Below are 51,944 nucleotides of genomic sequence, written 5' to 3' on the forward strand. Positions count from 1 at the left end.
GGTATGTATGCCAAGTAAGAAAGATATATATAAGTCCACCTCCATCTACTTAACACACAAATTAAACCAGCTTGTCAGTGAACATTTAGAAATCATCGCTTGGGTCTCAGCGGGCCTCGCTGTTTGAACTGCAGTGTAGGTAGGCACTGTTTATTCTGGACCGGGCGCTTGATTAAAATGAGGGATGGAGGAAAAAAGAAATGGCTCAGTCTCTCGGTGGTCAGCCACAGCCTCCTCATCGCAGCCTCCACCAATGATCTGACTTCCCCCCCCCCCCCCCCCCCCCCTTTTTTTTTTTTTTTGCAATTTTATGTAATCACAACTGCGAGAGCTATTTTTAATGTGTGTTTAAGTTGTGCGCACGCCATTCGATATTAAACATTTCCCCTTATTACTTAAAGGCCAACTTTATTTTCCCTCAAAGCTGTGACTCCAAAAACAGCTGTCCAGACACCACAAGAAAGGGCCTTAAGTCACTGGAAGATGTAGATACCACTGCTGGACTCCAAAAGAAAAATATCTACTTTTCATTAAGATTATACCATAACGTACCATACCAAACAATTCACATAGAACATCAACATCCTCTTGGCAAGGCGACATCGTAGATTAAGTTTCTGCACTTCCATGAGTTTTGGACCATGTGGAGGTGAACTTCTCCATGACTCTTGCTTGATTCTATGGCCGCAGGTCGCCGTCCCGCCTCAGCAACACTGTAAGGAGATATTTAGGTTCACACCAGCAGCGCAGCAGCCAACAGAAGCTGATTGCAAGTGGTGTTTGTTTCCAATGAAAGCACGTTAATTCGGGCTCGGCCGCAGTGTAAACTACCTTGGCGTTTTACAGATGTCGCCTGTTAAAGTGAATCACTGTACCTGCCTGTTTGCCCGGCCGGGCCGTTCTGATGCCTCGCCAGAAAGAGTACACAACACGAGCCAAAAGGGCTATTAATAATCCCTTCCCTTTCTAATACTGTAATACCTCCGCGTGTGTAATGTCTGCTCTGGTCTAATTATGTCACGTCATTTTTAGCTTTCGCAGAGAGACGAATACAGACAGCCTCACAGCCTCAGTCTGAGTTAATTTTAACTCATCTTAGGTATCATTATCCCCCAATATTTTTCCAGAAATACTCTGTTGCAAGAAATAATTTTCTGTGAAAACAGACCACTGCGAAGTTCATCGGCTGTGACAAAGCGAGGAAACGGCCTGCCGTATCCAGCAGAACTGCATTTACACACACACCGTGTTAATAGCATGTGTAATTATAAGCGTGTTCCAACACATGATACCTCTATTATGTTTCTATGAGAGCTTGTGATAACAAAGTGAGTCCATTTGAAGGTGTGTGGTCCTGAGTGGTAGGAGAGAGAAAGTGTCTGGCAGGGTGGGCCATCGACCACAGTCCTCAGGGCAGACCTTGGCCAGAGCTCAGAGTATGGCCAAGCGTTTCAGCTCCGCGCGCACACACACACATACGCACACACACAAGTATAGCAAGTGTAGTATATGGCCACCGGTGGAGAACCAGTAATGAATGAAATATTATATTCCACATCATATTCCAGTTTTTAACATTATTACCTTCACATAAAAGCATTTTTTTTGACAGTACATATATTACAGAATTGTCTCTACAGCAAAATGAGGACCCTACCAAGCTGGCAGCACCTCCCTCAAGTAAAATGTTTTTTCATGAGATGTTGTATGGAACTCCCTCCACTGCTTATATACTGTATAAGCAGTGGATGTATGTATGGTATATACACTGTATTATCAGATATGTTACATCCATGAAAACACATTGCTTTCATATGAATTCTAGATAACATCACATCTGGCTCCTCTCACAACACAATTGCGAAAATCCCTCCAATCAGGCCAGAATAAATTCAATAAATACCTATTTAACTTATCTGTTTTCTTTGCCAAATGTCCAAAAAACATTATACTCTTGAAAACAAAATCAAAACCTCTAATTTGCATGTTTTCAGGATTAGATCTGGAGTCTTCAGACGTGCTTATAGACAAGAGTGGAGGCTGTGGTCAAGGTCTCAGTGACGGAAAAGGTTTGTTGTGGTTTTCTTAAGGTGGGTGAACTGCTGACCTTACAGACATTTGGGCAAATGAAACAATATTTGGCCAACTTTAACTAAACTTTGTTACTGTATCAGGGGAAAACATCATCCATTCCTTGCAGTTACAATCTTTGCAGCTCTTAAAGAATTCATGCTGAGATATCTGAGACTGCAACATCATCATAGTTGAGATTTTCACCATCAAGGTTGTTTATCACATGCCATGCCACCCAAGAAGTTATGTTTCCTGCCATATGAGTTGGGTTTGACATTTATGCTTTATTTTTCATTCCATGTTTCAGATTCAATCATGACGTGCAAATTATATTCCCATCAAACTGTGTGTAATTTACTGTGCTCGGCGGAACTCACAGCAGTGCTGCACTCTGTCCTAAAGTTTAATGCTTCTGACAGCAAAGCATCCACTTGCAGTAACCTTAAAAATGTTTATACATAACCTTTAAATATTATTTTTGAAAGACTTAAGTATCAGGTCCCAAAGTTATCCTTATGTACACCATGTCTGTGCTGTTGCACTGGTGATCCAAAACATACAGTATACAGTCAAACAGTTATTAAGGAAGACTATTGTTGAACAGTTTGGGGCATATTTAGTATAAAGATAAACTGCATGGGTGACATGATCAATTAAATCTCTGAGAGGAAATAGTTGCAGTGTATGTTCTGCGATACTCAGTGTGTTTACAGCCTTTCCCTAAGGATTCTGTAACATGTGCTGCAACTCAAGAGGCTTGTTCTTGTTTTAGACAGCAAATATTTACAAAGCACCTGGCCAAGGAAAATGTTTCACTGCACAAAAATAAGGTAGGTGGCAAAGACTTGTGGAAATGCTGTTGTGCTGTGTTGAATATGGGAGGATTGTTAGTATTTCATATTTGACATTTTTATTAACTTTTTTCCCTGAGCCTATATAAAGTTTATTGAGATTTGAAACAAACAAGGGCTGAGAATCTATCACTAAAATATATAGATAAGCAGACTTGGTTTGTGGTCATTTCATTGTATTACATACATATTACTAATTACTAATATTTCTTTTTATTGCCTGAGTGTGCAAGCATGAGTTACAGTTATTAATTTGCTGATTGACCTCACTTGGATTTAATGCAATAAATTGTACAGTAGAGTAGATCTAAACTTACTCAAGTTGTTAAAAAAAAACAAAATACTTGCTTCTTAAACATTTTTACCATTATTTTAAGATCCAAATTATCAAATATTTCTTTTAGAAATGCTGAATTTATGTCCAAAAATACACTCAAACAATGTCTGCCTGTTTTTATTATGTAACAGCAGACACTTTAACAGCTGAAACAAATTACAAAAAAAAAAAAAAAAAATCTCACTCATCTCTTGTGGTATCTAGCCACGAAAAGTTTTTGCTTTTGTTTGACCAGGTTTCAAGATATGTGTCTCTGAGATTTCTGTTGCCACTCCAGTACAATACAGGTAAAAGTAAGTTTGTTTGTGCTGCTCAGAAATTACATTTTAAAAAAATTCAACAGCAACGGGAATCATCCACAAAACTCAGTGTGAACAGTTTTCATTGGGACTGTTTCTTTGGTAGAAAGTAGTTCCAATGAAAACTGCTCACAAGGAGGTCTGTGGATTATCCACTGTGATGGGGGAATAGTTCCTAGAGAGATTTGTTGTTGATTTTTTTTATAAGTGTAATTTTCAGTGCAACATAAGCAAAATTCTTTTTACTTCCATTGTATTTAGGTGGAGATACGGTTATCAGAGAGGAATATCTCAAAACCCATGGCACCTGAGACCTGCATGGCTAAATACCATCAGATATAAGTGAGAATTTTTTTTTCCTGTAATGTGGATGGACTGTCCCTTTAAATTCACAAGCTCCAGCTGAATAACAGCAATGCATTAATGCAAACTGAGGAAAAGTTTGCTTTCACTGGCAGCAGGAGCCCACGGCAGTATTCCTCTCTTTACTGCTTTGTCATGATTGCCCACTGGCCAGTGATAAGATGACTGAGATACTTTAACACTTTCGAACCTGACTAAACTCCCAGCTTCATTCCACACATTCCATTTCCTCTGTACTAACACCTCGTCTGCGTTTTTTATCTGTTGTAACAAACACCTGTGATCGCTTGATCAAAAGGCGAGCCGGGATGCTGTGCCGGGACCTGTGAGGGTGTGTGCCGAATCTTCGTGCATGGGAACCTGTGTGTGTGTGTGTGTGTGTGTGTGTGTGTGTGTGTGTGTGAGTGTGTGTGAAGTGTGGTGATTCATCGTTGATTGTCATGAGTTGCCTGCCCTACAGTACATGTTGGCAGGCCATTCTTAGAGGGTGCCTGTGTGTCCAAGTGTTAGAGACTGTGAGAAGGCATCTCTTTCACAGAGAAGACAGGTGGCCATGATTTACGGCCTCTTACAGGAATCGCCTCCGTCTATGAGAGCCATTTAAAGCCCAGCTCAGGCTTGCATGCATACATGCACATGCACACACACAGTCATTACGGTAATAACACAATAACAGGACCACTGTCTGTGACACAGCCACGTAAAAGCGTGTGAAACGGAGAAAGAGAACAAATTCAGGCTGCAAAAAGTGACACTGGAGCAACTCCTCAGACACACTCTTCTGTAAATAAGCTGTTTTCACACCACCTCCGCTTTCTCTTCACACACACACTGAGCCAGCCTTTCTGTCTCTCTCTTCCCCCCCATTCTCTCTGCTGCACATGCATACACAGACAGACAAACACACACACACACGCTCAGACACACACCCAGTCTCACACCGCCAGCCAGCCAGCCATTCGCTCCTCACTCACACCCTCAAATCTTACCAAGCTCAGCTCTCCCTGCTCAGAGGCAGACAGGAGCAGCACGGCAGCCTGTTAAAGGAGTTGAGGGAAGGAGCAGCAGAGTCAGAGAGACAGACGTAGAAAGAGAGACGGGAGGGAGGGGGGGGATGAAAGAGTGAAGGGAGAGCAGAGCAGAGCAGAGCGCTGTTCCCCATATGCTGAGGAGGCATGGGCGGTTGAACAAGCTGCCCCCACTGAAGCCTCCTGACTCATGGGAGCGTCAGACCTCGATCCCCCAGAGAGCCTGGAAACGCTGCTGAACCACGCGTAAGAGAGCAGGAGGGGAGCCAGAGAGGAGAGAAAAAAGTCCAAGGAGAGGAGAAGAGAGAGGAGAGGAGAAGGAAGAAAGCCACAACGGTAGGCTGTCCCACTCAACTGCTGTGCCGTGATGACGTCAGAGGGCATGTGACCCAGGCTCTCCAGTGACGGCACATGGAGGGCAGGAAAGAGACGAGTTTTAAAGCTGGTGCCTTTTGGGTTGTGTGAGGGCTCTGCTCGCCTCCCAAACAACCACAGAACCACAGACGTGCGGCTCGGGGTTGGTGTTTGAGGGCGACCTGGAGTGTAAATGGTTAATCGTCGCGGGCCAGCACCAGTCACAAGGACGGCGCTAAGCGAGTAAGTACGTTCCAACCACACTCGCCAAGCAAGCAAGTCCGACACCATCTGATCTATCCGCAAAGGCGATATTTGCCTCTGCAATTTTTTTTTCTCTATAAAACCAGACCTGGTTGTTACTTGTGGTCATCCAAATAGTTGATACGTAAAAGCATGTCTTGTGGATGGCTTTTCCATTTTTTTTCTTCATGACATGCTGCGTACTCTTGGTTTAGGACGTGTCAAGGGTCACGGAAACCACAGAGGAACAAAAGTGGGGCTTGCTGCAACCAGAGGCAGCTATGGCATCTAACAGCCTTTTCAGCACAGTGACACCATGTCAACAAAACTTCTTCTGGGGTGAGTACTTCTTCGCCTGTCTCTGTTGTGTGTGGAGTTGGGTTAGGGGGCTCGGGTCATCGGGAGGACTCAGGGTCAGGTGTTGAGGTTTGGATGGAGGAAAGAAGGGGTTTTGGTTAAAGAGGGTAAGGACGTTGGATCTGATTGAAGGATTTGGGTCCAGATGAGCGAAGGGGATCAGCTGAGGTCACTGAGGACCACTGCTATCAAGGTCCAAGCTTTTGTGGTGGAAGAAAGACCCAGCTACCATCATGGCTTTCTGTGGTCCACAAATACAGAAAAAAAGAAGAAGAAAAAAACTTCTCTGCATTTAGAGATTCCAGTATTTACTCTATGTGATGTTTATAAATATTTCTGAAAGAGGGAGATGACATGTTTGTGCAACATACCCTTAGATTTACAAAGCAATGCCATTGCGGAACCAAAAACAAAAGCATGGGTGATATTTTTGACAAACGTAAACAGACACTGCACAAGAGAGTTTACAGTTGAGCATTGAAACAAGATGTGGGGATTACTGGATTGAGTGTGTGTTGGGTGTCTCCGCTTCGCATAGGGAAGAAGTATTGATTAGTTTGCCAAGAAAGGTCTGTAATCACTTCCTGAAATTGTTCAGTCGCACTGCTGTCATTAATTAATCAGTGTCGATTTCTGCAGCCTCCAGGGATGCATTTAATCGACAGACATAAATCCACATTGAATGAGAAGTGGCTCCATGTCAACTTCCATATTATGAATTCATAATTCAAGCACTGTAATGATTCATTTGAACTCATAGCAGTCACTTTATCCTGACTCACTGCTTTTCTGCAAATGACTAAAATAAGAAAATCTGATTTTTTGAGGTGTGATTTGTAAACAAAACCTCTCCTGAAACATATTTTCATTCAATATAAATATCCACATTTTCATAGAAGTGCACAATTAGACTTTTCAGTTGAATTTATTTTTCGTATTTATTTATTCCTTATTTCTACAATCTTTTATTCAGTGTCCTCCTTGGCTTTCAGAGTGGATCTATAGGAAATAAGACCACAATAGTAGTAGACAGTAGCAGTGTCAACTTTATGATTTTCAATTACCTGTGACGGCCAACTTGCATGCTCCAGTTTGCAGCCTCTGGTTTGGTTTTGTTGTATTCTATTGTGACAACTTCTTTACACAATCTAATTAAATCAGCAAAATAAATGATGTTTTAGGTTTACCAGAAGAATTTTCAGATTTAAACAAACATTTTCATTCCCGCGCGACACAAGAAATAGACAGGCTGAGTTTAATAGACCCCCCCGCTCCCCCCTTGCTCTTTCTCTCTCTCTCTCTCTCTCTCTCTCTGTCTTCGCTCCGGTCCATAGCCTCCGCTCCTCCTGTCCAAATCAAATGTTTAAAAGATGTTTTTAAGAAGTCACTCCGTGGTCAGACACAGCTGTTCTGGGCTCCTCGCTCCACACAGAAGCACGGTGGCTCCTAATACGCTCTGAAAGCCGGGAGAGAGTGAGCGCCTTCTACCAATCACCACCACCTATTACCATGTTAACCCCCTGACCTCTCGGTGTGTCTCTGGAGTTCGGAGCGCAGGAGAGGAGAGGAGCAGCGCAGCAGGAAATTGAAAGCATGCTGTAGCAGGGGTGGAGAGGGAGAGAGACAGAGGAGCAGATGTGTGCAGATGTTCAGGTGGAAGAGACCCAGAGGGAAGATAATCACTGGTCGATTCTCATATTAAATATTGTTGATTGATATTGTGCTGCGGCCCATTGATGTTGCCCCTGTTTGTGAACATCTGGGTTGTAAATCTGTCAGTGCAACCACAAAAAGTCCCCCTTGACACCGCAATGTGATTTTGCAAGACCACCAGCATTTTCTGTTGTATTTCTAATTTAAAATAAATAAATGTAATGTGCTGTACTGTATCAGGACTGGTAAAAATTAGGAATGGCATCTTAAATATTTTTGTTTTTATCAGACAAAAAGAGAGTGTGATTTTCAGTGAAGTTGAGTTAGATTTTGAGTATTGAATAAATGATTTAACACAGAGTTTAGATTTAAATACATGTATTTGTATCTGGTAATATTGATTCTTGAACTTAAATCTAATTGCTGCACAAAAACATGACATAACTAAGCTCAAGTCTTGCCTTTTTTTTTGTTGATTTTCCATATTTCCCTTAAGTTCTCCTGGTGCTATGTTTCTCCTGGATCATTTTGTCCGGCGTCAGCCAGTTTGCTGAGGACGCAAGTTACAAAATATTGTTTTGTTAGTTAGAAAGCCACATTACTCCATCCCGTCTGTAGGTTTGTATTTAAGGACATTTTTAATTTAGGGTTTGAGCGCACATTCCCATGCAGCGATAAATTGAGCCGACTTGAGGGAGCGGGCAAATATTCTAAATTGAGAAAAGGGGTCTCATTAAAATTTGTCTTGGCATTTACATCAAGCAATTTTCATTTAATTGCCTCAAATACATTTTTTATAACTCCTCAGACTGGCAGATCAGATGGGGAGGGCAGAATAATCTTCAACATGTGTGGCACCCACTCAACCACCATGCCTCTCTGGGGAACATTTAAGTGCCTATTTTCTCTATTACAAACTTAATTACATATAGACAATTAAGTCATGGGAGCAATTATCGTTCAGTAAAGTTGTGCAGTCACAGTAGCTTTAAAAAAAAGTGCTTACACAGACAGACCCGAATCAACACGATCAAAAGAAAAGCAGGGTCGATGTGGGTAAATATCTGAGCGGAAAACTTTCCCCAAAGAAAATCTCAGATAATTTGCAGGGAAACCGTATATGTATTTGAGAAAGGCAGCTTCTGTTGCATAAGTGTTGCCTTAGATCTAACCACAGGCCTGCTTCTTGGAGACATCTTAAAAGTGAACCAGATCCTTCCCTCCTCCTCCTCCCCCAGCCAGGGGAGAGACGTGAAGCCCACTCATCAATAGGTAATTTGAAAAAGCTAGGGGGGGAAAAATCTGAGCGCTTCACTGGCTGCTACTGTGCAGGGAAGACTCTTCCCTTAACTCCGGGCTCAAAGGAACTCTATTTAGCAATGCTTAATTGTACCTCTGAGGCAAACATGTTATTTAATCCCAGCAGGGTCATATTGATGGAGCAAAATGGTGCTGTGTGTGTGTTTGTGAGCTGCGCCAGCTATTAGGACTTATTAGTGCTGGAGGTTCACATTAGTCTACATAATTCCTGAGGGTAATCAGGGAGGTGCAGAGTGTTAATGTGATCAGTGTTTAATCAAAGATAGATTAATTGGTCTGTATTTTCACTCAAATGTAGTGAGACTGAATGGTGGGTTGATTATGGCCCTAAATAGGCTGTAGGCAGTTATTAAGGTCTAAATGAGAGTGTCATGGGAACTCTATAACCTGTGATTTTAATGGCCTAAAATAGTCTTTTTCCCACTGGAGAAGATGTGAAAGTTATGGAGAAAGTTGTGTGTGTTTTTCTTTTAATTTGTAAAGGTACTTACACAGCCACAGTGTACGTTTTGAACCATTATATCTAAAATTGTGATTTAAAAAAATAAAATACAAATTCAGTCAGTTAATCAAAGAAAATGAGAGTAACATTTTATAAGACAACTGAAGAACCCTGACTGTGGGGCTTTTTAAGTCTAGTTATCTCTGAGCTACTGATTCATGTACAATATTTGCGTCTTCTCCTTCCAAATTAAGCAGCAAGAAGTTATTGAAACATGCACGGAAAGGAGTGAGATTACATTCACTCCTGTAATATGGAGACTGCAACAACAAACGGAGAGTTGAGTGTAAATACTCACACGACACTGTGTATTATCTCTTGTTTTATCCCCGTATTCAGTAGCTGTGGAGCTAATTACACTGTTATGATAAGGCAACCTGCCAATTGACTGTGCTTACTGTAGGTTTCTGCCTGTTTAAAGTGTTGATAAAAGACTCAAAAGCAATCTTCTCGAGGGAGCGATAAAATCTATTTGTTAAACGCTGTGAGTGCTAACCTCTCTGCTTTTTAACCAGGCTCAGTTTTCTCATAAATCAATGCAAATGTTTGACATCTTTGCAATGTTTACTCAGGATACAAGTCAAATTAGTGTGTATTTTTTGGATAGCCCTGCAAACTCATGCTATGCGTAGCTATGATTTTTTAGCGCACCATAATTACCAGGTAGCTTAATGCCATTGCGTTACCCAGTGAAGCTTTTAATGCAGCGCTGTGCTATTTTCACACTTAACAAGATCCTGCAGCCCTTCATCCATTTCAATTGCATCATGCTGGGCGAATTACCGTTATCCGATATAAGCCCTCAGAGAGGAAGTAACTACCTAACACTTTGAAAATTGGTCTATCTTGGAACCAGTTCACCCTAATGAAACAGAACACCAGTATTATAACCCAGATTCATATACCTCTTTCACTCAGCTCTCACTGTTTTATGTCCTGTCTTTTCTCTCTTCTCTCCAAGTGTTCAGCTTTTATTTTAGTTACTTAAGTCAGGAGATGGCGGCTTTAAGCAGAGCTGATACAGCAAACTCAAACCGCAGGGAACCTGAACAGCATTGTTTAGCGCTCCCATGCTGACCTGTGAAATGGCCGAGGCAGCTTCGCTTCCATGCTTCCATGTTTCTATAAGGGGGAAATATGGAGTGTTGAGCCTCCTGGATGTTTGGGTTCAGCCTGTAACGATGTGAGCAAGAGCACGGCCACAGCACCTACACAAGGCCTTACCTGTTCTGCCCCATGCTGGAGAAAAGGGAAGGTTTTTCCCCTTGTTAGTTTAATCTTAAAGGAATGCAGTGTCCCCTCTGACTCAAGCCGGACTCCCAAATATATAAAGCTACTTACCAGCAGGTCAAGAAGAGAGCAGCACGTGTTGGACATGGCCATATTTTTTAAAGCAATACTGATTATTTATGTCAGGTGACACACAATGTGCCAGAGTGTTGAACATAGAAAGTTTAGAAAATTGCTTAATTTTCAAGGAGGAAGGTGAAGCAAGATGAGTAAAAGAGCATCAAAGAGTTCCACTGAGCTCTGACTGCGATCAATAGCTTGGCAGCAGATCAGTGGCGCTGTCTGAGGGGATAAGTACACCTTGTTAGGACGTGTCTTCAGACGTTGGTATCAGCACTCACTTTCTCTCAAGCTGTAATCATTTATCACTCAGCACATATTTAAAGAACACTCTCTGAGAAATGTTGTATCTTTGAATGGGAGTTTGGTATCTAGACATGTCACAGAATAATGACAGTGGGGTTTGCAGTTACGACTATGCAAGTACTCCTAAAAATGTAATGAGTGTATAGATGTACAGTACTGTGTGTTTGTGTGTGTGTGAGTGTGCACTAAAGGTGTCTGTGACAGAGAGATCTGTCTGCTTGATTAATGCTCTCACTCAAACTGGCACCTGGAACCAATCCCCCCCTCCTGCCGCCCCCGTCCGATGTGCACTGTGTGTGCGCGCGCGTGTGTGTGTATGCATTCCATACACTGTTCCTTTAGAGGGGCTGAGGGTGGGTGTCGAGCAGGAGGCACAGATGGGATCGGGGGACTCTGAGCGGAAGAAAAGAAAGGTGTGTGCAGAGGAGGGAACAATAGGTGGACGTGCAGTGAAGGGTATGGGGTGTCATTAATAACACACAGGCCCCATCTCCTAATTTGCTCAAATTACCTGCCCACACAGTGGGCCCCCTGCCAGCACTGAGGTGTGAACACAACAAGATCAAATACACCTGAAAATCAGAGTGCCCACCCACTCGGCAACGCCCACACAAACCTTTTATGGTGGTCTGACAACTCTGAAAGTCTGTGTGTGTGTGTGTGTGTGTGTGTGTAAGCATGTGTGGAGGAGAAAGGTTGCATGTGTATTCTTTCATGTGAGAGTGAGAGATAAAATGTGAGAAAATTAGAGAGGGAGAAAGAAACATTAAAAGGAAGAAAAAGAGTGAGGAGTAAGTGAGAAAGAGGAGGAGATATGATACAGAAGGGAGGATCTGTTTGCGCTCATGAGGCATCCAGTAAGAGCAACACAAGACTGACTCTTTCAAACCACCTCCCATATGGCGCTGCGGGGGTGGCCATTTACCATCATCTACCCTCCTCTTCTCCCTTCTTCCCTTTCCTTCCGCCTTCTCCTTCCCTTTATGTCCTCCCTTCATCCTTCCCATCCCACCCACGCTTGCAGGAAAAGGGTGATGACAAATGTGACAGGGCGGCAATGCTTTGGTCACCGCAATAATCAGAGTCACCAGGACGTACCACCTGCGGCACACACATACATACACGCACGCGCGCATAGAGACATATTTAAATGTGTGCACAGACAACTGAAATTAAATATGCCCCAGAGACACAAAGGGGGCCAGGAGAGTGTGTGTAGGTGTGTGTAGTGGGATGCTAGTCTTTGAACTTTGAATAGTGTGTGTAGCTGATATTGACAAGTCTCAGGGGAGAGGAGGGAAGCTTGAAATGGTAGCTCTCATTTGTAAAGTGGCCTCCAGAGAGAGAGAGAGAAAGAGAGAAAGAGAAGGAAAGAAACAGGGAAACATGCATTCAGTTAATAGAGATTAAGAACTAAGACATTTAACAGGTTATGGTGTATAAACAGTTAATGTAAGGTTGATTATGTAGTAGAACAGATCTATGTATATATTTAACAACATAGGATTACACAGTGTTATAAAGCATTTAGTAACTATAAACTGTAGACACGGAGAACTCTTTCACAGGCAGGATTAAAACTATGTTGCGCTTGAAAGTTCATTCTTGACGTTGGAAATACAAAAAAATAATTTTATTCTCAGGAGGTTTTCAGCCGCATCTCTTGGCCTTCATTTTGTCATGGACTGGGAAGGAATAGTAAATACATATCAGTTATGTATAAATCAATTAGTAGAATTAAAACTAGATTTGTATGCAAGTACATGTGTACTGCACAAGAGATAATCTATGCATTTACATAAAACATGCGTAAGACATGTCACATGAAGACATATTTTTAATTATTACAATTGTGTCATTTTACATTGTTATTCATTTTCATTAACTGATGAGAACATTACGAAGGGGGAGTCATAGTTGTTGGCAAGTACATTAACGACAATTAAAAATGTCTTTGTATCTGTTTACAACTACATCACAGCTACTGTGTTAAATACCATTCTATCATCATTTAGTGTTTATATATTACTTAGAAAGACTAAATAGGGGTTAATTTAAAGTTTTACCAGTCAGGTTTTCTGTCTTACAACTTTGCTGTGGAAAAAAAAGAAAAGTTTCGAGCAGTTTATGCCAGTACAGCAACGTTACAAAACTGCAAAATCCCCGACATTACATTTCAGGTTGTTTCAAAGCTCTTTCCTGTGACTGGGGCAGGCATCTTTTGAGAACTTGTAGCTGTTGTGTTTTATGTTGATCCCTGAGCTGTTCCAGTTTACACATACTCAATCCAATCATACTGCTCCGACAGGCAGCTCTGCGTGATCAAAGGCCATATACATACATAATGTCTGATCCTCAGTGGAGCAGGCTTTCAGTCTGGAGTTGAATCCTGTCACTCACCCAGACAGCTGCCCTCTTACAGTCGTCTGTAGTTCATTTTGTTGTCGCAGTTAAAAGTTTTCCGTCAACTGTTGCGCTGCTCGTTCTATTTTCTGTCTTTCCCCAAAGGAAATAGGTCTCTCTCTCTTCTCTCTATTCCTCCTTTTTGGACGGAGACCAATAACAGGCCTTTTCCACTTCACTCCTCCTGATGCTGAATGAGCAAAGGAGGATCCCAGAGGAGCAGGAATATTTTATTAGAGTGATTTTGAAAGTTCCTCTCCTCCTCTGTCTTTCTTCCTCTCTCGTGATGGAATGTTAGGATGCTGCAACAATTCTGTGTGTGTGCGTGAAACAAAACAGCTCACGCAGAGCAAAGACAATTCAAAGTTACAGCTAAATGACAGGCTGGGAGCTCCGGTCTTTTGAATTGCATTGTTTTCTTTTTATTCCTGCTTGGGAGGAGAATTGGTGAAAAAAAAAAAAGCCCAATTGGGACAGAAAGCGAGCAGTTTAGTCTCGGGAGAATTACACTCGGCACAAACAAAAATAGCAGTCATTTTTTGCTGACAAACACTTCTTAATGCAAGGGTGTTTTTTGTGAAGTTGGGCTCTTTTTGTTTTCTTATTTATGACAAAGCTACCATTTCAGGATTGGAAGGGTGGTGTATGTATATTGTAGCCTTGATTTACTGTTGCTTAAAGATGTGTGAGAAAAATAAGGGAGTGAGGAATGTCAGAGTTCTTCGGCTTAATTGGAAGCACTGGTTCCTTAAAAAACAAAGCACTTAAGGAAATATGGCAATTGAAGGAAATTTAGAGTGGAAATGTTCACAGACGAATTTATCTTTACCTATTCGAAACAATGTCACTTTCACACAGTACATTACACACATGATTATACCTACCCACACAGACTCGTGCACACACAGCCAGACAGATACACACGCCCTTTTCCTGCAGGACCCTGCAGATGCAGCAGAAACAGTAGAGTTGGTCTCTCTGGTAAACAAACAGTGAGAGGCTGCTGGGAGTCTTCGCTGGGCCTCCAAATTATAGCCTGGTTAACCAGAGTCTGAGAGCCAGCCCCTTTACTGCTACACACGTACACACACATACATATTGTGCATACACACCCACATCACATGCATGTGCGCACATATGCACATGACCTGTGCACATTAAAGCCACTATAGAGGCATAGTTAAAAAGCACATATACAATCAGGTTCTAATGGGACCTTGTCTGCACTGCAGTTGAGCCAAGGGTAAGAGATTTTATAGACATGAGACAGACTGAGAGGGAAGCACACCCTCAGGGCCCATCATAAATATTACCCAATCATCAGGCTCACAGTGTGAGACGATTACTGATGAAAAAGAATCCCTTGCAATGTAAACACAGGTTTAATGTTTATAGCTTTTAGCCTTGTATACCTGTTTTATGTTATCAAGGGTTTTGTTAGAGGTAGAGGCTGCTTATTCTGGAAGATGCTTGAGAGTTATTTTATAATGTGGCTTGTAAGATGTCAAATACCTTTTTTGCAGGAAAGTTGCTAAAAGAGACTAATTTAGTGTAAGACCTTTTCAACAATAACTCAGTGAGAGGAGGTTGGATTGTTTAGAGCTTCTTTAATTGTCTGTAAATGAGTTCTGCAACTACTGGGAACCGTTTTCAGTCTCTTGAGGACGCAAGAACATATCAGAGTGATCTATGACGCCATAAAATCCAGTTAAAACATTTAAGATGATCAGTTCTCGGGAAATTATTTGCCATAAATCTCATGCTTCCAGAGTGACAGTATATTCCAAGCGGACAATTTAATTGTCAGCCCGAGACCACATCCCAACAACCCCGTTGCCAGAGAGGATTTTTTTATGCGTGTGACGTTCAAATTCTCAACTTTGCCATAATGCAACACCACAGAATAGATTGTATTTGAAGGACAGCGTTTCACAACGTAATTGATGTTCCCCGTGGGACCCGGCAGTTGATGAGCCTCCCTGCTCAGGACTCGATTTAGGCGCTATAAAGCTGGCGTCATCCGAGTCTCAGCTAGGGGCAGAGCAGACACGACATGAAAAGGCCCTGTCCCGGAATAACCGGCAAGTTCTGAGTGTGTGTGGAAAATACAGGGTCATAGGTCGCATAATCAAACAATAGTCATTTATCCTCTGTGAAATCATGTTTTCCCTGAACTTTCATGATGTTTTCTTTCATTGAACCCTTGTCCAAAGATGACTGGAATTGATTTTGTCTGAGGACATCTCAGGCTGGAAGCTATGAAAGTGAACTCCATCCATCCGTCTCTTTTCTCCCCCTCTACACACCCACTTTGTTGTGAGTCATTTCTGACCGGTAGCCTAATAGGCACAGTGTAATTACAGGCTTAAGGCAAAAGGTTTCAGGCAAAGGCCCATCTCTGACTGAGCTGCATCTGCCGTGACACTCTCAACTTTATTTGTTAACTCGTTCAGGGCACGGAGCATCAGACGCTACATGTAAGGCCTCTCAAATTTTTCACAAGCCAAGGCTTCCTGGGGCCATTTTGACGTCTGAATGGTTTGGAATTTGATCTAGTATGTATGGCTCCAGGTTGCAGAGTTCAGGCTCAGTGTTTTGGAGCGGCTCCGAGCTGGACTGCGATCAGGAAGAGATCGGGAAAAAGAGAAAGAGAGCGAGATCCAAACCCTCGGAAGTTGAGCACTGTTGCTTGACGCACGCCCAGTACTGTGGCTGCTTGCGGTGCCTGCCCAGTACTGTTTTTTCATTTCCTGTTTATCTGATTGGCTGTTGTCTCAGTGCTGGACATATTCACTTGACTGACTGACAGTTTTGATGTTGATTACCCCCCAGAAATGGAGCCGTAATGCAAACTTTTTTTTGAGAGAGTGGCTCCCTTACTTTCAGTAAAAGCCATTCATGATACCCATTCTGTGAAGATGGCCAAGCAAAACATATAGTTTATTTAATACATTTAAATGCTCCAGGACAAAATGTACATGGTATATTTCCAGGCGTGGGTTTACTCTGTCTTTGGTTTAATGTTTATGTCTGTGTTCAATTGAGCATCCATGACAGACATTTTTTTCCCTCCATCTGGCCCTCCTCTACAGCCCCTTACATCGATTTGGACCCAGTGCACCTGGACATTCCTCCACCCTGTCTCCATGCATATACATACATATATCCTCCCCTTCCTGTCTCCTTCCTCCCCTTCCTCGTCTCGAGCCCTCTGCCCGTCCTTCCTTGCCTTCCTCCAGTCTCGAAACAGGAGCAGTGGAAACGGGCGATTGATAGCCGATAGCCCCCCTGCGAGTGCTAGTCTGGGCCGCTGCCTGTTTGCCTCTCACCATATAGTCATTCTATCTATCTGGCCTGTGCCTCCTTACCTCCAATAAATCATCCTCAATCGTACTACACAGACAGGCAGAACAGAGAGAAATCTCCCCCTATAAATCTGGTATTAGTTTTACCTCGCGTAATGAACACAGGGCTTAACGGCCCTGGATACATGAGAACAGCATGTCTTGCAGATGTACTATAAATATTTTGATACTAGCCGGCTAGTTTGCAGAGGGGAAGTAGACCAGTGAAATACACAGAGGAAGGGAAAAGTGTAAAGTGGAATGTTGGCCTAGCCCGAGTGTCTGTATTGTCTTTAGCACCTACAGAGGGTCTCAGTCCAAGAAAAACGCTCTTTACAGGGTTCCTGTTCCCAGCCGTGGTCCGGTACCACTCCTGGATACGCTGCGTTTCCTCCAAGTCAATCCTTCAAACTAGTCTCCAAGGAGGGGGGGCTCATTGTTTGATTAATAGCACGATCAGACCTGATTGAGTGATAGATGTTTTGAAGGGAAAACCAGCACGCCTTAGGGACACTCTGGGACCGAGTCTGGGAAAGGCTGCTCCGGGGAGGGTTTGATTGGTGGAACGTTTGAATTAAAGTGAAGGACTAATAACAGCATAGCTAATGACACAAAGGCTGCATAGAGCAGGGGCAGCCAAATATGCCTGATGACTGTGAAGATATTTTGTTGCAGCGATGTAAAGAAAAATGGTAACATACACACACACAGTTGCATACAAAAGTGGAAAAACTGAACTCCCCGTTTTTGGCATGTTTCTGGCCTCAGCCCCGGGCACTGTCACCCTTCCCCATCAAAGAGCCACACACCCACCCACACATACCCACACACACACACACACAGAAAACCTACAAATACTCTCTCTCACACACATGCACAGTTTTAACGCTATGACAGCAGGTGGTGTGTGACACGTCAACATCTGAAGGTTCCCTGGCAGACACAGAAAGAGTTCTCAGCTCTCATGCCCCAGTCGCTCAGATCTATCATTGGGACTCTTTAATGGCAGCCTTCGTCACATATTACTGCTTTATTTTCTCCTCTCCATCTCCCAGCCCACAGAAGTTCCTTTTTTGTTCCTATTTTTAAGTACAAGTGATCTCAATTAGGGACCTCCATGAAGGCGGTAGGCGGCAGACAGTCAGAGCAATAAGAGCAGAGAGGAAATTGTCTTTATACCCCTCCTCCCTCCCTCCTTCTCTACCCTCCTGCCACAAGCAGTGAACAGCCGCCCCCTCCATGTCTCCATCTCTTTCCATGCTGCTTCTCTGCCATTTCAAGAACAAAGTGAAATATCAGACAAACTCTTTCTGCATCTCTCAGTGCTGCAATATAAATACATTAAACTCTATAGGCACAGCCCCCAAAGTCTAATACAAAACTTGAGCTAACCTCCGTGAAAATGGTTGCTCTGGGACACACTCACACACACACACACACACACACCGCAGAACGTGCCGTCCTCATCCTAACCGTTCACTGTGATGTCACAGGCTCGGTGACAAATAGTCATTAAGGGCTTAGCTGTGATCTGGGATCAGCGCGCGGATACATCGGTGAGGTCAGGAGGAGTAAAGTTTCTGCCTGTCGTCATCCTCCGCTCGCTGGCTGGTTCACCAGTTGACCTGCCCGGTTGGCCCAGCTTACCAGCCGAAGTCTTAACTAACTGACCGGCAGGCTTGATTTTGCGGTCTGTTCTCCTGGTTGGCTTTGGTTGATTGGCTAGTAGAGTGGATGTTTGGCTGGTTTGCTGCCTTGCCTGGTGGGCTCACTGATTGGTTAGCTGGCAGGCCGGTTGGCTGGTGGCCTGCCAAACATGGAAACATCCCGTTAGAGCTGAAAAGGCCTGGGCCTCGTCACAGCCCTCCTCTAGAAAGCTATAATTAAGTGTCTTGAAAAATGCACCACTGTGAAATGGAGCCTTAATCCTGAGTCTTAAGTGGCTGTACTTTTCCTCTTGAATGATGAGAATATGCGCTTATGAAAGAGAGAAGGAAAGAGGAAGAGTGGTATGGAGAGACACTAATATTTCTCACCAGTGTTTTTATTATTTTTCAATAAAAGTTAAAAAGCGTGTATGTGCGTGAGCCCATGCACTTGGGTGTGTCGTGCTTAAACTGCTGCATCTGACTATTGATGTAGTTTTTAGCATCGGCACTGAGCTCTGTGTCCTGTAATCTTTCCAAATGAGGTGTAAGTTAATCGTCAATGTGAGCAGGCTTCTAAGTGTGTGTTTCTGTCAATGTCAAAGAGCAAGAGAGATGTAACGAAGTTGACAGAGAGAGATTCTGCATGGTTAGTTTGCTGACAACATTATAGACAGGGTGTGTGTGTGTGTGTGTGTGTGTGTGTACATATTAGCGGTTCACATAGTCTTTGTCATTCCAAGTGGGAAAGAGAACAGAAACTTTTATTACGCGCTTGATATCTCGACAGGAAAATTAGTCTGAGCGTCAGCTGAGTTTGATTTTTATTGAAAACAAATAATTGAAACTGAGCAGCAGAAATACAATATTACCATAAATCATAAAACGCACATCCTGCTCAATGTGGTATACTGTGGTTCTTCACTGTTAGTGACTTCTCCTACTGTGCAATGACTCCAAGCCAGTGTAACACAGTAGATGAATAATACCAGAGCTGAGAGAGACGATCCAGCTGTGCACCAGGCGAGCAGCAGCCGCACTGAATGAACAGCTTTACGCGAGATTCATTACTACATAATATTAAGTCTGTTAATACTGAGCAGGATCGGTGAGATATCCTTAAAGTCCAATTCTGTGTCAAAGTTCCAGCATTCAGTTTTAATCAAAAGTAGATTTTTGGCTGGGTTAAATCCAGGACACTGCAGTGGTGGAAGTGGTATTTTCTGATTGAACAGCGTATTCTGGCACATTAACGCCTTCTCCACTGTCTCCCTCACATCTCCGGGACATCAAACGGTGGATTCTAAGCCCAGAGGTTGCCCTGAGTGACAGAGAGCCAGAGAGCAGGCCTTTAACCGTATGAGCGTGGGCCTGTATCCCTGTAGGGAGCTGGAAGACAGATGCTGGACGTAAGGCAGGGAGGGCAAAGCGGAGTCAGATGGGACAAACACTCTTTGATGAGCTTGGGCTTGTCAGGGTTTAAGTCACGACTACACCGGGGGTGGGATGGGGGTTGCGGAGGGAGAGGGGTGTTTGGGGCCTGGGATTGGGGCTAGGAAAATCAAGAGGTTCTTCCTGCTGCTGCCTCTGATGGGACAATAATGGAGGGCAAAAAAAAGACTCATTAGTTGGGCGTGAAAGAGTGTGAGTTCACTGGGGATGTGAAATTGACATAATGTAGCGATTGATGTGTCTTTTACTCAGAAACCACAAATAAACAGCTGCAAAATTAAATTTCAAATCAAATCTGAGTAAACAAAAACAATGTCAAGCACACATGCATTCAAAATAATTAGGCTGACTAAATTGATTGTATGAAATTGACTCAAAGCTAGTCATTATTTCATCCCTAACATTTCCTAAATTAGATTCCACTACAACATTAAGGATGTTTTCCACATTACTCCAAATGTATTCAGCGCCGAAAAAAATGATATTATCGGAGCTGAAACTTTACCCTGTTGGAATAACTGGCTTCACGGTTCCTGCAAGGCCATGTTTATCACTATTACAGATTTAATTACTACTATTCACATTTATTCATCCATGAGTTGTTAGTTGATCTTTGAGAATGTTGGACAATGTGAACCATATTTCTGGTGTTTGGGGCACACGGAGGGGAAGTGTAACTCAATCACTCTTTTTTTTTTTCCCCTCCCCGTCCACATGACGAGGTGCCAGATGCGTGTCAGTGCTTTCAGACTTTATATATATCCCTCCCACATCCTCACACACACATACACACACACACATTTGCTAACAGACATGTATGCATGCGAACACCCACGTACATACATACTTATGAAACACAAGGAAGTCAAGTTATTTCAAGTGCTCAGGCTGTAGTGCTGCGAGTAAACCTTTTTTGTCTCTACACAGAAAGCTTTTTGTAAAATGTATAATACTATATCCAACTTTACAGCACAAAAATAAGCTGCAAAAGCCCTAACAGGAGTCAAATAACCAGACAGCTGTGCCTCCCAGTAGTCCCTTTTATTTTGAAACAGGCCCAGAGTATCAAAGGCCTTTGTCTTAAAGACTCTGCAATAAAAAAGCCTGTTTAGGAAAAGCAAACGGAAAAGGAACACAGAGTAGCAATACACATGCTGTTGTGTGATGTGGCACTCAAAAACACTCATCGGGAGACTGATGGATAATCAGGGCAGAGGGCGGGGTGGGTGATGAGAGTCGGCTGAGATACTGGAGTCTCAGAGAGCTCAAGGAGGGTAGATGATGCCCTCTACAGTAGACACAGGGGGGCAGGCGGAGCAGGCCTTCTCACTGACTGCCTTCAGAGCAGCATCCACTCTGAACATTGGGTATTTCAACAGCAAAGTCAAAGTATAAAATCATTGTTTTTCTCTTATTTTGAACTGATTTTTCACTCAAGGTAGAGAGTTGTAATTATGCAGGAGTGTAAAGGTGCCATTCGTGCTTTTTAAAGTAAGATTTTTATTAAAATGTGTTTCTTTTTGGCTTGGCTTGAAAATTTGTTTAATTTGCAAGACATATATTTTGTATCATTCATTTTGCAGTGATGGATGAAGTATTCAGATACTTAGGTAGAATTAGCCAAACCTCATTACAACTAAAAGTCCTGCATCAAAAATATTATATAAGTGCACAAGTATTGTAAAATGTACTTAAAATATTGAAAGTAAAAGTACTCATAATGTAGAAATGCTCCATGTGAATGTTACACTATTATGTCTTATATTTCTGATTATTTTTGCTGCTGCAATAGGAAAGGGGCATTTTATTGGTGTAGTTGGTGGAGATGGAGCTGATTTTTAACAATTTTATAATGTGATATATAATAAAGTATGTTCTTTTATAAGATCACCATATTTTTACATGTTAAATCTTAATCTGCAAAATGAGTAAAGCTGCACATAAATGTGGTGGAATTTAAAAAAAAAAAAAAAAAAACAATTTCCCTCTGAACTGTAGTGGAGTACAAGTGTTAAGAATAATGGAATGGAAATACCCATGTAAAGTTCAAGTACATGAAATGTGTACTTAATGCAGTACTTGAGTGAATGTACTTTAACTCACACTTTTAGAGGTATGCATATGAAAAGTCGTGCGTAATTAACGCACTTTCGAAGCGATCCAGGGCGTCATCTTTTTGCGCTGTTATAGTTGGTTTACATGTAATGAAACTGTAGCTATGTAATAACAGTGTGAAACAGGATTTTACATACTTTACTTTTTCAAAAAGCGCAGTCTGTTAACGACTCCACACCGGTGGATGGGGCGTAAATTAACGCCCGTGTGAGGTAGAGTACCTGTACACCTGCACAACAGCTCTCCCCTGCGACCGAGTGAAACTCTACTCCTGCGCCTCTACCTGACTCACCGCTCTCCGGTGACTCACTCGCTCCTACCTTTATGGAGTGTAACTCACTTCTCACCCGGGCTCGGCTCTCCGAATGCGCTCGTGAACCTCATATTGTCAGGATAGAGTGGTAACACAACACGGTCTGATGGACCGGTGCGTGTGTGTGCTGACTGGAAATGACCACCTCCAGAGTTAGGAGCGCGCGGAAGGTCCAGCAGAGCGGTAACATGTCGGTATGTACAGCGGGGCTGTGTGAAACTCTTTAACTGTGAATAACCATAGAAATAAAACGGGGTGAAACGTTGCCCCATGTGTTTGACGTTAGTATAGACGATACACGGAGACCTGTCCGGTCGTCTATATATAGGCGTGATAGATTATGGCGGAGGGAATGGATCTGACTCCAGACACCACGTGTTGGAGTCGCATCAGTGCAATAATTGCTGGGCGCTTGAGCTATATAAACCACAAAAAGCCTGAGCACGGGAAACCCCGGCCTCCAAACACTAACCACATTTACGGCTACAAAAACGGGATTCGTTTTTCCGCCTCCTTCATCTCAACGGCGATGATTTTTTTCCTCCCGATTCATCAGCTTTTTTAACCCTTGTATACAAAACCTGCGGGTCGGCAGAGAGACTTTACTGGAAAAAATATGTACAATTTGCAGGCGTCGCAGGGTTATAAATAGCTCTGTTAAGTATTGTCAGAGCTTATCCCTTTGACTTTGAAAACTTTTTTTGTGTGCACATAGCCTGCGGGCTTTCAGAGAGCCTTTCAGTTTGGCACAAAGACTTCAATGACGCACCTGGAGCAGCGCTTTGACTTTTCACTCGCGGAAGACAGACAAAAACTTTTTTTGAGCATCTGGGCCGGCTGTTCCATTTTAGACCTGCTTTTTTTGGTAACCGTATAGCCTATTACGTGCTCGGACATTTATTTGATGTTATTTATAACCGCACATGAGCAACTACGCCTGCGTTATGGCGCACGGACGCTTCCTCCGAGAAGTTTGAAAAAAAAAAAGAACTTGTCATTTAAAACATCATCAACTTTTCAGGGGTTGTTTTTCTTGCCGGAGAAGTATATTTTATGTCGTTTGAAGGCGCCCACTAAAGTTTGTAGTGGAGAGGGTTTTGAAACGCGGTGTGCGCTCACCAAGTCCCATTTTCCATTGGCAGACGCGCTGAGGTTCAGCGAGCAGCGGCGCACACTCCCGAGTTTCTCCCTGAGCGTGTGAGAGAGAGAAAGAAAAGAAAGGAGAGAAAAGAGAGGAGCTGGAGAGCCTTTGGTGCCTTTTTTCTGATAATCCACGCTGTTGTGATGCGAATTCCCGTAGATCCCAGCGCCAGTCGGAGGTTCAGTCCGCCGTCCAATAGCCTCCAGCCGGTCCCAGGGAAGATGAACGATGTGAGCTCTCCAGCCGGGCAGCCGGACGCAGCGGCAGCGGTGCCAAGACTGCGTCCCCACGAAAACCGCAGCATGGCCGAGATCATCGCCGACCACCCGGCCGAGCTCGTCCGGACCGACAGCCCCAACTTTCTGTGCTCGGTCCTGCCCTCCCACTGGCGGTGCAACAAGACGCTGCCTGTCGCCTTTAAGGTGAGTCCCGACACAGATATGTGTGGTTAAATTAAAAGGTGGCCAAACTGCCGTGTGATTCGTCTTCACTGGAAGAGAAACAGCCACCAAATGTGATTTTAAAAAGGAGTGAATGTATGATTTTTCTTTTAAGACTCAGTCTACATACAAGTGAGATTCATTTCATGCTGTTGGATGCCGTGAATTTCGTATTTATTTATTTTTTTCGAGTTTTTTGTATTTAATTATCTTCTCTGGTGTCTCGTTGACTTTTGAATCACCTGTGTTTACCATAGTTTCTGTAAAACACTATTTAAAACACTATTGTACGTTGTTATTGCAAATTTTAAATAGTAATTTGTGTTATCTGGAAGTTTTTAATGTCACTTCTCAAACAAAATATACTCAGAAAATGCAATGTAAAATCAAAAACCATAAAGGAAAAGAGATGTTTAAAAGAAAAATGGTGAAGGTATGGTTAATTGTATCCAGATGTAAAAGGCATCACATGTTCACATTGTTTTCTTTTCACATTTTGTATAGAAACAAAAACAACATTGTGTTTATTGCCAATCATCAGTTAATGATGTTCACTATAATATTGTGGCTTAATTAAAAAGACCTCCCAATAAGTGAATGATAATAAGGCCACATTAAAAGCTTTGTTTTCATGATGACTAATTATGACAATTATTTTCATATGTTAGAAAATATTTAAAAACATATAACAGCATGTTACGACCACACTATGTTCTATTGTAACCGAAAACTATTTTAATGATTATACTAAATTGTTGTAATTAGTCTTCAGATTATATTCACTTTTAATGAGCAGAAGAAAAAGATATATTTGAAGAGGCAGCAAAGAGTAATTGTTTATATATTTCAGGCCTGTGCAGGCTCCCATGATATTTCACAGGAAAGGCCCTATTAATTACTCGACAGTTATTATTTAAAGGATGGATCAAAGAAACACCAAAGTGGAAATTTGTAGCTGTTGCTCTGGCTCCAAATCAAATGTGACACTTTTAAAAAATATATGTGTTATTTCAGTGTTCTTATTACTACGGCTCTTTAATTATTGCTGCTCTGTAGGCCTTCTCACGTGCTTTTATCTGCATCCAGGAATCTAAATGATAACACAAGGCCTCTCTGCTTTTGTTTTTTAAGACTTTCTGTGAATCACTTTTAGAAGTGATTCACATAATCACATTTATCATGATATCAAACTGCTTCAGGGGACTGAAATTAAATCCATCTATCAACATCATTTGGTTGAGGATGGCATGATGTAAAACAAGTGTGTCACATTAGTGAGATGAATTCTTTTATAAGTGAAACTCACAGAGAAAGGGATGTTTGATTTCACTCAGTTTTTGGCTTTTAAACTGAAAGAATTCCTTTATAAAAATTTTTTCTAACATAATTTTTCTAATTATGAGAAAATGTTGTAGCATATTGTAGATGGAGGTTGTATTTTACCAGTTTTTAGCCACAGGACGAGGATGTGAAAAGTGTGTATTCTTTCAGAACTTTAATCAAAATAGTTCTTAAATTTCTGCCCTTTGACCTTTGTGCACCCAAACAGGTGGTTGCCCTGGGAGACATACCTGACGGGACTGTTGTCACTGTAATGGCGGGGAACGATGAGAACTACTCCGCCGAGCTGCGGAATGCCTCAGGTGTGATGAAGAACCAGGTAGCACGTTTCAACGACCTTCGCTTCGTGGGCCGCAGTGGCAGAGGTGAGGCCCAAAACACTCCTCTCGCTGTATACTACCACTGCTCAGTAGGAGCTATTAGGTTCAGTGGTGTGGATTAGTGGTCACATTCCCTACGTGGCAACCACATAATGATCTCTCTAACTCTGGGCTCAAATCCCACCGCCCGTCTCCTAAAGTCTGAGCGGTGAATCATGTTGCTGCTGCTCTCTTTGCTTTAAAATGAGGATCCTTTATTTATTTATTTTTTTATCTTTTAACCCAGGTCAGATGAACAAGTTTTCAAAGCCACTGTCTCCTCCACGGGATCTTTGCCTTTAAGTTTCATAAAGGAAGCTCTGGGCAAAGGTGGGGTGTGCATCAGTCCACCATCAGCTGCATAAGAAAATGTTAATCTGATGACAAGAAACAAGTCTTTTTTAAATCCTTTGCTTAATGTTCACCTGACATGACCTAGCTCAGGTTAGGCCTATAAACAAGTTGGGTGGTGCTGCAGCCCTGCAGTTGATCACTCTTTGCACACATCCTCAGGCTGTTAGGCAGAAAAGCAGAGGCGCACTGCTATTGGGTCAAATGACATTCCCTGAATATTTGGCATGGCTAAAGCGACTCTTTGCATCATTTACCGTCTTGTTACTAAATCATCTTATTTATGATTTGAAACTTGGCACGGAGGATGTGCTCTCGCCCTCTTTTCACCCTCTCGAAACTTTTCTGGAGGGATTTTCTTAGAGACTTTTATTTTCTACAGGTCTCACAGAAAGTCATTGCCTATGATAAGTTGGTGGTGATAAGAGCTGTCAGCAGCTCCACCAGTGACTTTTTCTTCTCAATTTGTGACTCTGTTTGAAGCTGTCAGAGAGGCAGGAAACCAGTGGTGGTAAGGAGGGATGAAGAGTAACAGGGTATAGAGAGGAGGCATGGTGGCTGAACTTGTTGTCATGGAGACCTTGCATGCGTCCCTTCGCGGTGACACAGAATCTAGTCACAGGAAGTGACATAGGAGCCAGGGGAGATCAGACTTCAAGGTGTCTGAAATGAATACCCGGCATTGACAGAGATAAGTACAAGCAGAGAGAACTGATAGGATGTTAGATAGCTAAAAGTGGTGTCTAGAGAGGCGGGGAGAGCCAACAGAGATGGACAAGGATTGATAGTTACAGGGCTGAAATGGTGCCACCGTATGATGACAGCATGGATGGATGGGACAGGTAACAGAGAGTAATCAGATACTGTTGATAACATCATTAGGCTTAATAGTGTAGAAGTGTACAGGCTTGCTTGACACTGAACCCAAATTAGATCGCAGGTAGCAGATGACAGCAGCGATGATGGCAGGGAGAGGTGATGCACTAGGTGTCCCACTTTTATCGTAGATCACTAGCTCTGCTTCACCCACATGCCCCTCACACCAGGTACGTGGGACACCTGCTGCATCTGTGATCTGCTATCTCCCTGACTTATCACCTCTTTGAAAGGCATGTTTATAGTGAGCTGCAGTGTGGAACGGAAGAGGGGAGGACATGCACGGGTTGATGCCTGCAACTCAATGGACAGCTGCTCCACTGAGTCGCTGCAGCAACCTGCCCCCCACTTCCTGTTTCCTGCGTGTAGTCATGGCTACGTGATGCGTCTGCATACCTCAGACGTTAGTGCTGCTGCTGACTTGGCTGTTGCACTCTGATTCATAGCATTCCTCGTGCATGCACATAGGAACATACACACTTACACAGACGCACACTCAACCCCAAGGCAGCAACTGCTGGGGATTATCGAGAAAGGAAGTGACTATTAAAATGCCTCTCGCCCACTCACACTGCGTTAGACAGGGAGAAAGTCTAGTTAACAAGATACTGGCTCCTCCAGTCAATCTTCCATTTAGGCTCTGCCAAAGAACTTAAATAGACCCTCTCAAACAGCAATGTCGTCTGCCGTTAATCCTCTTAAAGTCGATTTTTCCCTATTTGTATTGGCTATTATGTGATCACAACCACACTTGTGACTTAGGGATGGTTTAGTGATGAATGCAGGTCATTGTCTCTGCGGATGGCATGTCATTTGATGTTGTTTGATGTCACCACAGGCAAGAGCTTCACGCTGACAATCACAGTATTCACCAACCCACCACAAGTGGCCACTTACCACCGAGCCATAAAGGTCACCGTGGACGGACCGCGTGAGCCAAGGAGTGAGTACAAATGCACGCACATTCAGTATGGGAACATGCATGCAATATATTACTGCTTTTAATTTGCCTTTAAAGGGATACACAAGTGAACATCTAGAAACATTGGGGACTGATGAGAGACAGGCCAAAAAAAGAATAGTTTAAATCAAAGCAGGATAAGTCAAGCTATCCTCACTTTTAGCCCCTAGTATGGGCTACAAACACTGGATCCTACATTTCCCATACTGCACCACAATAGCATCTTTCATTAGACCCATGTTGCCTCCTAAATTCATGCTTCAATCAAACTCCACATCTCCAGATTGTAATGCAGGCTCAGACTTTAAGTCTCAAGCCAAAACCGACATAACCCTGATGACATCATCAGGGTAATTCTTTAGAAAGCTCCCTCTGGTGCCACAGAGGACATCATTATATTAAATTATTATACAACTGTTTGTTCAGACTGAGTTGTACTCTTAATGTACCCCTTTAACTAAGCTGTGGGTGTGGCTGCCTGTGTAGCTCGCCAGTGGCAGCAAATGCCTAGCTAGAATGGTGACAGAGTAATAAAACAAGTTAATTAACAAAAAGAAAAAGTTTTACTGGAAAAAGTTCTGATTGTGTTAATGAGCAATCAGCTGGCTTTTAATTAAGTTGACCTGTGAGAAAGCAGCTCGGGCTCCCATGTGACAGTGTGAGAGAAAGAAGAGAAATAAAAAGTGAGGCAGAATATTCTTGAGAGGGTACACTGGGTAGCAGAGTGCTAGCATCAGCTCATTTTAATGGGCCATATAAAAACAACTGAGGAGGAAAAAAACTTTACTATAGCCGTCAGTGCCAACTGGTCTGGCATGCAGCTGTTTCTCCAACCCTCCTCCCTATTCATTAGAAAAAAAAAAACATATTCTCATCTCATGGCGTCTCAATGAACAATATCACATCACAAACAACACACCCGCCTGCCGCTGGCCCCGTCACATATGGCACCAGGACGACACAGAGACACAGAGGAGCCGAGAGACAGTAGGATTAGTACCACCATCAGTCTCTGTTGTAGGAAACCTGCCTGTGGTGCCAGAAAACGCCTCACACAATCGAAATTCAGCGCTCATCAACACGCACCCTGAAACAAAGGCACATGCTTGTCCTCAAACGCACATGTACTCACAATCACACCCACTTTTTCCCCTCCTATCCCTCCTCGCTCTAGAGCCATCTTGTTTGATCAAAAGCATTTCCTGTGCATCTGCTGTCCCCCGTCAGATGACTTTCAAACAAGTCCTGTAGTTATTTGGTGGCGAGCAGATGGGAGTCGGAGCAGAATTTGTTTAGAAAAGCCAAAGTTTGGTCTCAACAATGTTGCAGTCCTAGATTCATGTCCAAAAAACCTTAATGGAGGGATGTGAAGTGAGACTGAGACACTGAACTGAGACAAATGCAGTACTACCTGATGTCAGGTGAGGGGAAGACACTTTGCACTTTCATCAATTCCTCTTCCCTTGTATTTGTGGTCTGAGAGAAAGCTTCAAAGTTAAAGTTTGCATGTTCTAACTTCAGTCTCAGGACAGTAATTTAAGCAATAAAGACTATGTCATCATACGTAACCCCTGAACTTCTTTACTTTGCCGTTAAGTGGTCAGAATTGCTGTGCCGGTGTAATTTACTCAGAAACTACAGCCAGAACACGTCTCTCTCTCAGGGGTCATTAAGCCGAGGTCGGAGGGTGGCAAAACACACATGTGCCCTCTCAACCGCACCTCCCCTCCTCCGGGTTTCAGCACGGAGAGACTCAGTGCTGAGAGCACCGGCTGTGTCCAAAACTGTGATTCTATCTGTGAACGCTTCATTGACACATGGGGGGGCTTTGTCGGCCATTACAGCTCTATTTTGTGTTAAACGAGTGGGTAATTAGGAGGCCTGTGGTATACTGGGCCCCTACAGGGAGAGGTCCACACAGAGAAAGAACAGTAGGCTGTCTTAAAGTTGACACACACTGGCACTCAGTGGCCCTGCTCTGTAAAAACACTGTGTTGTTTGTGGAAAATAAGCTGACAATAAGGCTAGATTTCAACATGGGCTGCAGGCTAGTCTGAAAAGCTAAAATTAATAACCATTCTCTATGCTTTTATTGAGTTTTTACAGTTTTCCTGCTGCTTTTGGCAGTTTTTGCTTCCTGTTAATGACTTGCCTGGTTGTGGGTGTCTCATTCAGGAAGGACATTTTGTGTCAGCATGTTAGATAAGCCTTATGGTAGCCATATGAGTCTTCCTGAGGGATGTCATTTCCCCATTGGTCCCTCATCTAATATCAGAGGGTGATAAAGTAGGACCACCCATGAATGAAGGGGGCTCATATCTCTGAACTGCAGAACTGAGCTTAAGCTAATTAATTGGGTGGTTAGAGTGACGAATATCAGTGAGGCCTAGTTTAAAGATCTGTGGTATGATTTTCCTCAGAGGTTTATAGTGTGTGTGTGTGTGTGTGTGTGTGTGTGTGTGTGTGTGTGTGTATGGTAAGTGGTTAGTCAAGTCCCTCTGGCCACTGTGTTATTAGCGGGAGGCTAACTCGGTTTCTGTGGCTCGCATTGTGCTTAATGGCTTGACAGCTCTCGGTTACCCTGTGGTTTGCCACTGTACCAACAACTCAACAAGTGTGTTTGCACATGTATGTGTCTGTGTGTGCTCATGCATAGATGCGTGTGCATGTCTGGTTTGCCCATGTAGATGTGACTGCAAATGCATATATGTCAGTCTGTCTAGTGCCTGTGTCTGCGTATGTGCACCCACAACATGATTTAGAGCGAGAGTGTGTGTTATTGGTGTCATTAGTCTAGTGTAGGCACAGTGCTGATTTGGAGCAGAGCTAATAGGCCTCATTAAATGTCATTTTGAGCTAATAGACAGGGAGTGGTTGTTTAAACCAATATGCTTTTATAGGTGGTTCTGTCTCCTTTCAGCTGCTCCTGATGGTGGCTGCAGCCAGCTGAGACAAACTTCCTGAGTGATAATAGCTGAGCCGTAATAACACAATATACAAGGCTTTCTGTCCAAACCCACTGTTCTCATTATAGTTAATTGATGACAGACAAACATAGGAGGTGACAAAAACCATTGTGGCGTCACATGTACTGTGTCTTGCTGTGGCATATTGCAGTGGTTATTGTGCATAACTCTGTGTGTGTGTGTGTGTGTGTGTCAGTGGTGGAGGTTAGTGGTCAGACACGTCTCTGCTCTCTGGTGTTTGAAGCTGCTGGGTCTGGGGGGTTCCGGGCTCGGGGACGGGGTCGTGTTTTGGTTCGGTTTTGGTCAGGGTGTTAACAAGTCTGGTGAAGAGGCCCTGGTTACTTACAGGCCTGCAGACAATATTAGTGGTTCAGGAGACCTGTCTGCCAAGCCAAACTCTTCCTGCGACACACACATACTCACACTCACACTCATACATACACATAATACTTACTTATGGAGATCTCCATCTCTATACATCCACTGTATTAGCTTTAATAATAATAATAATAATAACAAAGATAAAATACACTAATATAGAGACAATAGGGAAAAATGTAAGTGTAAAATCACAATACAGTAACTAATAGCAGGCTGAACATGAAAATGAAAGCAATGTGACGTGACATAGAAGCAGAAAACTTAAGTTGCTTCAGCAAGAAATTTGCTGTGGAGCTCACACAGCAAAGGCAATATTGCCTTTAGTTACTAACCTGGACCTTGTAACAGCCAGGAGACCCTTTCCAGACAAGCAATAGGCTGTGATCCAGCTCACAAAGGGCCAGGAGTTGACAGATATTATTTTTGGAGCTAGACCTAATTTAACTTTGGATGTAATAAGTAAAAATTTGACATTAACTCGTAGTGAGTGGAAGCTAAGATAGGGGTGATGTGATCACACTTAGCCAAATTAGTCAAATGAGTAAATGTAAATGGACCAGCTGCAGTCAAGAGAGAGCACTAAACTGAGTTACAGTAGTTCTAACGGGATTAAATAAAAGCTGTGAATAACTTTCTCCAGGTCAGCAGAGGACAGAAAAGATCAGACTTTGAATATGATCGTTAAGTGAAGCCTCTTTCTTCACTATACCACCCTCTTGAATTTAGCATCAGAAGACAGGACTCTCAGATTTTTATCCATGTATTCGTGTTCAACTGCCAAGGTTGTTAAGGGTGAGTTGGATGAAGTTTAGATGACCCAATAAATTGTTCTCTGGTTTTAGGTGTGGAAAACTTGTTGGACATCTTAATTTCATCAAGGCACTGAATAATAGTGACAGGACCGCTATTATCACCAGGTGTTATTGATACATACAGTTGAAAGATGAAAAATGAAACAGAAACCCATAAAAGCCCCCTTAAATAACATCAAGATCATGCCAGGGCCAAAGCATCCTATAGTGCTTTAAAGGAATAATATTATAGTTGACAATAATGTCTCCCAGAGGAAGCATGTAAACAAAAAACAATAGTGGGTCTAAAACAGAGCCTTGTGGCACACCACAAGTGAAAGGGGCAGTAGAGGATGATGCATGTTTCCACCACATGCACTCAGACAAACACCCACACACTTAAACAACCTTATTGGAGTGGTTGCTTGGCTATACCCTGTTAAAACTCCTGAAATAAGTATGCCTTATTCAGTACTGTAAGGCTGGAAACAGTATGAGTAAGATGGATGCCTCCATTATCAAGTCTGTCATGACAACACCAAAAGGTCTCTGAACATTGTCATCACATACGCATGCCATTACATGCACTTGTAGGGTACTATTACCTGCTGTTTCTTATAACAGACGTTTATGCTCATGCTAAATGCTAAGACCCTCACAGATGCTAATTACATTGTACCACAATATTTAGATGATGTCAGCCAGCTATTATTTCATTTCCTTGAATTATATACAGGAATACGAGGCCCTTTATGTCTCTGGATCTTCATGCTTTGTCAGTGACTGCCTCAAGCAACCTGTCCAAAAAAATAGAATATCCTTTTGTACAGCATCCAGGTAATTAAAGAGGATTTATGAAGGCTTAGTAGTCTTTTGTCCCTCACAGACATATGCACACATTGACACACAAACACCCACACCTTTCTGCTGCTGCCTTACTCGAAGCAGATTTTAACAATGGGATCTGGACAAATAAAACTCACCCAAAACATCAGGAGGAAAAGGAATGAAAAGAGGGAGGGAGGAGGGGAAAAAGAGAGAGGAGAAAAAAAGACTGCAGGCTTTTCCAGAGGCAGTCAGTCAGTTGAATGTCTCATGAAGTTCCTTGAAGAGGTGCCAAGGCCTCTACAACGCAAAACACAAAATCATTCAGTGGGAGGGGGAGACAGAGAGAAAGACAGATGAATAAAGAGCGAGAGAGGGAGGCAGAAAGTGAATCATAAAAAGAGATAAAGATTAAGAAAGAGGGTTCGGAGTTGGTTGGCTCGGAGCTGCAACAAAAAACATCTCTGAGGGATTCGTTCTCCCCCGTTCTGAATCAAAACACTTTAATGCGAGCAGAGAGGTGCAGAGGGACCCTGTCTGAAAACCACACACAAGCCTAACTGTGTGTGTGTGTGTGTATGTGTCTATGTGTGTGTGAGTGCTCTTTAAACTATGCACAATATCATGTAAGTGTGTATATAAAGTGTTTTTGCTTTCAATAAATGTATCGCCTTTGGGAATTGTTGTGTATGTCTGTGTGTGTATGTAAGAGTGTGTGTGAGTGTGTGTGTGTGCCCTTCCCTTGCCTGGCTTGCTTCCTCCAGGCTGGAACGCATGGACCACACAGACGGCTGGCAGCGCTCCACGACAGCCTGGCTCCCTCTTTCTCTCTCTCTCCTGCTCTCTTTCGCTTGCCGCCTCATCTCCCAAACCTCCTCTCTCGTCTCTCTTTTTCACTTCTTCGTCTTTTCTCTCCTTTTTTTTTTTTTTTCCTCCTCTCAGTTCTGTTTTTATTATCTCCCCCCCCCTTTCTCTCTTTATACCAGACCCCCATGGTAGACGGGCGTCTGGCTGTCACCCACTCAGCACTTTTCCTCCCGAACCACGCTCTGCCAGCTTCAGATTGCCACCTGAAATAATTCATTGTTTCTGACTGCTCACAAAAACAACATGGCCACTGTGAGGGCTCCAAATAAAAAAGTGAAATATGGACCCAGTGTATCCATTCATCGACTTTACTGGCTGCTCCACCGTGAGATGACTGACACACACATACATACGCACACAAACACAGACTGGCTGATTCAACTTAGGCTCCATGAGCATGGGGGTTTTTCTGAATCAGCCCCAAAGATACATTCATTCGAGCTCACCCGGTGATCATAAACCAGACTGAAGGGCTTAGAGGGCATGACGCGACACCAAATTTATAAATTATCCCATTTATTCAGGATTTTCTGGCGCTCTGCATTTTCCTCACATGTTACTTAGTCAGGCAGCAGGCAGGAGAATTTCCTACTGATGTGTCTGCAATGATAGCTGAAACTTGATGTGTTGGCAGAGGGAGGAGGTGCTTTAAAGGAGGAGGTCGACATTTTGGAAATATCCTCTTAGTGAAAGATGTCTCTATGGTAAATATGAAGCTATAGCCAGGAGATGTTAACATAAAGACTGGAGACAGTTAGCCTGGCTCTGTCTAAAGGGCACAAAATCCGCCTACCACCTCCTCTAAAGCTCACTAATCAACACGTTGTATGTTTGTACAAAAAACAAATATTATTACCTTTAGGTAAAGCCAGGCTAGCTGTCTCCCTGTAGCTTAACATTTATCTAATCTTCTCATCTAACAAGAAAGTGAATGAATATATTTCACTTTTTTAGCCCTTGGAACTAGGTACGCTTGTCATGTAAAACCCCAGCACAAGCCGTCCCATAGCTAAAGGAACTTGGGTATTTGAGGAATATTTTCAGCCGGGACATATGAGGGAACAGCAAACTGCCGTACATTAAAAATCTCTGTGCTCAGGCTCAGATCCAATCTAATGCTGCCATTAATTACAGAGGACTTATATTCTGTTTGCCTACTCGCTCTTATTAACTGTTATCAGATCAGCAGGGGCGAGTTGAATCCAGACTTATGTCTCTTGGATGCCTGAAATAATACTATTCTAGGATCAGCCTGCAACTGTGTGATTAGAGATACTATCTACAGAGGTGTTATCTAATCATAATTTATCTTTTTTTAGTGTGTGTGTGTGTGCTTGTGCATGTGTAACTCTGTACTGTGGGTGTATGCGCAAATTATATGCACCATGCATGTGTGCAAATGTGCATGATTGCATGTGCAGACGTGTGTTTGCATACTGTACGTCCATTCTTGCATGTGCGTGTTTCCATGTATGCGTGTGTGTGTGTATGTGTGTGTGTGTGTGTGTGTGTGTATGTATGTGTGTGTGTGTGTGCGCAAGTTGCTCACATCTGGTCTGAATCTGTCCATGTTTCCGGCCGCTGGCTGGGCAGGGAAGTGGCAGGCGCTATCGAAAATCTCCGCTGTTTTCACAGGGATGATGGGAATCTCAGGGACTTTCCCTACGGCAGTGAAATCATCCGCCTTTCCCGCTCCTTTAAATACCCCCGGCTCATTCCTCCACCCTGCTAGGGTTCCGATAAAACAGCTGAGACGTCTTGTGTTTGGCAACAGTTGTCGTCTAAAAGGTGTAATTAACTCATGAAAAACTGTATTTACTGTCAGGGCCGGCTAAACTAATGGACTTGAGGTCTGGCTGTTTGGAGTGTAGAGTGGACCTTAATGTGGTGGTTGACATGCTGCATTCCTATAAGAGAAAAAATACGTCAGTTTCCTTTGAACAGGGTTGCATCCATAGGTTTGTTGACAGAATGGTAGTCCAGGGTGGAAGCTGAGAGTTGCTGAAATTGTGACAGAAAATTGAAGTCACCAGTGACAGACAGCTGGCTTGTCATGCAGGTCAGAACCATCTTCATCTTCTTGAATATACTTGTAAATATCTGTCTGCATTTTAAGATCTTCCTCAGAGATGTCAAAATCCCAAACTCTCTCTAACTGTTTCACCATTCGCTCTACTCTGTGCTCAGCACTCCTCACAGAGCCCGTGTCTCCTGACCCATCCAGAGCTCTTAATTTACTAGTCATCAGGGTCTCTTCCTCTCCGTGTGTCTCCCCCTCCCACCCCCCTCGTATCTGTCCCCCTTCTGCCTCCCCTCATCTCCCTTGGTCTCTCACTGCTATTTATTCCCATCACTAGGAGACGGGCTGTGCACAAAGCCCACACTGTGTCCCGAGACTTTTTTAGAATAGAAATTCGGTCTGTTGAAAATGGAAACGCTATGATTGACTGGGCACAGCTTGCACAGAGAGATGAGGAATGCCAGTGAGAGGCACAAATTATCCACAGGAATGATGGGGAAATATTATTAATGAAATATGGACATGAATTACGTTATAAAGTCCTCAATAAGCTGAGGTTTTTCAAGTAGCCGATATTACTCTGCGTTCCAAAGCAACTATGTTAGGAAGCTGATGATGAGATTGTCTGTTTATTTTGAACTGGATGATGCCAGTCCAGTAACGTCATTGTAATAAAAATCAGGGTCTGTCTGACTGTCACTGGCTGGTTTCTCACTGCCGCCATCCTCGAGTCTCATTTCATAGCAGCAGTGTTTGGTATTAAAATTCCAAACAGTTGTTCCAGAATAAATGAATTTGTTGTGAAGAGTCAGATGGTGTATAAAAGCATTTCTGAGGGTGAAATAATTTTTTTCAAAGTTGCAATGGTGGAAAAACGCTATGCTGAAGATGAGGCAATTTCTAAAGGAATTTTTTTTCTGCATCAATTTGCTTTTATTTGACTGTGAAAGTGACCAGAAAGTATGTATGAACAGAGAAAACTGAGGATGACACGCAACAAAGCTCCTCAGCTTGGGGGGGTTATTAGTACACATGTTTAGATTATTACCCCCAGTGAAGAGTATTCTGTGGTCTTTGATGTTTGTAATGACGCTTCAGCAACACAAATGGCGATTATTTTCTGATCTCCTCTCCTCTTCTCTCTTCTCCATAACACCTATCCAGTACTATAGGTGTAGCACCAGGCTTTTGTTCCCAGCCCAGGCAGGTTGGGCAGGATTCTGAAGTAGCTTGCTGTTTCTGCCCGAGCCAGCTGGAGCTCTGCCAAGCACAGCAGGAGTTTCTACTCTCCTGTGTTTGATATTTACTTTACCACCTTTACAGAGGAACTAGTGCAAGACCAGACAGACGCACTGACACAGTCCTATGTCAGTGTAAAAGGGCTGTATGTGCACAGGCCTCTGTTTTTTACCCCACCTATGCAAAACCAGTCTACACCTGGGCCCATGGGCAGATTTTGTTGTGGTTCCCATGACAGGGCAGACAGGCACCAATCTGCTTATTTGTCTAGCAATGTGCATGCACTGTATTTGTATTTGTGTCTAGAGTTACCAGATGGAAAGACTGATGAGAATAGAATCAGGAATATAAAGGGTGTAAACTTATCAGCAGAAGAATGCAGGAAAAGAACAGGCTATAACATATTTGGCATAGGTTACGACTCCTGTGGGGATAATGGGGGAATGGCGTGAGAACTTGTATTTACCTGAGGAAGAAGCCTCAGGTTAAAACTTAACATATGTGCAACTTTCTCACTCTCGGGATCTCTCTCAACTCTCTCTTTTTCTCTCATGCAAGGTGCTGTGAGATAATTGCCTGTCTTCGTCAATTAGCAGGATGTAGCATCCCATTCCCAAAAGCCTTTGAGGCTTCTCTTTGTTAAGGAGCACCAGCTATGTTTGCCAAGAAACGCATGGTACACAGAGATGAGTCATTAAATGTACATCATACAGGATGACTGACACTGTATGCTAAGAGAACAGCAAGCAAATTAAGATCATTAATCATACAGAGCTGAGTGATGTCAGTGAATTTCATCTTAAGTTAATAAAATGATGCCTTGAATGCAGCATTACAGCAGTAAACACTGATATCTAATAAAATTGTCTTTTATTACAGCCTGGATCCCATCTGTGCCTAGTGAAACTCTTTTCCAATGAAAAACGTTTTGTGTTTGCGCAGGGCATCGTCAAAAGCTCGAGGATCCTCCCAAGACTGGTCTCTTCTCAGACCGCCTCAGTGAGCTGGAGAGGATGAGGGTGAGGGTCACCGTTCCCACTCAAGCCCCCCGGCCAACTCTCAACACGGCGGCCAACTCCTTCAACCCGCAGGGACAGACGCAGATAACAGGTGAGCGCCCCCAACGACAATCAACTTTTATCTTACACCCAGCAAGTGCAGGTTTCAAGGACCTGCAAACATCCACCCTCCTGAGGTGTGGCTGAGCAAAGTGCTGAGTTTCTATTAGCTTATTCTTCTGTAGTTGATCCTGACCTCTGACCTCTGGGATTACATGGTTAGGGGCCATCAGTGCTCCTGATGTCTTGTGTAATTGAAATACATTTAAAATAGGGTTAGGGTTGCTGTACAACCTTTGTAGGTGGTTCAGATTGTGTGTTGTGAAGTGTGTGTCATCTGTCAGAGATATCATATTGTAAAATGACACCAATACCTTATTTCCCTGTACTGAACAATGAAATCTTTTTTATCCAAAGTGAAAATAATTTTAGGTTTCAGGTACTGGGTTATTGTGTTTCTTTTGATATGTGGTATCAAGTTTTTATGGCCTGCTCCCAAGAATACAAGACATTTAAATGAGACTGGTCATCATTCAATATTATTGTATATTCACTTTTGTTGGAAATCATGTCATGATATGATTTCACTACGTTATTATTTTTTCAAAATTCAATCAGCAAAATGAATGATTTTAAGGAATTGTACTGACATTTTTGCTTTACATTTGTAGAGTTTGATTTACTGTACAGTAGAACATACTTCTTCAACACAAATTTGATTATGTTATATTTAATTATGCATTTACAATATTGCCATTTTTATATTAATATCACACAGATTGTCCAGGGCAATATTTTATGTTTTTCACATTGTATTTTACACCCAAACAAGAAAGTCCAAATATAGCCTTCCTAAGAGGCGGAACATCTGCAATATGCACACTTTTCAAAACCATGACCTAAAGGGTATCACTGAATAATCAAACACACCGAGTCACAAGCTGAGTCACGAACTGAGCAACATTTACTGTATGGAAGGTGAAATATCAAACCCCAACTGGAGCCACAGGCACACCCTGATGGGACCAATAGTTTGTGCCACACAACGCCCTGTGCAGTACGTTGCCTCTAAGATCGTCTGTCTTTCTCTACCCCGTCACTCTATCAATCTACATCCTAGAAGGTAACACCATCTGTCACGGTTCGGGATGGGTGCTACCTGATCACCCACACCTCTGCAGGCTCGTCACAGGTCGTCATTTAGCTCTTAGTTACTCTCTGGCATGGCTTTGTACTGTTACTTAGTGGATCATTTGAGGGATGGTTAAACAGTGTAGCAGTGTGGTGGTGAGTGGAGGATTATACACTGGACTGGACATTCATTCTGTTGGAGCAAACTGCTTCTCAGGTGTAAATATTCAGAGGTGAAGCTTGATTAGAGCAGTGGTTTCCAACCATTTTCATCAGATGTACCCCCACAGCCCTGTCTCAAGCACACCTTTGACACCACCCTCCATATTCAAAATGCATTTTGAATTTATTATGAAACTGATGTTATTGAACATTGTTCATTATTTTAAAGTAGATATTAGTGTTTTCATAAATCAAACTGTGAAAGATTAGGTCAGTTTGGTCATTTACTACCATTTAGAGCAGCTTAACAGTCAACTATTATCCATTACTCTTTATTGTTACCATTTAATTTAGATAGCTATTTCTGCTATTTATCCATTAAGTTTGGCTATTTCAGCTAGCCTATTACTTTTAACTATTTCCACCACTTGTCCATTAGTACATATAGCTAACCATTTTAACAGTTTCTCCATAAATTTAGCTGTTCACTTTAGTTCAGTCATTTCAGTCAACTTATTTTATCTATTAGTTTTAGCTTTCTGCATTAGCCATTTATTATTACTATATACTATTATTATTATTATTATTTTCAGCTAACTATTTAAACCATTTTTCTTTAGCACCTTTAGCTAGCTAGCTGTTCCTCCATTACTTTTGCTACTTTGTTTTTGTTTCATTTTTTATAGTGATTGAGAAATTCTACAATCTTTCCACACACCCTGCAGTAGTACTGCAGTAGTATCCCTGGGGTACAAGTACCCCTGTTTGGGAATAACTGAATTACATTAGACTGAAAATTTGTTCACAAATATTATCATAAGGTAGTAATAGCTTACATATAATCTGATGTTAATCATGCTCTACATGTTGCAGCACAGACACAATGTTAAAGTGTGTGCAACGGTTATTTTCATGGTTGTCTGCTGGTGTGTTTACATGCTGGGTGTGTGCCAGCAAGGCTCTCTGTGCCTCAGCTGCAAGCACAATGTTTTATAAGGCAAACAGGAAGATCTTCTCTTCAAAAGTAAACATTAGATGTGTCATTACAGAGGATGTTGCATAACACGCCCAACTGATACTTACCTCTAAACACAAGCACAGAGAAACAGACACTAATAATGTCGGCAGTTATTGTGAATGTTATTGTCAATTTGCTCCAATAGTTAAGCAAAAAAGTAGAACATTTGAACCAGCTGATGGGCCACTGGTAATTATTCTTTCTCTCTTTTCCTGTCTGTTTTTATTCTTTCTATGTCCCTCTGGGCTATTTTTCTCCTTCCTCCTCTTCCTCCCTTGCTCAATTTCTCCCCATCAGACCCTCGTCAGTCCCAGTCCTCTCCTCCCTGGTCATATGAACAGACGTACCCGTCCTACCTGAGTCCCATGGCATCCCCCTCAGTCCACTCCACCACCCCCCTCTCCTCCAGCCGAGGCACGGGCCTGCCTGCCATCAGTGACGTGCCTAGACGATTGCCAGGTAGAACCACTTCTCTGCCACTATGTGAAACTACCCGTCTCCTTGTCCTGTCTCAACTGGCTAAACTTCTACAAATAATCCAGATAATACATTTTCTTAAGCCATAGAAGGAGGGAGGGAAGGGGAGAGAGAAAGACCGACGCTCTCACACACGCGAGTTTCACACTCAAGAGAAGAAACATAAACAAAGTTTCATTCAGTGGACTACAAATAAAAAAACTGATGTGCTACTATTTACCAGAGACTAATACAGCACAGCGAACTGCTATTAGCTCATTCTCAAATGAACGTGAGGAATGAAGCATGTTGTCAGAGTCCGACTGTCTCTCCAGAGAGCGGTTTGGATGGCGTTTTTTAAACAGTGGAGGAAAAAACGATTGTTTCCTTTTTTCCTTGCTCCAAGCCTTTGATCCCAGAGGAGTATGGGTAATAACAGGCCCAGGGATAATAACAGGCTCATGACTGACAAATAAAGTGTCTTTATAGCGATACGCCACTCTCACAAGGCATTCTGGGTAATTGCATTAGCCAGTCTGTTTGCTGTAACGGCAGCATCTGTGTTCCAATTTGTCTCTGTTTTTCCCCCAACGTGAAAGCTCCTTTAAAATCCTTACATGCCGCCAGACAAGTTTCTCCCCCCGTACACCTGTTTGACTCACTGCCATGTGAGTTTTTTTTCTCTGCCCTGCTTTTTTTCCCTTCTGTTTCCTTGTGCTAACATACTACACCCACACTGTGTGTGTGTGTGTGTGTGTGCCCCCGAGCGAGGGTGAGTGATTACGCGTCGTGGCCGTGTGACTCTGCATTAGAAAGGGTTTTAAATCCAGCCAGCTGCCTTGTCAGCTTTGATTAGTTCGCTCTTCCCCCTCAGCTTTCATCTCACGAGCGTCAGGCTTTGTTCTCAAAGTGACACGTACGCGTGCACCGGCTCACGCGTGCACGCGTACAAAACACGGGCCAAAAACCTCACCTCCCGCCTTTGCCCACTCGCACACCTCGAGTGCTTAATGCCTCCTAAGTGATGTGACTAAGGCTCTCAGATCTCTGGAGATCATGTTGACACCTCGCCAGGCTGCACTGTAACAGTATCCGGCCACAGAACATACCGACAAGTACGAGCAGAAGTTGATATGGATGCTCCAGTGCAAATACACCGCACCATCCTGCCCCCCTTCCGCACACACCTTCGCACAGTCCAGCTCAGCTGTTGAAATGTTACAGTTGCTAAGAAGCAGTTGCAAAAGTTCATCAGTCAAGTCGGACACCTAATTTGGAAGTGATGCTCCACAGTTTGTAAAATTCCTCCAAATATTTAGACAATGTTCCACTCTGGTTTCATTTAAACTAATAAAGTTCGATCTGGCTCATCATCACACGGGCCCTTTGAGTACTAAAATAGGTCCAAATGTTAAAAGCAGGAGTCAGGAGTTTATTGAACAACCCTAGTCATGTCTGAGATTACACTGCTCCTCTACAGTAGAGACAATCACCTACTATTTCTATTAGAGTCAAACGGATCTTGTGGAAAGAGGAAGTTTAAAGGCCTTAATTGGCAGCATATGCTAGCGACAAACCAGGCTTCGCAATTCCTCCCTGCACATAAACACCGCGTCCCCCCCCCACCCCCCCTCCCCTTCCCCGCCGCCCCCTGTCCTCTCACAGCAGACATGGTGACACGGAAGACGCCTGGTGATTTATGATAAGAGCGCCATGGCTGGACTAAACCACTGAGAGGAGACGGGAGGGAGGGAGCACGAGAGGGGGAGGACCTCCTATTCTCCTTAAACTCTGCGCCCAGCGCGAAGCTCGCCACAGCCAGTTAGTGGTTTTTGGGTATTTTTTAAGGGATGAAGCGAAGAGAGGAACGAAGGGTGAGATGGAGCAGCTCCTTCTCAGCTCTCTCTCCCTCTCTCTCTTTCTCTCTCTCTCTCTCTCTGTCTCTGTCACACACACGCTCACTCGCACGCGCGCACACGAACACACACATACACACACACGCTGGAGCCGATGGGAGGCGAGGAGAGGAGCCACATCAGAGCTCAGCCCTGCCTCATTATGGATCTCATGGAAACTGTTTCTGCTCAAAGTGTTTCCACATGTGCAGCTCCTGATTCATCCCAACTGCTTTTTTATGTGCATACAGTATTCACACACATACATCCACCCTCCCTCCCTCCTCACCCCCCACCAGCCCCCCCCCAAAAAAAACACACACACACACACACACACACACACACACATACGACGGAGTGTGTGTTTGTATGCATAAACAGTTATACAGATACACATAAACATGCGCCAACACATACACACACACACAAATATAAATATGCCGAGCCGTAAACATTTTAAGCGTGGGACTTTGCTGATGTGTTTGTGAACTTTATCAAAACTTGGGATTTGAAGTGAACAGCACCACAGAAGTTGATGGATATAACGACATTTATGGATAAGTGCTGTTTCATAACTGTGCCCGCAAAATCCATTAGACAATCCAAATTGTTAATACACGTATCTGGCTTGAAACATCTGATTACATACAGTTCAGTTTACTACCGTTTCATTTGTCAAGGGACTTATTTGTTAAATTCAATTACAAGACAAAGTGCTAAATAGTTTTAAGAGTCCAAAGCCACATTTGACATAATCAAAACTGACAAACTGGTAAGAAGAAGTGTGATTCTTTAGGCTTTGCATAATGATATCTGCTGTTCTGTTGATGTTAGAGAAGCCTAAAGAAACTCATGTTTTTCTGTGTGTGTGTGTCTTAGGTTCTTCCGACCTGAGCCCATTCCCTGGTCAGTTTGAGCGTCAGTTCCCGGGCCTCTCCTCCCTCACAGAGACTCGTTTCTCCAGCCCTCGGATGCACTACCCGGCCACCTTCACCTACACCCCTCCCGTCACCTCCGCCATGTCGCTGGGCAGCGCCCACTACCACACCTACCTTCCCCCTCCGTACCCGGGCTCCACCCAGAGCCAGAGCGGACCCTTTCAGACCAGCAGCACGCCCTATCTCTACTATGGAGCTTCGTCCGGCTCGTACCAGTTCTCCATGGTCCCTGGCGGCGATCGCTCACCCTCCCGGATGATCCCACCTTGCACTAGCGCCTCCACGGGCACCTCCCTGGTCAACCCCAATCTGCCCAGCCAGACGGAGGGAGGGGTGGACGGCGATGGGAGCCACAGTAACTCCCCAACGGTTCTGAACCCTGGAGGCCGCATGGATGAAGCTGTGTGGAGGCCATATTGAAGAAAGCCAGGGGGTGGAGATTTGGAAGTCAACTGATGTCATGGTTTGAAAGCACAAAACCTTTTTTTTCATTGAAAAGGGGATTTTTGAGCTCTCATCAGCTATCTCTACCTTTTGCTTGGAAATTAAGGTTGAGATAAAAAAAAAAGAAAAAGAAAGAAAAGACCAGACTTGTACGGACTTGTCTTCCTGGAATGTGTTTTGACCAAGGCACTACAAAGGGAGTCATTCTCACAGCAATAATGAGAAAGACAATTTTGGTTTACTAGGCCCAAGTGGATGAGACATTATTTCAGTTTTATTGTAATCCACAAGCTAAGGGATGCTTCAACAATATTTGTAAAAGACTGCCTCTTTTGTATAGTGTTTGTATTTCAATAAGGCTTTTTGCAGAGCATGTTTTTGTACTACGACAATATCAAGATGCAAGTTAAGCACTGAGTAGCAAGTGATGAGAGTAACACATATGTTACCTTAAGTGGTATGGACAGTAAATTTGCTTTAAATCAATTAATTTAACTTGTATATTGTGGGTGAAACGATGTAGATTGAGGCGTTTTCTTAGTTTTAACTTATAAAGCCATAAATTATGTATTGTATTTGAAACTTGAGTCAAAGAAGTGTAATCTGAATATTTTTGATGCATCTATATGACTAAGTTAAAATGATTTTTTTTTGATAGGTAATTTAAGAGAGTGAGAGGTTTAATTTTTTTGTAGTACCCAAAGATTTGAATCGTCTCAAATATGAAATGTAATTTCCAAAGAGTATTGCAACATGTTTCTTCTGGTGTAACTTTCAGTTTAACTGCTCCACACGTTAAGAGCCCAGCATCCGCGCTAGGCGTTGACACACATTTGGCTTGGAATTAAACCTTTGGTATTTATTGAGCAATAACTCGTATTGTGCCTCTTGGCAACATACCATAAAAGAGAGCTTCAATGGGGGAAAATAATTGTCCGTTGGGGGAAAATCTGCTTGATTTCTTTAGTTTGTCTGGTCTGACATGCACACAGACACATACGTATTTTCTTGTCTGAATAAGAAGTGGTACATTTACACACGAATTGACATGTAGCCCAAAGATGATTACGGCGCTGCCACGCCTTAGCGGTGCGCTCCAAAGCAGCAGGTCAGACTTAAAGGTTCAGTTAGTTAGTGTGACACATGAACTCCTCAGGACTGGAATAATCCTCGGATGATCCCACAGATTTGCTATATCTGCATGTCTTTTTTTCATATCCACTCTGCTCTGTCAAGATTATAGGGAAAACATGCCAAGTCTGTTATAGCTTTCATATCATGTGCAAAAGATAGCTTTGAAAAAGTTTGTCTTAGTGTGTGACACACATGGGTACTTTTTTTGTTTGTTTCTTTGCATCTTCTTTCAGTCTTTAAGATTGAAAAGGAGATATCACAGTTGAAGACAAAAAAAGACTGTGACATTCCTTCAGACATTTATTTATTTTCCTCTTTTTTCCGCTTTTGTTGACATGGTTTACCAAATTCATTTGTACCATCCTCACTAACCGGTGTTATAATAATCTAAAATCTTTCTGTGGCACCAGGATGAGTGGGAGGTCTGATATTTTCCAACCTGAAATTGCTATGCGAGATTTTTTTTTTTTTTTTTTTGGTAAGTGTTGGAGTAAGAGGAAAAAGTGCAAAAACCGAGGTGATTGGATGCAGCTGCTGGCAGCAAACTGGTAACCAAAAAATATGGGAGACTTGTGTATGTTTGTTTCATAAAGCACTTATTTCTTGTTTTATTTCTAGCAGCACTTACGGCTAGCTGCCAGCAGGGCTCGTGGTTTTGGTCCTCAGTGCAGATATAACGCCACTGGAGTCACACACACACTCGCGCACACACACACACACACAGAATGGATAACACTTGGCTAAACAAGCCATTTACATTGGAGTTGAATCTGATCTCACAAGGCAGTTGGTATTTGTTTAAATTTTTTTTTTTTTTTTTTTTTTTTTTTTTTGCTTTCGTACAATATGATATTCAGTGCATGTAGGTAATATAATAACCCAATTTGAAAAAGCTGAGAAAAACATGGGTCTGTCCAAGGATCAGACTTCAAGCTTTTCATTGAAGGTTTGCACGCAGTGCCTCTTTTCCAGTCTCTGCAGAGGATGTTCTGAACTCACTTAATGGAATTGAACATGTCACACTACATTTCCCCAACTGCTTCAGCCCAAACGAAAAGTGTTTTTGCTGTTACAGTGTAACATAAGAAAGCAAATAAAAACCTTTTAGATTGTTGTGATTTTATAGCTTTTTTCCCCAATTACAAATTTACCCAGTGTCTCCATAGTAACTATGCACATCTGTTGCAGTTTATTTAAACGTCTTCTTTCTTTCCAAATTTTGAACAGGAAATGATCTTTTAAAAACTGTTTACACGTCAACGCAGCACTGACATCCCATTCTGTCCTCATGTGCTTTTGTTTGTGTTGTGTTTTTTTTTTTTATCCTCGGAAAAATAGGAGGTTCGTCCTTTTCTTTCCTTTGATTTAATGTTGCGTACAACCTGTCATCAAAAGACCTTGTATTATTTAATGATCAACATGTATGATATCCAGGAACCGTACTTTACCCTGCTCTTATGTAAAGTTTACTTGTTATGTTTGTTATGCTTCTTCTCTCATGAACACTTGTCAGGAAACTGAAACTAGTGGAGACTCCATTAGATTTTTGCTGGTACGTTTCATAAAGATCATCAAGTGATTTTTTTTTTTCTTAAAGGGACAAAGAGACCTGACAACAGTGAGTGAAATTGGCATTGTGATTGTACATTTTGTTTATTTTAAGAATAAAATAGGAATTTTGTAACTTAATTTTTCCTCTTAATCTCCTCTTTCCACCAAAATAATACTATAATATACTATAATAATATTGTGCATAGTGTCTTCATGTCATCTGAATTTTAAAGCTCCCTCCACTCAAGGAAGACTTTTGCTAAATGTTATGTGATGAATGGTGTATGTGCAGAGCTTGACACTAGAAGGATGTATTCATGTTTATTTGCTTGAAGGGGAAATTTTAAAGTTTCTTTGTTTCTTTTCTCAAACCAGTTTTACCTTTACACATGGGATGATTTTGTGACATCACTATGAGCAGCCAATAGCAGTTCAATTTGCTATATACAGAAGCGTGAAGTGGACACTTGAAGCTTCCAATACACAAACACTGAGAGCAGACTTTTCAGTGAAGGTGAAGGCATCTTGTGTTCTGTTGTTGGACTTCTGAAATGAACAATGCTTGCATATTCATAGATTTTGCTTTTAAGAATTTCAAACAGGTAACTGAATATTTGGCGGGCATCTTTGATATAAAATGGTTTATCTTATCTGAATATTTTGATCATGTTTCCCTGTGGGATAAATTTCCATTTAAATAGAAAGGACCACCACTGTGTTCACTCTTAATTCTCCAAGAACATTTAGCAATGTCATCACTTGTTTAATCTTTTCTGAAACAGTTAACAAAGCAGATCCATGAGCATGTCGTGCATAGAAAACACATTTAGTGGTGTCATCTCTGGTCTGCCGGTCCGTCTGCACCAACATTGTCTTTGGACGGGGACTAAAACGCAGGCTGGGGCCCCGGCATGCTCAGCCAGACTACTACTGCCACTGCCACTGCCATGGCTTCATTTCAAAGGTACACTGGGAAGCCAGAGAGATGGAGACAGGAACAGAGACAGGGAGAACCAGGGAAGCTGTTTTACATTATTCCAAGACATAATAGAGCCAATCTAAGTGTGCGCGCACACACGTACACATGGTGAAATAGAGAGAGAGAAGAGAGGGGAGAGCTGCACCATCCCATGTGTTTTTTTAAGGTTTCAGATTGGGAACATTCTCGGGATTTCCCTGAATATAGATTGCGTGGAAAAAGCTCCCGCTGGTTTCAGGTTCACATTCTCTGCGTTCTCAGCCATGTCTAGCAATTATAATAATGAACTCCGGAGGAGCAATGGGACCCAGACACCCAGAGAAATTAGCATAATGTCCTGCATGCACGGGAGAGACAGCAGCTCCGAGGCAGGCTCATTTATGTGGGGTTGGTATACAGTTTTTGTCCCTGTTAAATTTGGTGGTTGAACATGATGCCAGCGATGATGTGCGCTTGATTTTTATACCATGTTATAAGTAGTTTTGCAGCAGCAGCACAAAGCGAGCTGCACTCTCTTCCTTATGTTATGCAATCAACAGAAAGGGATACAAACAGGAGTTTATGAGGAGACAAAACCACTCCATTCAGATTACTGTGCACGCCCGCACACACATACACACACACACACAGCTGACAGCCCAATACAAACTGTTTACTTGACCTCTACAAATGTTTCAGAGGAGCAGCTCAGGCGGGAAGTGATCCTCAAGGGTCCCATACCACTCAAAGAGCTGTATATCTCTGCCTATGTTTCCGTCTTCACTAACAGGGCTGAGGGCTGTATGTGTGTCTGTGTGAGTGTGTGTGTCTTCTGCACCTTCAATCCATACATCTTGATTTCTCATTTAGGCCAAAGATAAACCTAGGGCAGGGGGCTCTCCAGTGTGTGTCCCCCCTCCAACTGTTGGATCAGCATGAAGTCCTGACCTCCTTGAACTTCTCTAATCTGCCGTCATCTGAGTTTAACAAATGGCGACAGGCCTCTTTAATGTCTCCGAAGACGACCATCTTTGAGATCAGCCCATGCCCACCATAAAATACACAAAACTGATCTTAATTTGATCTGATTGTAATTGAGTAACCGCCCTTCTGGTCCAAGTGAATTTCAAACTGAGTCAACAATAACTGTGTACTTTGGCGCACTCTAGTGGCTTTTTTATTTAACCTTAGGGACTGGGGTGAGGGGCCCACCCAGACGGCGTTCCATACAGCCAAAGGCAGACTGGATGTAGCCAAACTAGCGCTTATTACGTTAGTGGTGCTCCTACTAAAGTTCCAACACCCCACATTTTGTCTCTGCAGACTGTAGCCTGCTCGTGATCTTTTGCACTGTAAATGAATACCAGATATGAAAAGTTCTTCACCCTCACAGAGAGGGGGTTGTAAACGACGACTTGTCTTTTGACCTGTAATAAAAGAAATGATCAATTGGCAGGCGAGCTGCGCTCAGGCAGCAGCCCAGAACCTCACAGACATGGTAGGTTGTAAGGCAGCCTGACATCCTGCACCAGAATCCATTCATCACGAGATTAAAGCATGCCTGAGTCTTTAGCCTGCTTTGGAAACATTTGATTCCATGAAACCATTTGCTGCTAAGTGAAACCCAACTCAGAGAAAAGTGCACTTATGAAACCTAAAATGCCTACATTTAATGAGTTCTGCCAGTTCAGATTATGCAATCTGATACTGGCCACACCGCCTGAAAAAAAAAAAAGAAAAAGAAAAGAAAAAAAAGGGAATTACTGTGAAAATGCAAGTGTCAGGACCATGGACAGCGACCAAACACACAAACAAAAGGCCTCTTTGTCCAAGGTCTTCGCTTCATGTCAGTGTTTCAAATTATACACCATCTCAACTGTCAAAAAATGGCAAACCCTTGCAGCACGACTGAGTGTACAGAACATAAGACAGGATAAACCTCAAATCGGTGCCAAATATTCATGCAAAACAGGCCTTTTCCATAGGTTTCAGCCAGGCAATAAAATTTCAAAAATTTGGGCATGGGCCCCATCTTTGCCTGAAACCAAGCATGAAGGAACTCTATGTGTTCTTCCTGTCAGATGAAGGGCTGTTAAAACTTTATCAGGCGAGTGTTAATTGAGAACTAATGGACTGGTAATTCAGAGCAGTCACACAGAACCAGTTTGCTGCTGAATGACATACAACCCTGGTGACATTTAGATCATGTTGGGGCTGTTTGGAAAATCCACCACACGACCATAGCCATGTGGGGATGCCAGGCGAAAAAAGGGGGGATGAAGGATGCCCGCCATCGTGTCTGGTTCTGCTTTAGACATTCATCCTCTCTGTCTCCAAGGATCATAACTCGTGTTAGAGGCAGGTTTTATGGTTTATGACTGGAAAATAAAATGCCGTGTGTTTCCTGCAGGCGAAGCGATGATTTACAACTATGAATGATAAAGTGAGGGCCCGCCTGACAGTGCGGATGTGTGAGGGCTGCTGAGGATCCAGACATGTCCGACATGTGGATGCGAGTGTGGTCGTATAGCGAGTGTGGTCACACAGTGCGGTTATATACATTGGAACACAGCATAGAGAGAAAAGTTCTGGCTCGCTAGAAGGTATCAATACCTGACATCATCATCTCACATAATTAGCACAGTGTCCACATCCTTCTCCAGTGACCATGGATTATTTCATGTGGTTCACAACTGGAACTGAAACCCTAACCAGTAAATCTAACCAAGAGCATAAATACCCCTGGGCTCTGCTGTCTGCAGACATGGTTACTCATTTCAACGACTCCTCTCCAAAAAGCCAATCAGATATGTTTATTGTTATCTTCTGCCTAAATTTGGGCCTGATTATTTAAATACACAGAGAAACGTCTTGATCACCTGGCTCCGAGCTCAAACCGTGTGTACTTCAGGCCACGACAGGCCTGTCCTGGGCCTTGACTCCGCGCGGCTCCTCCACTGATCTGAGATCTTGCCTGTGCCAAGAACTCTCTCTGGTGAGGTCGTCAGACTTACGCCAGAAACCGCAGGCGCGCGCCAGGCAGATCAATAATCCCCATCAAGCCTCACCACAAGTCACTCAAACCTCCAAGGGCAGGCAGAGCGGAGGAGGGCTGGGGGGACCTGCTGAGAATCCGATACTCTCTGAGATGCTCTCTGTCTCGGAGTGGAAGAGATGAGGACTCGTCTTCTCGCAGCTCTGTCTCCCCTCCTTTAAACCCGATCTCCTGTTATGACATGGTTCCTGTGCTCTGATTAGACGCTTCCTTCTCTGGCCTGTTGGACCTCGGCTGTCAGCCTTCTGAACGGGTCGATGTTGATGTCATATGTCAGTCATTATCCTGCTTTAGGAATCACAGCAATTAGAGAATGGAAGGAGGATTTTTGAAGGAAACCTATCTTTGAAAACCCACAGGGTTGTTTAAGAAAACGTAACACTGCAGGTATTTCTATTTCTAATCCTCAAAGACTTCTCCAACCACTCCAATAAAAAGTATTCTGTGGTCTGCAAAATAATAATAATAATTGTGTGAGATAACACAACAAATGAAACCATTTCCTCTGCTGTTGCTGCTAAAAAAAAAGACATGGATAAAACAAGGTTTCTACTAAAACACATGGACAGGAGAAGAGAAAAGCAAACTTTACCTCAGGCTGAAACATATGCGTCTGTCTCCTGGGTACAATATCTTTGGTAAGCAGCAGCTAAATTGGACTTGTTCTTGCAAGGGGCATTGAGGTCTATATGGCAGTATTTCTTTAAACTATGGGTCTGGCCCTTAATTGGATCACAGGTCTGTTTCTGGTAGGTCCTCACACGTCAAACACACCAGTTTGTTTTAATCAGCTCAGGTCTCAAAGCAAGACTCAATTTACACAATTTATGCCTCAGCTGAAAAGGTTTACTAAACCTGGCCATAAAAGTACGCTGTGTGTGAGTCCCTGTCAGCCTATACGGACTCCCTGTGCTATGGTGGCCGAGCCAAGGCCAGCGACTGGTAGATCCACTGGGAGTGTAATAACAGATTAATGTGGCGTGCCAGGCCCCATGACCAGACGTGTTTGACGTTAATGCTCCACTGTATATTATCCAGCTTGCAGAAATGTTGGATGTGAGCGATGGGATCCAAGGACAGGGATGTTTAGGTACTAATTACCAAACAGCAAGGCACAAGTCTCGCTCCATATTTCCTTACTCCTGTGGAAACACTAGGCAGGCTCCATTTATTTTCTTTGACTGTTGTTTCTGGCACGGCCGTGTCTCAGTAAACACCACTCGCCCACCATTGTAAATCCGACAGGCGCAGATCTTTCAAGTTAGACTCCTTTGAGG

The 51,944-nt window shown here is 42.9% G+C and overlaps 1 protein-coding gene across 5 annotated transcripts; it reads left to right on the forward strand.

Moving 5' to 3' along the window:
* The first annotated feature begins 4,734 nt into the window (after positions 1-4,734).
* Positions 4,735-46,792, forward strand: runx2b (RUNX family transcription factor 2b). Of its 5 annotated transcripts, none has more exons than XM_018697934.2 (8): positions 5,009-5,552; positions 5,764-5,887; positions 23,610-23,872; positions 25,440-25,596; positions 27,656-27,760; positions 37,810-37,977; positions 40,534-40,695; positions 43,467-46,792. In XM_018697934.2, the coding sequence occupies exons 2-8, from the start codon at positions 5,830-5,832 to the stop codon at positions 43,943-43,945; spliced, it is 1,392 nt and encodes a 463-aa protein (XP_018553450.1). In that variant the 5' UTR covers positions 5,009-5,552; positions 5,764-5,829; the 3' UTR covers positions 43,946-46,792. The 5 variants fall into 5 exon arrangements, with proteins under 5 accessions (XP_018553453.1, XP_018553450.1, XP_018553449.1 ...); XM_018697933.2 differs by having other exon boundaries at positions 5,009-5,548; XM_018697937.2 differs by lacking the exon at positions 40,534-40,695 and having other exon boundaries at positions 4,735-5,548.
* The last annotated feature ends 5,152 nt before the right edge of the window (positions 46,793-51,944 follow it).

The sequence above is a fragment of the Lates calcarifer genome, linkage group LG7_1 (genome assembly GCF_001640805.2).
Source record: "Lates calcarifer isolate ASB-BC8 linkage group LG7_1, TLL_Latcal_v3, whole genome shotgun sequence".
NCBI classification, from domain to species: domain Eukaryota; kingdom Metazoa; phylum Chordata; class Actinopteri; family Centropomidae; genus Lates; species Lates calcarifer.

Bases quoted from the DNA above. Each gene is read 5' to 3' on its own strand.
- runx2b (XM_018697934.2), top strand. From the start codon at position 5,830: ATGGCATCTAACAGCCTTTTCAGCACAGTGACACCATGTCAACAAAAC. The intron at 27,761-37,809 runs GTGAGTACAAAT...GTGTTTGCGCAG, and splicing joins CGGACCGCGTGAGCCAAGGA to GGCATCGTCAAAAGCTCGAG. The intron at 37,978-40,533 runs GTGAGCGCCCCC...TCTCCCCATCAG, and splicing joins GGGACAGACGCAGATAACAG to ACCCTCGTCAGTCCCAGTCC.